The sequence below is a fragment of the Drosophila grimshawi genome, unplaced genomic scaffold (genome assembly GCF_018153295.1).
Source record: "Drosophila grimshawi isolate 15287-2541.00 unplaced genomic scaffold, ASM1815329v1 contig_1369, whole genome shotgun sequence".
NCBI lineage: Eukaryota > Metazoa > Arthropoda > Insecta > Diptera > Drosophilidae > Drosophila > Drosophila grimshawi.
The window spans coordinates 18,787-90,875 of NW_025062891.1; the positions used below are offsets into that span (position 1 = coordinate 18,787).

A 72,089-nucleotide genomic window follows, 5' to 3' on the forward strand; every position below is an offset into this window, starting at 1 on the left:
AAAATTTGGCGCATTGATGCGTATTATGCGATGTGTGAATGTGTGCGCTTATGTGTTTGAGTGGGTCCTTCTTCTAATTGTTTACGATTTGTGTTTTTTGAGGCATGAAATTAATTTCACTGCCTTTGTGGAATTCGGTTAACGCCACTTCCAACGATCTAAAGTGACCAAAAAACTTTTATTAAGTGCCAAATGCCTTTTGACCTTTGTCTTCGTCCCATAACATTTCCAAGAGCTGCAAAGTTAACGCCTATTCAGAAAAGTTGAAAAGTATGTGTACAAATACGAGGAGAAGAGAATCACACAATTTTTGGCGTTATTAAAGTCAAAAACGATACACAAATTTAGTTGCAATAAGCTCTGCTTAACTAACTTTGTATTTACAAATGTCGATCAATTTATTGATCCCAGTGGGATTAAGTATAAAGTATAGAAATGTAATAAAAGTAATGCGAATGCAAAAATTCTTACCAAAAAGGTATTTAAAATGAAAATAGCTGGAATTTTTAAGAAGCAATTGTGGTTAAAACTCAGGATCGGGAATTTGCTATATAACTGGTAACATTTGCACTTATCAAACACATTCATTTAACAGCCAAAAAAGAAGGTTCTAATAATATAGAATTCAGTTAAACTGTAAATATTACATTGTAAATTTGCAAACGGATTCAACGTTGCGTGATTTATTGCCACATTCCTGACACCCCTTCCCCACTCTCCCATACCGGCACGCACATTTGGCGTACCCATGCCAACCGGGGTCCAACCAGTGCCTGCGTCGGACGCCAAACCACTCATAGAAATGCGTCGAGCCATGGATTGTCTGCATGCATGAATGCATCTTGACTCTCAGCTATCAGCTCTCGTCTCTGCCCTGCTCTGCTCTTGATATGCCAATTGCAAATTGCTAAAGTGTTTCCGCCTTCCATTCGACATACCTACTCTATCTCTCTCTCTCACTGGCTGGCTGACAGTTAGTGTTGCCTGGACAACATTAACCAACGACCAGCTCGAATGCCAATCGCAAACTCAATTCCAATCGCAATCAGGAGCAGGCAGAGCTTGTTAACGGCCTCAAAATGTTTTTGGGCTATCGTGAAACGTGAACTCGAGTTGCCTGCACCGGAGAGCTGTATGACGTATTATTGAAGTGACTTCTCAGGATCCGAGTAATTTACTAAGAGTCAACATCTAGCATTGGATTAAAAATGCTCTCTGTATGTACGCAAAATTTGTAGCATTTTGGAAATGGAAATGGATGAGCCACTGCCGGCAGAGATGGACCCCGCCAAATTAGCTTAAAAGGCAGTGCCAGAAAATAAAGAACAAGAAGCCAGCAAATTAATTTCAATTTTGGATGGATTTTTTCAGAGCTTGGGCAAAGTTTTTCAACTCGTGGTACTGCGAGAAGCAAATTCGGTTTGACAGTGAATAAAATTGTGCGCTTTGCGTCTGTGAAATGAAATTCATTTGGCGCCCAGTGTGCGCCATTTTGGCGCCCCTTTGCAAGAGCGCAGAGCAGAACAGAACAAGAAAAACAAAAAACAAGTAAGAATGCTAAAGTAGAGAAAGCTCGAATAGGAGATATCCTGAAAATATTAAAGATTAACAAGTGTTATTAAGAAACTTATTAGAAATTAATTTTTATCGATATCGAATCGGATATACTTACTTTTGCCTGTTACATAGTTTTGCACAACTTCATTAAACCCCTTTTACCCATTTTTAATGGATACAGGGTATAAAAATAGAATATATCAGATAAAGGAGACAACAGAGTCGTAGCGACAAGCAATGAAAAAGCGTTGACTCGTTTTTGGGCCTTTCCAAAGTTTCAAGTATATTAGCGTGCCAAAGCGTTGGCTGGTGTCAGTGTTGGTTAAGAACTTCCACATTTGATAGAATAAGAAACCAAAAAAATCATGAAAGAAGAGCTACTTCCGCTACGTCGAATATCACATACCGTCGCAGATTGAATACCACCATTCACCATATCTAAATCTAATTATTATAAAAATAATGCTAGTGACTTTCATCCGATAAACAAAAAGTTTTCATACTGGAGCACATCTTTTGACTGACAATTCCAATGGTAGTTATATGATATGGTTGCCCGTTCCGAGCGACTATAAAATTTGTACCAACATTTGATCGGAGACGTCTCCCATATTGCGTTGCACGCTTCACGATAATATTATGATATCCTTGGCAAGGGTATGCAAATAGCAACTCACGTGACTTTTAGCTAAAACAGGCCACAAAGTGAAAGTAAAAGAAAGCTACGCAAACTGCATTTGAAGCCTGCAGGCATTTCAGGTGCTGCTGCTGCTGTGCGTTCTTGGGCAGTGAGTAAAAAATGCCTTTCTATCTTTTATATGCGCCCCAATGTGGTTTGGAATACACACAAAATGAATGAAACCGATTTAATTTTTGGGGATGCCTTTGGCTCTCTCTTCGGCTTTGTGCACTCCGCAGTTAGATTAGATTAGAGTCGCGGGCTGGCAAATGCAGCGGAAATTGCCTCTAATCATATCATTTTCGCCCCTCTCTTTATGAAAAGCACATCAAAGCCAGCCTCAATTGGCTGGGCATAAAAAAATTTATTTTAAATGGGATACCCATTTAAAAAATAAAAAAAAAAAACTTTATAAATTGAAAGACAATCAATCTATATCTTAGTTACTTTAGGGCAACACTAATTGCCAACAGATAGCAGAGAAGAATCTTGTGGCATAAGTTTCAGCTTGGATTATGCTAATCTATCAGCTGCTCAAAGCCAGTGCCTCAGTGCGTCTGATCTGAGGTAGCCTTGACACGATGAGAAATGGCTTTCAGAAAGAGTTTCCATTGCGCTTATGCATCTCTCTCTGTCAGGAGATGGGTAGCATCAGCAGAGGAGCTTCTCTAAGTGGTCTTGCGTTGCACGGAAGCGGATGAGCTCACGGCTATTGCAAATGTTGCAGAATATATGGCGTCAGTCAAAAGTCAGCCCGACGACAGCAAATAAATTGCATTCAAGGTGGAAGCCGTAACAGCTTCAACAAATGTAAAGCCACTTTAGTTCTAAGACATGGCTTAAACGTCAAAGGTCACTCTGCAAATATTTGGTCAACTCATGACTGTTTTCTGGGCAGTGGAATCAACGAAATTAAATTTAGTATTCACATCCAAGTGCCCAACCTTTTACTACTTGCATATATCTACAGATATGATCCATCCATTATCCCTCCCGAACAGCTAACGCAATAGTCTCAGTCGCTGTCGCCATTGCTCGAATGTATCCTAAATTAAGTTGTTATCCAGTGGAAAAATATGCAAATTGTTTTTGGCTCATGTCAGACATAAACTTTTTTTATGACCAAGTGACATGGCAGCCCAGTCTCTCTTTCTCTCTCTCGCTCCCCCTCTCTCTCTCTCTCTCTCTCACCATCTCTTTCTCTGTTCCATTAGCAACCCCTTGACTCCCAAACCCTCCTTTTCACATGGCATTTGTCTAGCGAACACTTTCGTCTGGCGCCGCCAAAAAAAAAAATAAAAAAAATTAAACAAAAGAGCCAACTCGCATGTGTGTGTGTGTGTGAGTGTGTGTTGATGGTGGGGACGTGTTCAGGTTTATGCACACTTCGTGTATCCCCAAATCAGATAAGCGAGCCTAACTCCTACCTTCCCTCCGGCCACACCCCTTCTTCATTCAGTTCCATACAATACAAAGCCGAAGTGTAGCGAACCTCTCTAAAATAATTGCGAATCATAAATAGTAAGTTGAGGCACGTCTCGACATTATTTAGTGGCAACAACAGGCGACAGGCAGTTACTCTCTCCTCCTTTGCCCCTACCAGTTGCTCTCTCCGCCATTGCCACCACACCATCCTGCTGTTTTTGCTGAGCGCAACTAACAGTTAATTAAGACATTCAAGCATTCCCTGCACCCTTACCGCCCACTGGCTCTTCGCCTGTTTTATGCCGTGTTCCAGACTAATCCCTTCCTTCTCTTCTGTACCTCCCTCCCACAACATCACCCTCACCATGTCCAGCTGCAGTTCGTCGCGTGTTTCCCTTCAACACTGCGGCCATGTTGCCTTATCCTGTTGGTGTTGCAGCAACTGAGGCAGAGAGCGTTTATATGAACGTATTTGCTCCAATCCCACCCCCTACACACATTTTCCCTTTCACTTCTGTTTACAAGCTTCTAATTGAGCGTGCAGAGGTCTCTTATAATTATGGTACGAGCGAACCAAAGCGAACCGAACCAAACCAAACGGTTTTGGATTTCGTGCCTTTGACGCTTTATTGTTGCTCCTAAATTTGCACTTATGTACTTAGCTCTCCTTGTTGTTGTTGTCCGCACTATTGTTTCCTGCAAATGCGATGGCGACATTCTGGCAAAGGGTTTCAGCCTCTGCCAAAAACATAAATTAAGTTGTTTCGGAGTTTAAAGTTGAGGGAGTTGCGAGAGTGCGACGAAGGGAAAAGTGGAGGATTGGGTCACACCCATGTGCGATTGCCTGCTAAGCAGTTAGCCAGCCATTCAACCATCCATCCATCTGAACAGCGAATCAACTTCATTACCGCCTGAATTTGTGAGTGTGTGTGTATGTTTCAGTGTATGCGCAAATTTCCTGTTCTGCTTTTTACGGCGGCACGTAATCAAATTAAGCAATTACAGCCCTGGGTACTGTGTACTGTGTACTCCTTTCCCCTGAGCATTGGAACCACATCCACATCACCTTGATTATGGGGCAGCTATGAAAACCCCTGCAACATTGGGGAAAGAGTGAAAAAGTGGCACCCCACAATCATAACGGCAAACGTTTCACAGGCAGATGAAACTCCAATGGTCCTTTAGCTAACACTTTATATCATCCCTTGGTTCCCTTCCAGACACGGCATTTCCTCTTCGATATATGGCTAATCCACCCTTGCCAAGTGGGTTCATCTGAGAACTTTCTTGAGTCTTATTTTCCTGTTCTCAAAATGAGTATGCTAATCGTTTGGTTTATGACCAATTAATCAACTCTACAACACATCCAGACCCACATCCAGACCTAGTCCCAGGCTGAGAAACATATTTTCATTGACTTATTCATGTCCTCGACCGCTCCCATTTGTATGTTCTCCCTTTCCCCGTTAGACAAATATTGCAAACATTACTTTGAGCTCCTTCGAATTAGACTACAGCTGTAACCGAGAGGTTTATGGTTGCTTCAGAACTTGCTGGAACCATGTCGCCAATTAACAATATTGAATTTGAATTGGAGGCAGTGAGTAATAAGAAAAAGACCGGAAAAACCCTAACGCTACAATGGAATCCTTTCGAGTGGGTCAACGCGAAAGTGTTTACGAGTCGGCTTCACTTTCCTCGGTTCGTGGTTTGGCTCTTGGCGCTAATCGCTTAGCCCATAAAACCCTAAAGTCGTCCCCTAATTATAACTGACCACGCAGCAGTGCAACTCGGTTGCGTTTTGTTTCCATTTCTATTGCGAGCTAATGAATGGAAATACAAATGCCACAACGACCGACGGGTTGAATGGGGAAAACTGCTCTGAATGACAGTCGACTGACTTTGGCTGCTTACCTCATGGATGAGCTAGCGACAGACCTTTAGACAGATATACAGACAGACAGACATAGAGACAGGCACTTCAGAGAACTCCCCCACTGACCTAATGAGCCATTTAGCCAATTGGGGTTAATGTCTTGTGGGCAAGAGAAGACGAAGCAATGCCTTTCAGCTGCGACTCACAACTTATTGATAAATTTTTCAAAGGTTTCGTGCTAAGTTTGTTCTCAAGGAAACATATGAAGTCGCTAACTGACTGGGAAAAGTTGAGGATAAACGAGGTGCTCCATTTTATTTGCTTCATCTCTTCATTTTCATATTTTCCTTATTTATGGGATAACATTTTGGTCACGTGCTCAGGACGTGAGCATTTTCGTCAACAGGAAAAGAAGTTGAAACAAAACTTGGAACTCGTTTTGCGTTCTACTAAACTGCATTGTTCCCCACTCGACGACTGCAGCAATCTGCCTACTGGCAGCTTAGTCCTAAACTTGTTGTGTGTGTTCCCTTTTTCCCTGCTCCAATTCGTGTTGATTGGAATTACGATATCGGGCGAGCCTTGTAAGCCTCCGTGTGAGTGCGTGAGCTGCCTGCTGACCAGTTGTCATTTGCACAGCTTAGTCCTTGTCCAACAGGACGCAAACAAAACAAGGACACACAAATGCCATAGCTCTCAATTGGAACTCCCCAACCGATTACACAGCGATGCATCGTAACTCCAATTGCAGTTGAAGAGAAGGTTGCGATGCAGGAGGAGACGGAATAAGTGAAGGAGTGGATCAGTGGGATGTCTTTGATTTCAATTGGTTTCATGGTTTCGATTTTAAACTCGCACCGAGTGGAAGTGGAAATGCTCTGACGGGATATGAAACTGTAATTGGAAGCCACTGAAGCGAGCTGTCCGAATCTGTATCTGAACCTGTCCTCCTGTCACACGTCACTTGAGTTCTCTATGAGTTTGTTAAACGGGGTAGGTTGAGGGTGACTTCCTCATATGAAATGACAGATTGCTCTATGACAACTCGCATATTAATTATGGGCAGATCCCAGACACTGATGCATAATATTGAAGTAAAACCCGATTCCATTCAGCAAAGTATGTCTATTCGAATTGATGTTCCCCTGGGAGCCTCGACCTGAAAGCAAACGCGTGTTGCTTGCCCCTGAAATGGTTTCAGTTTCAGTTTCGTTTCATGCCGGGATCGGAGTTAACATCGAATTTCAGCTGGGCATCCTTTCAACTCAATTAGACTGTATGTATCCCTTTGTTCTCTGTCTTTGTTTCTGACTCTGAGCAGTTCAAATCGCCACTTCATTGGCAGTTGCTGAATCCATCGATGCATTGACTCCATCGAATGTTGAGTTATGTTTCTATCACTCATCACTCACCCAGTCCAATGCCTACAGTGGAAACTCTGACAACGGTTGCTTATCAGTTAATGTGGCGCTTTATTGAGTTATGGAAATGTTCCAGCGTTCAGTGAGTTGGCAGGATGTCGCTCTGCCTTCTGCCATTTTTCGACTGGCGGGCAACCGCAGACATATTTTCCAACTCATTTCATCGCGTGTTGCGCACGAATGAGGCATCGAAAATTCAGATATCACCGCTAAAAAGCGTAACCATGTTCCTATTCCTGTCCGCATCCATATCCCATCGAAACCTGCCCCTGGCAGCCATTTTGTGCAACAGTCGCATGCTGTCCATCATCATTCGCATCGTCATTATGGATGTCATCATCCCCTATCTACAGACGAACGATAGACGAGTCACTTTTACGATCCAATGCTAATAAAGTCGTCTCCTTTCTGCTGTCTGCTGTCTGTTGTTGGGCGTCAGCGCCAAGTTGCATAATTCAATTACATCCGATGTAGACCCATAAAACTAAATCAAAGGAAAACAAAGCGTCACACTTCATTTACCCAGCGTGCTCCCCATAGTTATGTCCCCATACTTCTATTCGCATATCCTCTCATTCCATATAATGTCTGGCTCTGTATTTTTACCAATCATACAAATTTGTCGCTACATGCAGCAGTCTCTTTCCAGACAGCAAAGAGTAATAAAAGCATTGCAAAAAGAAGCTGTCCTTAGTATACATAGTCGACTCTCCCTTTTCCATTATCCTTTGGATAGGCAGATATTATATGTTGCGATGCTGCTTATCCTTTTGGGCCATTGCAGATTGCCGACATCCAAGTGGAGCCAGTTCGTTGAAGACTATTTCTGTTGCTGTTGTTGTTGGCAAGCAAAGTTTTTCCTCACTTCCGACTTACTTTCTCAGCCTCCTTCCTTATTCGTCCCTCTATCCCTGTGGCAATTCGGATGCCACTGAGTTTGTGCCTCAAATCATCAAACAATTCACTCGCTTGACTTTTGGTTGGAGTTTCGCATTTAGTTTTCCCTCTGTATAATAATATTAGCAATATCATAAGAACTGTTTCGACTGCATTTCTCTCAGTGCAAAAATGTTCATGTCTGCTTCGGCTGCCAACAAGCCAAATACAAGCGAACTTGGCATTGGCCAAAGGCGTTTCTCAAACTTGTTGGCGGATTTTGAATTAGTGCCAAGCATAAAGTGTTGGCCCATTATTATCCTTCGGACTTCATAACTTCACTCGTAAAATCTTGATAGTTGCGAGTCCTGTCGGAGATTCTTAACATATCTGTGGAAAGGGAATCACTAAAAGCAAATTGTGACGCATAAAATTAAGTGGAGTTGAGTTTGAAACATAGTTGGGGCCAAGTAAGATGGGGTTATTGCCCCCATATGCTCTTTTGAGTGCTGTAATTCCCCATTTATCGAGGTAATTAACTATTTGGATGGAAACAAGTGAGGAATACGTGAGCCAATAGAAACCTGGCAGCTGGCAACAGGCCAAGTGGAATCTCTCAGACCCACAACCGGAAGCATGAGATATCAAATTTAAAGGCATTTCAACTGCAAGTGGCAGCAGCTTCCCTCAGCTTTCCTCAGCTCTTCTTCTACTCTCAGCTGCTGACAATAAGATTGGAAGGCGTTAAAGGAAATGCCCCAAAATGTGGCAGCAAGTGTCCGAGTTTGTGTTGCTTTTGTTGCGGACTGCGGCAAAGGATTGCAACGGACTCTCATCGGACACATCAGAGATACATCTTTTATATTGTTGCACTCTCCTTACTCCTGATCTGCCTTTTAACATATTTGCTCTGAGAATCTGAAACGATTTGTAAAGCGACCACAACTCGACAGTCGTTCAAGGACTCTGAATACTGTTGAAAAGAATAAAAGTGGCAGGAGGAAATGAAAAGTGCATTCGCAGAGTTTGGTCAAGTGTGAATTATTCATTCCTCATCCCATTTTATCAAGAGGCAGTTGAAAATCTTCCAAGACGCCTCAAGACTCTCCTCATTTTATGATGGCGCCACGATGACTCTCTGAAGCTGCATCTACAGTTGCTGCCTGGCTGGACTATGTTCACGAGGCAATTTGTTTGGCGCCAGCAGGACACAAGCTTCGTGGTAGTCTAAGAATGTTGAGGGGAGAAGTCGCCCTTTTGCCGGTCACGTGCTTATTTTGTTTACATGGTGCATTAAGGGGATTCCATTTCGTTTTATTGCGATTAGATTCTATTTTCTGTTTGTTGTTGTCCTCTGCTTCGCGTGTGCCTGCCTGCCACTTACCACTTACACCCAACACACACACACACACAATGCACATCCACATAACTCACTCAAACACACATTTAAACCCAGTCGCAGCCACAGATCGAGTTTCACGTATTTGTTTTTGTTCTCGCAGTCGCATTATTATCCTTTTCCCTTAGCCTTATAACGCTTTGCTGTGTGCTTCTGGGTTTTTCTCGGATTTTTCCCTCCCCCTTCCCATACTCGGCATCCTTACTGCGGGTTGGTGTGAACTTTGCCACTTTGCTGCAGCTTTTTCCAGTTCCTGCAACTGTTTAAGCGTCTGTCAATTGTTGTTTTTGTTCTTGTTGCTTATTGTTATCCTGCTTTGCAGCTTTTTCTACACATTTGTTGCACGGAGTGGTGGCTCGCTTAACCTTTCATTTCAACGCCCTTCCCTTACCGATTCCTTGTCTCACTTTTTGTGTGTGTTTTGGCAACGAGTTGGACTCATTACTGAAAAGTGGGCGTGTCCCTTGACTGTTAGTTCTTGCCTCCTTGCTGATAAGTGCACGTCTGGCGGCTTAGTGGTTCTCATGTGGTTTTGTTCACTATTTCGCTTATCAGTTATATGTTCTCAGTTGCTGTAAAGCACTCCCTCCGAGAAACGCTTGTCTTTAATCGGCTTTTTCTTGCAAGCTACTCGGTCGCTACTTAATGGCCATAGAAGACACGTGGCAACTGCAGGAACTCCACTCTCCAATCTCCCATCTGCAATTAATTCGACTGTTGCACGTGTAAACATCATAAATGACGCCACAAATTAGGAAAAGGGTTTTCCACTGCACAGCACGAATATTTTCCTTTATTTTTAAGATGCCTCTGATTTGATTTTCAATTTGATATTTTTCATGCTGTAGCTCAAGAGTTTTTTTTTGCCTTTAATTAAAAGTCCAAAGTCTAAAGTGTCCTGCCTGTGGAGACTGTCAGAAAATGGCTACGAAATTATTTTTCTTGGTTGCTTTTTAGGCTGCTTTTCGTTGCTGGTAATGAGACATATTTAAGGCGTTTGGCAATGTAATTGCGAACTAATCAACCTTTTTTAATTGAATTTCTGTAGCAGGCAAAGGCAAATAACCAAACAGCCTGGCTGCCTGGCTGCCCCACCGCACCCGCCAGCACCTCTAACAATGGCTCTGAAAATCAAAGAAAGTTATTTCATTAAAAAATTTTAATTGACATTCGTTCTTGCAGCAAATTGAGCTTTGTGTCGGCAGTTGACAGCTTCGGCCATCTGTCAGACTGGGACAGGTCCTGCCAAATAACTTTCCTTCCCCAAATGAATCAAGCTGACAGTTTATATATATATATATATTCTTTTTTGTGCAACGTTTACTTTTTCTTGTTTTTTTTTATAGATATTTTGATGTAATTACAACGACAAGTTGCCCAATTTGCTTAGTTTGGTTCTAACTTCGTTGAGTTCGTTTCATTTAATTAGTTTGGGAAATGTTGCTCCTAACAGTTCGTCATCGTGTTCTGGTTCTCTTCGTCCTCTTCCAAGTCCTCGTTCCCATGCTCGTCCTCCTCCTTATATGCTTTCTCTTCTTCTTGTTGCTGTTGTTGGCAGCTAACAGGAAATTGCTTCATTTCGACGGCTTTTGAGTGACAAATTGAATTTGTAGCGCAACAAATAGGGCTACTTGTCACAGCCACACATTGACTTACACACACACACACGCACACATACACACACACATATACATACACACATGCATACGACTGAAATACAATTAAATATATGCAAGTGTGTGTACGAAACAAGAGCCCAATTCCGTTGCATGCCTCGTTCTCTATTGCAGTTTGGCCCACAAAACAGCTCTAAATCTTGTCAAAGCAATTGAAACTATGGCAATGACAAATATTTAGCAACGACAATGATTGCATTAGCTCTGCATGAAAATGCACTACACAAAAATTCTTCGATTACATTCGAATATTGCTTTTATTACTACATAAAGAAATATTAATCAGAACACCCTTAACAGTTGTATACCAATTAACTAGTCGGTAATACTCTTAATGAATTGACAAAGGCAAAAGTCAACAATTATTATTATTCATATGCATATTCATATGAGGCCCACACTTGCGTGTTATACAATTAATCGTGCCTTGTAATAATATTCCAATAATTATTATTAAATTATGTGATATGCTTATTAGCTTATCGCTTCTCCAAAAGAAATCAATCGGCCACCGAAACTGACCAGCAACTCGCTCTCCCTCTCTCTCCCACTCTCTCCCTCTCTCTCTCTCTCTTTCTCTTAACAAAAAAAACGAGAGAAGCCAAAAAAATAAATAAAAATAAAAGCACAACAATAACAAATGCTCCACTTTGCCCATTTTGAAAAAAATGCGCAACAGTTGCATGTGGCAACAGCAGCAAGCCAGCAAACAATTGTCCTTTCTGCTGTTGCAGAACCCCCCAACCACACCACCCCCAAACCCACCCAGAGCAACCGGCATATTTCAAGCCAAACTGCGCATGTGCCCACACAGGCTAGAAACGAAGTTAAATTTCGGGTCACTTCGTGTTTCCTGGGGGGGTTTCGATATTCTAGCCATCCGGCTGGTTAGTGCAACGTTTAGTCGCACACAGCTTTCCGGTAGAGTCAGTCGGTCGTGGAGCGAAAAGCACACGCGCAAAAACTTGCAAAATCGCCGGCAGTTCAGCAGCAGTGAAACAACGTGAGTCTCCGTCCAGCTTATAAGCAACCGCAAAATATTGCACTAGTTTCGAAATCCAGCCGAATCAACCAAATCATTAATAAACGTAAACGCAGAACGTGCTTCTCGCTATCGTCGACGTCATCATTATCATTATCAATATCAGCAGCAGCAGCAGCAGCAGCAGCATTATACTTGTTCGCGGTTAGTGGGTTGCCCCGTGGCTTGCTCGCGCGTGCTGTGACAACCAGAAGCGCGTCAGGACACTGAGCCCCAAGTGGCCCAAGAGCCATGTTGACAGGCTTAAATGGGCTCTTAAGCGCTTAAATTTCAAGGCGCTTTTCTCATTACCTCTCACGCTGGTGCGCGTTCGTTTGCTCGCTTCTGTCAACGATTGGCATTGTCCTGTGAAAAATGATATATTGCCATCCAGGCAAATAAAAGTGTGAATTGTGTCTCAGCCAAAAGGATTAAGTTGTGCGAGTGTGTCTGTGTTGTGTGTGTTGGTGTTGTGCGTGTTAACTGGCCATCAGGCCCGCACGCGTCTGTGTCGAATTGGCAATGAAAGGATTAAAAGCATAACATTTCATATCATTTGACAGTCCGCACAGGTCACAGGATATGGGACACGACAGAGGACTCTGCGCCTAAGCTGATTGTGTTTTGATAAGTAAGCATTTAATGTGTTTTGCTAAACACTTTTTTCAACACTCAAACACTCCAAAAACAACTTAAACACCCGCACGGACACACACACACACACACACACACAAATCGAGGATATATCTCGAACGCGTCTCAAATCCAAATGCAGCAGCCGTGACTAACCAGCCAGCACGGATCGAGATGGGACGGCAGCAGACGACCCACTTCAAAGTGAAACTAAATAAATATTTTCACATTTTCTCCATTCGTCCCTTACTCACATATATAAATGTGTACGAGTGTGTGTATGTGTGTGTGAGTTAAGTACACTAAGCGATAAACTAGAACCTAAGATAATAAGTTGGTTTTGAAATTTGAAGTTTACACTTACATTTTAATAAGTACAAGTTTCAAAAAACTTACAACGCTTACCACTTTTTGAAAATCTCTTCAAGTAATTATATCATTAAAATTAAAGGTCGGACCTTTATATAGAAAATTGTAATTGGTATTATACAAGTTTAGCATTTTCTCTGTAGCCATGAATTCTCATGATGACTCATAACTTTCTCGCAGTGTATTTTTGTTTGAGGAGTGTCTGGTGCTAAGCGTTGACACTAATTGCAATGTGCGACAGATTAAAAGCTTTTGGCCAGCGTTTCAAAGAGGCCAATCCAAACAAGTTGAGTAATGGCAAATGCCCTGTAAAACTATATGTGTACAGAATTTAGAGCTGTATAGAGTTGAGTAGACAATTCAAACAATAGAAAAAAAGAGCTGAGGCACATAACTTACAGCTTTAGTTCGTCATGCACATCCTCTGATAGTACTACAGGGTATACAAGTAATGCTTGCGTCCTATTATAAGTAAGCGAAAGTAAATGGCCGCAAAATCCGTTCAAATCTAAAGCAGCAACAACAACAACTTGAGAAAGCGTAAAGTTATGCAAATCCTGCGCTGCGCTTGGACAGTTTTGAATAGTCTGCCACCCCGCATCCCGCACCCCTTCTTGCCGTACTCCTCTCGAACATTTTGGCACGCTAACGCCCCAGACACGCCATGCGGCACGCTGATGGAATGCCTAAGTGCTCGGCCAGGAGTCACGCGCGCGAGCTTGCCTCAAACATAAATGGGCAAACATTAGGTACAACAATGGGCCCTGCCAAAGTGCAACTAAATGTTGCCCCGCAATATATGCTACAGTTTTCTCCGCTTCTTTTCTTTTCCCTTCGCTTTTCCTGTTATTTTTTTTTCGTTTTCTCATTTTGTTTGCCTTAGTTTGGGTCGCCTGCTAAGTGGACGGCTTCTGATTATGGGACCAACTTGAGAAATATGCATAGATTAGGCACGCTCTTAGCGCCCTACTTTGTGGCACGGCTTTACGACTCGATGTTTCAATTAGAGAGGACTTTGCCCCAATCTCCATTGCACTTATAACTTAAAAAGGTCAAAAGAATACTTGAGTTCTATGCGTTTAATCCCCGGTATAATTTTCCTCAAGATTGTACTCAGCTATGGCAAAGAGTTTAAGGTCATAAATCCAAAATCTGTATATGATTCTTTGTCTTGAGATATCATTTTAATAAGCCCAAACGACAGCCATAATAAATCAATGATTATTGCCAGCCATTGTCGTGGGAATTGCCCGGCTCACATTTCGAGGCTTTAAAATGGGTCGTTGATTCGAGTTATTTCTTTTTATGGCACTTGCCAGATAAAAGCTACAGCCAGACACCAACAATCCTAGGTTCGAGTGGGAGGATGGGTGGATGTTTGGGTGGTTGAGTGGTTTAGGGCTCCTAAAAGTGTCATCGCTTGGCTGCGATTGTGTCACATTCCCTCGGCCATAATAATAAATTTGCCGCACATAATGCTGAGAGAAATGGCCACAGACGACCACTGGCTGTAAGAGTTATCGAAAAGCGCTCATAAAACATAATTGGGATTGTTTTCATGTCAAATGTAAGGTTTTCTTTCCAGCAATATTAAAGTAAAATGTGTACTTAAATTAAGCAAGTTATTTGTTTGTTCTAAGTAGTATTCTTCAACTTTCTCAACTGAATTTTTATATAAGTGATGTTTAAATAAATTATTATTAAAATGACTCACAGACAACTGAAGTTCGTGACAACCACACATGTATTCAGTAAACTATTGTGGGTTTCATTAAATTAACTTGAAACTTTTGCGCGTGGAAAAAGTTTATTTAAGCTGGAACTGTTATATTATGCGAAATGAAGATATTTTATGGCAAGAACTTAAAATAATAATTACTGCATGGGATGAAAATGAACTTCAAATATTTTATTTTTTATTCATTTTTTTTAGTCACGGCATTTGTTTAAAATTAAAATAAATATGTGAATGAGGGACTTAACGTTAAAGTCTCTATGTTGTAATGTATTTCTGACTAAGGGATAGTTTCCTTCTATAAGTCTGATTATTGAATCTCTGTTGCAATGGATTTGAAAGTATGTGTTTGGATCTGTGTTTAATTTTCCTAATTGCGAAGTTTGTGCTTATCTATTTAAGCTTTAAGCTTTTAGTTATTGACTTAACACGCTTCTAGCCTTAAATAAATTATTCGAGTTCATTGCAAATTGTCCATTAAATAGCAACAAATTATATGACACAGAGCCGATACCACAGGCAGCAACAATACCACCGCAGCGATATCAGCACCAGGCTCAACCACCATTTGAGCCACAGGCTTTATTAGTGTCCATGGAGTTGCGATATTTACTACACATGTTCCGCTATGCACAAACGACAAATCGTCTGTCTCTATCTTTATATATCTCTCTCTCTCTCTCTCTCTTTCTCTGTCTCTCTCTCCACACCCCACTTTGCCTTGTTAGCCCCTCAATATTACATATGTATTCCTTACTTGCAGAGCGGAGAGCACCAAAATGTAACAAAATCGCACAAATGGCTGGCACAACCACCTCTCCATCCGTTGCTGCACCACACAATAATGGCCATCGCCCTAGGCCCAAATGTAAATTAATTGCCTGTACAAATTAGCCAACCCGACGAACATTTCGAACGCTTTGTACACTTTGTACATTTTGGACATTAGGCCTATCCAGCACAAAATGCTGGCAGAAATGGTCTAAATACGTACATAGAGCTTCGACTCTCCTTAATTCCCCACACGCAGTAATTGCCCAATAACCAGCAAATGACATTTAATCGAAGTGCCCAACTATAATATACCCAGGCCAGCTGTGGCAAATTTAATTATGAATATGCATGCATTAAATGTGTGGCTGTATTCATAATATTACAATTGGAATCAGTAATTATGGAGTGAAGAATAGGCCTTTTGACTCAATATGATTAATTACGCATTCTTAACTGTGCTGTGATTTCTTCAAATGATGCAAGAATTGCTGTGCTAAAGTATGGCTGAGATAGTCTGGCTCAGCTTTAACAAATAGAAAACATTCAGGTGCTTCCAATGCTTGAATTTTCTACTTAAAATCAGTCAATATCTGGTAACATAACATGACAATCCAATGACAAGACAGAGTATACCCTTCTATTTATATTCAGTTCCATAGGTATAATGACAACATTTTGTCATTGCCAGGTAAACAGATGCAAATGTCGCTCGTTATTTTTAATCAGCCATCAAAATGGAAAGCTGCAAATTTATTTGGAACATTGTCGAGAAGCAGGTGGAAACAGTTTTCATTCTAGTTGAATTTTATTACTGTGAGTTCCATTTTTATTTATTTTTTTTTTGTGTATAATATTTACGTTTAGTTTAATGAAGTCGCTTACACAAGCGCCTCCTCTGAATTCCCCTCTTGACTCAACGAGTTTTGTTGTCTGACTTTTGACTGTTTGTATTAATTTATTTGTGTTTGCTGCATATTAAAACTGGCGCAATGTTGCGGGTTGTGGCAGTTTTCCATTAAAGTTAATGAGCGAAATGACGCAACATTTGACTGGGGCAAATGGCGACCAGCTATGTGCGAAATGAGTGCCAAACAAAGTGCCACAGGGCAATGGATTGAAATCGAGTTTATTTGCAAATACAAATATGTCAAATTACTCAAGAGCTAAAATTTAGTTTTTTTTTTTTGGTTTTTATGTACGGTTTCTGGGGCAGCTTAATAGCCAAGGCGACTTCAGCTACTGCTTTTGCTTGCAATAAAATCTGTTGCCAGTTTATCATCAACAGCAATAAGAAGAACAACAACAACACAAAAACAGCAATTGCGAAGGCAGACAGCAGCCCCTGCGCCTACCCCTGCCACGGCATCCTTTGTGTCTGCAATTGAAGCAAAAGCAAATGCCTCGCGGCTCTTGGCAACACAGCAATTGGAACGAGTCTAGAAATGGCAAATGGAAATAGGAAATGGGAAACGGGAGCAAGTCGAATCTGGCATTTAAAGTCGCCAAATGGGGGAGCTTGGCAAACAGCAGAGGGCAGAGTGCGCCCCAAAAGGGAGCAACTGGAGTGAGAGGACCTGCAATTGAAACAACAACGAGGCGGAAATAAAATATTAACTTTGCTTAACTCAAACTCACGATTCAATTAGAAACGAAAGCCATTTTATAATTGAAACAAGCCTCAGCTGCCAGCCATGCCACGCCCCAAGGCAGTTTCGTCTCCCTATACCCACCCAAAAACCGCCCCTGATTTGCTGTACCGAAATGAACGATAAACGGGAAATGTTTGTAAATATACTCAAGCCAAACAATGAAGAACATCAATAAATATTGTGTGCAGCAAAAATTAGCAAAAGGGGCGGAGAAGGAAAGTCTATAGCGATAATGATAATGGCTTGTAGGGAAACGAAAGATGATTATTCATTATACAGCGAATCATGTAATTGAAAAGTTTTTTGAGACAACTGCCAAGACTCACATCATCATCGTCAGCGCCCCGAACATCATCTTCAACCCAAAGACAAAACCCGTCGCTCAATTTGTCACTCGCAAGACTAGGGAGGCGAGGGGCGTGACAGCTGAGACTAGGAGTCGATGGCTTGAGGTTTGGGACTGACTGATGGTGCGTGTGACTAAGCAGAAAATTGCCAGCATTGGGTCTCCCCAATAACTTGCTTCCTGCTGCCTAGAGCGAACTCCCTATCAAAGTCTCTGCCTTCCCCATTTTTCCATCTCCTCCTTCGTCCTGATTATGATTGAGTTGACGTCGTTAATATGTTATCGATGACGACGAGAATCAACGCATCCTTGAGCGAATGTTTTCCACGCGCTCGCGACTTGGCAGCTTTTACTGCTGAGAGAGGATGGGTGGGGTGCAAACGAAGGAGATTGGATGGAAACTGCTCGGCTGCCGGTTGTTTGTCGGCTGCTCCATTTAAATCAGTTACATTCCTCGCAATGTCAACACAAACAAGACACCCATACAAACCATACATACACATATAACCACACACACATGCACGCATATTCACACACATGAGCACTTACAAGTGCTTATTTGTCTTTTGAATTATTAATGAATTTGTTGAAGGGTTTATACCCGGAGTTGGCTTGAAGCTGTCGCTGTGGTTGCCTGGCCAGCTTCTGTACTGAATTGAGTTGCCGTTGAAGTCTGTTGATGACCTGGCTCTTAATCAAGTGAGTCGTCGCCTGGTGCATCCTTGCGGCGTCCGTTTTCATCGCAGATAAGTTTAATTAAATCCCAAGCACATTTATTGGATGCTGCCCTCACGGCTGCCACGCCTCGATCTGCCTTGACCGCAAATTGCGCATTGCTTTAAGCAGTTTTCCATAGCTACATAAAATATGGGCATGAAATGCCAAAAGGATAAGCGAATCAGAAACATAATGAAGTAGTGGTGGAAGCAGCAAAGTTTTCTGATTTCGATTTTTATTGTGGCCAAAAAACTCTGAAACAATTTCCAATCTGCTGTCATGGAGATTAGAGAACGCGAAGAGGGAAAGAAGAATCAGGTGGAATTCGAGGTCGGTTTCTTGGCAACAATTTCATTTCGGAGGCACTTGACAGCCGTTCCTCCACTTCTATTTCAGTTCACCTTTCTATTTCCATGCCAACTCTTGACTTTTCAACAGAACCAACTGTTTTTGTTTTGGTTCTGGCTCTAACTGCACCTGGAAATCCATTCGTGTAGCTGCACGCAACCAGCTGAAAAAGGGGGAAAACAAAGGGGAAAAACCACTTGAACCACAAAATCCGAAAGCCAAAGTTTTTCCTATTTACCTCGTTTGCTCTTCAAATGTTTCTTCAATAATTTAATGCACAGAACCAAAATGTTAACACGTATTTATTAAAGCGTCAGTCGAAGTAACTCGTACGAGAATCAGGAGAGCAATCTCATAATTCCTTTCCTAAAACTGTGGGAAAATGCATATGCGATTCCCCAAGCTGTTAATCTTTTTTCAACTTTGTAATTACTTTTGCAGCCAGAGAACTTTCTTTGAGAACCTCATTCACAAATTATATTCGAAACAAACAACAAAGCCACTCAACCACACTTGACTGCCCACTCTCGAACCACACAGTGTCACCAACATCAACTTCAACTTCTCAGCTTCAGCTACTGTCCGAAACTCAACTAAATCACTTTCTATTCAACAGGACTCTCTACAGAACAAACTAACCAACCAGGCAACCCACGACTAGACGAGCAGACGACACAAAAAGGGCACCAGAACAACGAGGACAACCAGGACACGTGCTCGACACCAATAACGGGCTACTGGTCACTGTTGTCCACTCTCTGCTGACCAGCTGGGAATACGTCACCAACGAGAAGAACCAAGCCACCAGCAGCAGCACCAGTTGGTCAAAGGAGTAATAGTGGGAGGAATAGGTAGCCAAGGGCGAGGAGTGGCTAATAAAAAAGCTAACGAAAGTCCAGCAGAGTCAGATGCGAAAATGCTGATGCCGCTTGCAGTCGACAGGCGAATCCAGCAGCAACAACAACAACAAGAGAAACAACCGCAACAAAAACAAAACTGGAAAAGTTGAACCCTGTGTGCAAAAGGGGAGAGTCGACAGCTGAGGAGAAGGGGGAGTCAGAGGCAGCTGCAGCGGCTGAAAAGTTCCAAATTTTGGCAGACTGAATCCTCATCGCTTTGTGGCCGCATCCGGAACTGTTAGCAGCAGTTGCTGTTGCTGGAATTTGATTTTAACGCTTCTTCTTTTAGACAAAATTGTGCCCCCAGCGGAAGTCTCCTTCCCATTGCTCAGTCCTTATTTCCTGCGCCTGTGCATCCTGAACGCTTCAATTGCCACACACTGAAATTGGCTGTCATACAGCCAAAGGGGAAGACAGTTCCACCAGAAGAAAGGGGGTTCCATTGAAATGAGCCCCAATTGTGGCGACACATGCTCTGACAAGTTATTAATTCAACGTCTGGCGCGCAGATAAGCATACCCAGACACCATATCAGGAGAAGAAGTTGCAGATCCCCACTTACCCACTATGGCCACCAATCGCTACTTCCTGCTGCAGTGGGTCTGGATCTCGCTGCTCACTTGTCATCTGAATTCGGTCAGCGCATATCTCAACATTTTCATCAGCCACCATGAAGTGATGAAACTGATGGGTAAGTCTACATCACAGACCTATGTCTCCTGGGTGGGAAAACACATATCGATTAAGAAATAATCGTTGGGACAGTTGATAGAACTTCCAGACAGGCCACAAACCCCGCCCCATAGATATGATTAATAGTTGAATGGCAAAGTGCGACAGAACAAATTCATTGCTCCTCAACAGGAAAAACAAACAGACTATGTCTGCGTGGGGAAGTGGCCTGGTAGAGGGGTCTTGAATAGGCGGAGACCACGTCGCAGTCATTAATAGTTCCAAAATAATTGTTGACCATGACGACGACGACGACGACGACCACAAAAGTTGCGCGAAAACACGACAAAACAAATCCACACAAATCGATTTCCGGCTGGAGCCCGGAACCAAAGACTGAGTCACCCTCGCACCTTTGCCACCCTGTTGACAGCTGCAAGTGGCTTTCCTCCTTACCCTCCTCCACCCTCTTCCAATTGCTAACGACTTCACAGTCCAGTGCTGAGCATTTTGTTGTTTGTTTTGTTGTTTTGCAGCTTGTTGTTCAAAGCGAGGCCTCGTTATTGATGGCGCCAACCGTTCAAGTGCCTCCAGATCGACCTTGTGTCAGGCCCAGCCCTCCCTTTCCCCGCTCCAGCCCCTACTCCTATTTGTATCCTGAAAACTAGTTACAGTAATAGGCATTCATTCGGCGTGCCAGGGCGGAATGACGTCGTGCCTCTCGTTGATTAATGGTTCATGGCTCCAAAATGTGAGTCGAAGCTGTTCCAATTCCAATTCCAACTCTACCCCACTACTCCATCATTCGTCCGTTAGCTGTGCACAGCATTTTCCGGCACTTAACTGTAATTGGAGCAAAATACTTCCATCTCATTATGCAGGCTCACTCACAGTCGTCGCTCCTAATCGCCAAATCACGGCACTTCAATTAGTTGAGCAGCATAAAAATAATCCACACAAGTGCCACACGAGTCCCAGATTGACGAATAACCCACAACTCTGAACTGTAACAGTGGCCAACGTCACTGTCTCACTTGACCCCATCTTAATCCTCCCGCTCCTTTATGAGCTTGTTCTGATATTAGCCCCTTCGTAGCACTTCTCTGGTGGTTTGCAATCGAGTTTGCTGAGGCATGATACACTCTCCCGGCCGGCTTTGTCCCTCTCTCTGCCTCTGCACATCCTCAACCCTTTCCCGTTTGAATGCAAATCGGATTTCATTAACGACAACTCAAAGAATCTTCCACTTTGTTTGTTGCTCTTTGTAATTTCCTCTGCTTTGCATGATTCCCATAGATTTCTTCTGTCACTTCCTCCGGTCACCCTTCCTCTTCTTCTGATTTTCCCCATCCACAGAACTCGTTATGTTTTTAACGACCAGTTAACACCCCCGCCCCGCAATACTTGCCACCCCCACGGTCTGTTTCCATTTCAAAATTAACAAGCAGCATGAAATCAAACAAACTGACCCGCCCACCTTCCCTTTCCCTCCTTTCATCAACAGCTTCCCTTCCTCCCGCGTGCGACATTCTGTTGCATGATTTGTTTTCAGGTCGCCCACCCTCCTCCGCATATGTCTCTATGGCTATTTGTTCATGTGGAAGTCGCGTCAGGGATGCATGACCCATCTCCAAGCCCCAACTCCAGTCTCCTTCCCCTTTTAAGTGTGCACATTTCTGAAATACTTTTATTCTCCGGTTGTGCCTCTATTGCTGGCCTGACTGTGATTGACGTGATGCATTCTCGTAATAAAAGTCGTGTACATACATCAGTTCAGTATTCCGCCCTCACATGTCTGTCTACTCACAATTTGAAGGAAAGTTCCACACAGCATAAGTTAAACGATTTTTATTCTGCTCCCTCTAACTATACTACATATTATATGTATGTCGATTCCTTCTCCTTCGAAGGAGTGACGACAACATTAAAATTAAATATTGTTTACGCTTTTGTTGAAGATTTTCCGCTCTGCCTTCCATTCCATCGCGTTGCCCCAGCAACAAGCAATTTTCGTCCCAATGTTGCCAGCGACACCAGCCAGCGTCAGTCACCAGTCAGGAGGGTTGCCCCATCTTCATCCCCATCCCCATCCCCATCCGCATCCCCACCCCCTTCTCCCCTCCTAGAACTTGGTGTGCAAGGGCGCGTAAAAATGCAATTTCAACAAGTTTCACTTTGATGTGCACATTTCTTGGCCCCAAACCCCACGAGAAACAAGACCTTCCAACATCTTGAGCTTCTCCCACCTTGGGCTGGGAATTTCCCTTTAAATTAAAAGTTAATGCAAAAGAAAATTATTTTTAATGAATAGAAAACAGCCCGAAAATCGCCACATTAATAAACCAACCCTCGACCCTTCACCCCCAACTCCTCCTCTGGTTTATCAGTGTGTTTTGGTGTCGATTCGCTTTATTGCTGAGTAAACTGCAAAGAAAAATGAAAAACATGAAAGAAATAGAAGGTGTGTGAGATTTGTAAACTGTGTCAATTAAGTACCGAGCTCTACTCTGATTCCAGGAGCACAGGCAATTAAAAGCACTGCATTCACTGCAAAGGGATAAGCCGTGTCTAGGTGTCACCCAGAGAGAATGAAACAGGTTAGAGGGACGGGGTAAGAGAGATGATAATTTCAGGGAATGCACGTTGCACTTCTTCAAAGCGGCTGCCATCTAATGACACTAATTATCCTCTTAATCTTTTATGCAAATTGTGTGACGGCATTGTCAAAGTCGGAATCAGACGCTGCTTTCCTCCTGCCGCCTCAGTCCACAAATCCACCCTCCACCCTCCTCACCCAGCTCTGGCAGCGAGCGTCTGCGGTTGCAGTGTCACGTGTGTGCGGCGAAGCCATTCAGACAATCGCAGGTATTATAATTATGGTGGATGGGCAGGCGGGCAGCAGGGGGAATTTACTGGGGCAAGCCAGAAGGAGAAGAAGACTTGTGAACGAGCCAAAAGTTTCTCAGGCGACGGCAAAGTTGGAGCTGTGCAAGGCGTGTGATATGAAAGACGGCCAAAGTTCGACGGAGCAGGACTTGGACCCGTAACCAAGTTGGATGTCCTCTTTATCTGAGCTAGCACAAGGGACTAGTGAAACTAAAGATGCTTTCAGGATGTGTTTTAAATTTCGCTAGAAATGCCAATCGAAAAGTTGAACTCCCTCTAAACGTGAATCACATCCGTTTTCAATCAGAATTGAATTAATTAAGCTTGTCACAAGTGCATTTCTCATTCCATTTGCGGTTACAAGAACCCACTTGCAATTCCTCTGTCACCGTTTGTATCCTTTCATCATTGTTCCGGGCTGAATGACATTGTTCTTTTCCTGTGCTTGTGCATTTTTAATGTGAGTCGTTTTGAGGTTATGTTTGTGTGTTTTGTTTAGTCTGTGACGAATACTCTAAATGAATGAAAAACAAGACCAAGGGGCAGAGTTGAGCAGCAGTTGCAGCACCTTGCCTCTCGTTTTACTCTCTTCTGCTTCATTGAGAGCTGTGCAGTTTGTCAGCGGAAAGCGGAAAACGGAATAAAAGGAAAGTAGCTCACTTTGGTTAACTTGAAGAGTCTAGGAAGTCAGCGGGATGCTCAACAATTTCAAATTCAAAAACAAAATGAAACTGTTCAGAAAAATGGCTTAAGAATTGGGGAAGTTCTTTGCCAAGCCAAGAATGGAAGGGAGCTAACGAAAAATGCTTTTTCTTATTCTGTAATTGGATTTGAAATTGTTTTAAAAATTGAGCCCCTCTTCTTCTATCCAAAGTGCGCGCACTTTCACATACGCGGCTCTGCCGTTGTCCTTCACTCAGTCTTGCCTCCGCCGGAAACGCAACATTCAACATCCGCAACAGACGCCGTATCTTTCTGAAAGGAGGTAGAGTAGAGTAAATAGTATTTGCGACTCTCAAAGCAAAGCGAAACCAAGATAAATGCGAACGCCACTAAGCCTGATCCCAGGGAGTAAATGATGCACCATAAAGCAGCCGACTAGGAAAGAGCAGAGTTAGGGAAATTTGGTAGTGAGGCAGTGGCAACAATGAAAGCGGATGAAGAAATTTAATTTCACGTCTTTTTAACTCGAACAGCTCGTCTTTCACTGCCAGCAGGGATGAGTTACTGCCAGGGTCGGGGTCAGGGATTAGGGCGCTTCCAAGCTAGTTACGAGTTACACAAAGCAAAGCGAATGACGATGATGATGATGATGATGTTTCTGATGTCTCGCCTCCAATCGAGTTAGACAACACTTGACACCTTTTAATATTTGGTCTCACCCCATTTGAAATCCGTCCGCTACCCGCTGTCGCCTGTCGCGCGTCATTTGAGACCACCCGAGAGCGAGAACCAATTGACGCCCCTTGCATTGTTGCCTGTTTGTGACGGATTCGATTTCGATTATTATTGTGTCTTGGGTTTTGTTTACCGAACTTCACTCACCCTCTGCCAATCCGCTGCTACCCTCAGTTGTTGCGTTGTCGAGAAAATCAATTTCCGTTGAAGTTGAAAGGTGGATGCAGGTGGCAGGGGAGGGAAACAGAGCCATCAACTTGCGGAAAAAGTAAACACAAATGCACAAAGTTTGCACAGCAGTAGAAAATGATAGAAACTGCGCATACTGAGACTCCAAGGGGAACTTCTAACAAAGCAAATTGTGAAATAAACTTTCTCCTTATACCTGGAATGCATCCGCATCCCAATCTCATCCTGATTCTTCTCACATTCTCATTCGCCTCCCATTCGCAGGGCTGGAGGCGGATTTGTTCTACGTTCACGAGGGAGCCATTAACACATACGCGATGCACTTCACCGTCCCCGTCCCGGCAGATGTGCACGAGCTGGAGTTCTCCTGGCAAAGTCTCATCGCTTATCCAGTAAGTAGCCCTTCCCCTCCTCACTCTCATCTAACTCGCAATTTGATTTGCACTCCATTAACTGGCTATCTCCCCCTTTATTCCATTCTCAGTTGCGCTACACAATCAGCATCGAGTACGCCAACGACCAGGACGCACTGGGCACACCCACGCTGAGCATTCCACACAAGGGCCTGGTGCCGCAGGAGATCGAGTCCTTCTTGGTTTACCTGCCCTGCACGGGCAATGCCAGCCTCCAATTGCCTGTGAATGTCAACATGGTAGTGCAAGGACCTCCCCGCTTCAACGATACCCGGCTCCACTTCAAGCGCAACAAGATCTGTGCCAAAGGTAAGCTCAAATCCCAACACTCTCACTCACTTTGTCATCCTTACATATCGTTGTTTCTACTTATTGCCATTGCAGGCATCTCACCAGAGCCGAACCAGTCGCCAGCCCCAGCACACGCCCCTTCCCAGGGACCCGCTCTGATGAGCGCCGCTGCTTGTGCTTTGGGTCTGGTCCTCGCCGTAGGCCTCGTAGCTAGCATGATGTATGTGCGAGCTCGCAAACAGCTGCGCCAGGACTCGCTGCAGTAAGTCCGATTGATTGGCCCATCAATTCAATTATCTATCCGCTTATTACACTAACCCACTCTTCTCTTCACCTTTCCATTAGTACCAGCTTCACTACAGCAGGTTATGGCAGTCATCAGAACGTATTTATTCGCCTTGATCCTCTCGGACGACCGCCGAGTGCCACCGGCTCCTACGCGACCATCGCCAGCCTCAACAAATATCCGGTGGAAACCAAAAAGTCGTGCAGCATATTTGACCGTAAGTCATCCATTCCCTCTCTCCTTACAATCCAATATTATGTTAGTCATCGAACACAAACTACTTATTTCCCTATAGGTTTCCGCAGCTCGCCCACGCCCACACCCTATGCCACCGCCCTGCTACCAATGGGCGACCAGACCGGCGAGACCATTTACTCGAAGCCAGAATCGGTCTGTCCCTCGAGGATATCCTACTACACCTCCTCGCAGCTAACACAGGTGAGTCCCAATCTATCCAACTTCCTCTCTCTCTCTCTCAATCTGATGCCACACGATTTCCCTCCTGGGGGTTGACTGGCCTCAGGTAAATCAATGCCTTTGATATGTTGCGACACGTGCCATGTGCCAGGCACAAATGGAAATGAATCCTGTTGATGCTCAGCCTGCAGTGGGTCGGTCGGTGCCTTGGCCACCAGTGCCAATTCTCTCCACTCTTCTCTACTCCAGTGGCAATTTGTGGCACTCACCAGACGATTGCTCCCAAGGCTGCAGCCATATCCAATACCACACTCGAGCCACCTTTCCTCGGCGATAAAAATTAAATTCTAATTTATATTTACGAGCTGATAAAGCTCCCGAAGTGCGTTAAACTCGAAACAACAGCCATTCATAAATATGCGACTCTCCCTTTTACTCGACAGGGTGCCAGGATGCCAGGCTGACAGGGTTGCCAGCTGCCTGGCTTCCAATGGGGTTGGGGCAAGTTTTGCGTGATGCTCACGTACCTTGTGCTGCGATTCACAAACCCATTGCCGGCAGAGGTAAATTACATAGATACGAGCTCTCATACGAGAGTGGGGATTTGACAGAGTTGGGGGAAGCGTGTGAGTCTGTTTAGATAAGCGAAAGGTGCTTCACAGACCCAGACAAATAAAGATAGGCAACTCTTGCTCTTCATTTTCCTTTCTTTGTTGTTCTTCCAAATGTTCGCTGAGTGCAATTAAGGAAACTAAAGTTAAACTAACTGAAAGCCACAACTAAAACCCCAAGACCAGCTATCAAACATCAAGCAAGCATTGCATATACGAATCCCTCAAATTAATTTAATGATAGTCCACAAATCTTTTTATACATTCTCTCACTCATTTGCGACTCTCCTCTTACCCTCTTCTTCACTCGCTGAAATTGTAACTTCTTGGCTTTGGCAAATCTGTCCCAAATTAGAATAAATTATTTAGCAGCTTCTTTGCTGTTGCTTTGACGAAAACTTTGCACAGACCCAAGAGGAACCAACGCTTACATTTTTCCTAGACAACAAAGTCAGCCACCCCACCTCTTGTTTTCTTCCACTTTGCCGCCATCATCATGATTGTTTGGGCCATTTTCGTCACCATCTTCAAACGCCATTTCCATCGACGCATAATTAAATATTCAATTTCCATGGAGACTCTTCCGAATTTTTATTTGCCGCTTATTCCTCAGCATTTCTCCATCTGATTCTTGGTGCTTTCCTGGCTTTCGTTTGGCCTCAGCTATTTGCTCAAACGATTTCTGTTTGTTTAGACTTCAATTTCATAGTCATTATGGCAACCGTTTCGAGCCATTTGACTGAGGAGCAGAAGGACGAGGAGGAGCAGGAGTGGAGCACATGAACAACCACAAACATGCCCAGTGAAAGGCACTCACAAACATAGATTCACTTACGCACTCACATGAATAACTGGGATATCGGGATGTCTGGGATAATACACAACGTTAAGAGTCATCCTCGTATCGCACTGAAGGATGCGACGGAGAATTAAATGAATTTCAACAATTGTGGAGCCCCAAAATTGCATATGGCTCTCTCTGACGAGAAGGAGGAGTTTGCCATAATTATTGCTGTTCTCTTGTTATAACCCCCCCATTATCCATCCTTTGTTACATACTCATGTGACTGTGTATGTGAGCGTTAAGCAAACTGAAGCACCAGCCAAAGAGACAAAGGAGATGCAGAGCCAGAGGCAGGCGCAGAGTGGAAACTCACTCATTTAGTCAAACAATTATATCCAAGTGCACACACACAGAAATTTTGTCGGCCCTGATCTGCTCACTTGTGTGGAAATATCCATATCCTTACCCACACTTGCTCTCGCTACTCCTCACTCGCTGTGTCTATTCTAGCGGCAAGCACTCGCTTCGCTTACTATTAAATCAGTCTATAAATGTTGCCCAAATTGCTTTAATGTGCAGCGAAAGTTTAGCTAACGGCAGCTACAACAATTACAGCTTATGGAAAAGCATGGGTAAGCGAGGGGAGGGTTGGTTGGTGGTAGGGAGACAGTAGGGTAAATAACAATAACAACAGCAGCGAACGGAAGCCAGACTACAGCTGTTGAAACATGACTTTGTGCTTGTTTAGAAACACTTGCAAAATATTATTGCAACAACAACAACAAAAGTCTCGAATGAATCAATTGCAGGGTCAGGAGAACAACTAACTGCGGGGAGCGGGTAAGCGAAGCAAACATAAAAAGGCATTAGGATATTGGATTAGGACTAAGCTCAGAAGGAGATGAGGATTGAAGGGGATTAAGTGGCGGCTGCGGTTGAAGATGTCGAGCAACTACATTAAGTGAATGGGTTGGAAGTTGGCACAGGATCCACCTCACCGCCACGCGAAGCATCTGAATGGCATCATTTGGGGGCAAAGTTGAAGAAGTGCGTGAGCAACCCAAGCGGAACATACGAGCAAAGAATAGGAGAAAACATAGAGCAAAGTTGGAAATTAATTTCCATGGAGCACGCCCCGGCACAGAGTATTTTATGGAGATTACGAGAGAGAGATTCGTGAAACCTAAACAGGTGCTAATTAAAAATGTTGTCGTCGCCTCATTAAAGAAATTTGTAAATCAACCTGCAAATGACGCACGCAGCATGCGAAAAGTTAAGCCTGGGCCTTAACAAAGGCATAGAAAATGGGAGGGGCAAGAGGAGTGTGTACAGAAAACTGTCCTCCTTGGGGGCAACTGGGGCAAATAGGGTGCGGCACGTACGCCGTTAATGGATTTCCCAGTGTTGTTCTTTTGATTAAAACGCATTATTTACATTTGCGACAAGGACCAAGACAAAGGACAGGGTCGAAAGGGGGGATAATTTAATGTGCGACGGGACACAAGTCTGGCCAGGTGAGGGGGTATGGAACCACGGGGGGAGTCACCGTTGGCAAAGGTTGACAAATTGCGTAGCCATCCGTTGATTTTTTCCACAAATTTTGCACAACTTTTTGTTTTGGTTTTTTCTCTCTAGTTTCCCTTTGCGCTTGTGGACAAGTTCAGCTGCAGGTTCTGGACCAGGCCAGTGCCAAACTGCGGCGGATGCTTTTGTCTGCCATTACACTATTGATTACTTCCTGTCAGAGGGACAAGCGCAGAGAGACAAACGGAAGTCGCCAGCGGATGTTGCCTTTTTTGCCTGTTACCCAGGCATAGAGAAATCGTTAGAGAGAAAGAGAGAGAGAGAGAGAATAGGAGAGAGTTTCTACTGTCCAACATGGGCTCTGTGTGGGATTTGACCAGCTGCAGTTTACGGCATAGGCCTCTGCGGTTTTCACACCACCCACTGCTCTAGAGTAGACGCTGAATGCTGGCAATGCGATAAGATGGATGATTTGCTTGTTGCTCTCGGCTGATTTCATTGTGGTCAGTGTGTGTTAACTACCTGGGGCTATGCGGATAGAGAGAGAGAGACCATGCGTAAATCATGGTTTTGCTCGTTCAATGAAACACTGAACTGTGCAGACAACAATAACTTATGTTGTCCACTTCTGATATACAAATAACATTAGCTTAAAGTGTCACTTGATCTGTAGTAGACGAGCAAAGAAGAGAAGTAAGCTTTATCGAGCATGCAGTTGCTCTGAACGGAAACAAAGCACTCGGTTGAGATTTAAGCCTTACGACTTATATTTACTTTTCTTTTACGAGAGTTTCTTATAGTTTAACTAGAGATTAAATGGAGAACAAATTCAGCTTTCAAGCGAGTTTTATGTTATGGTTGATAGCTGTATTTACAAAAAAATAAGTGTGACTACCTAAACTAAATTTAAAAATGTTTTGTTCTCATTTGATCAGTTCCACTTTTAATTAACGGCTTCGTTAGTTTGTAAGCCGCTTAACCTGCTAGTTTGCCAGCTCCTATTTAATCTCTAATGCTGTCAATGAAGTTAGAAATAATTCAATTATCTTCGATGCTTACGATTTACAATTTTAGGTTAGGCTAGGCTTACTCAAGCAATCAATAGATTAAAGTAGAATCGAAAACATTTTAAATAACAATTTAATTAATAGATACTTTTTCGAAGCAACAATTGAATACCTAATGAGAGACACTTAACTGTGGACGTGTCAACAGGCACGCGATGTTTAATTGAAAGGTAATTGCCTGTAATTAGGTACGGGTGAGTGTGTGTATGTGTGTGTGTAAATGTGTGCGTGTGATAGATAACGAAATGGGTTAAGAATTTTAATTGGGGCTCGTGGCTTTCGGGCCTTTTAATTATGCATTAGACGCTTAAGACCACAACAAAAGACGCCCAAAAAGTTGCCAAACTGTTATTAAATGTTCGAATGTTTCACCGAAAATGTGGGAGGGTGGCAACGCCAACAGCATGGCGGCAACTCATCAAATTGCCATGCATCAAATCGATGAGGCATAAATCAAACGAAAATTCAAATTAGTTTCCCCACCACCACCCAATTAGAACACTCACTCTCCTCACAGCCAATAGCTAAAAGCCAAATGCGAAATTAATGAGAGTTTTCCTCAGTTGGTTGAAAATAAGTAAAATAAAAAATCTTAAAAATTCCACCAGCCTTGATTAAAGGCTCGACTCAACTCGACTGCAAACGACTCAACACAGCTGGCAAATGGGTAATGTGAAATGGCATGAATGAAAAGGGGCAGCAAGCACACAAACTTGGCAGGCAGTCAGGTAAATTGAAATATAATTGAGCTACGAGCTCAGGTTTTCTTGCTGGAGCACAAACTTTACGTTTGTCAACTGACTAATTTCTGTTCATTAAGATGCCGCTTGCATCGTAATGCCAAGGTGACAGCTCGTATTCCCCCGTAGTAACCAGCCGTTGTCGTTGCCTGTGGCTGCAACAGCAACAGCAAGAGAAAAAGCGACAGCTTCATACATTTGCATATTTTCTTTCGTTTTCTAGCTTAAAACAATTAAGAGAATGCACAGTGGGTACATCAAGTTAGTTAATCAAATTTTAATATGGATTTTTCAAAGAAAAAATGTTTCTTCAAGAGAAGTCGATATGACGACAAATAATAAAAGGGTTATCTAACAGCATTCTAAAAATTTCCAGTGTTGTATATTTTACCACCAAAGGGAAAGTTTCGTAATCCCTTTTCAACTCTTTCCATATGTGCTGAGCTATAATCACCAGTCATCAATCAACCTGTCAGTCAGTCAGTTAGTCACTGAGTTAGTTAGAACAAACTTTTTTTATATTTAATCTACAACCAGCAATGGGTACCTCTTAACTACTTCCCAACATTCTCTTGTTGTAAGCGCAAATAAATTAAAAATTTTCAAATATATATTTTTTCGTTGTTTTTTTTGCACTTATTTGTGTCACTGTGGCTTGCTGAAATTACACTTAAATTGTCTCGGACCCTTGCTTCTTGTTATAGTTCGTGCTGCTGCAGCTACTTGCTGCTTGTAGTTTCTGTCTGCTGCTGGTTGCTGTTGTTGTTTGTGAGCTGAAAGTTCGTGTTGCAGGCAAAAACGCTGTGAGGCACACGAAATGTTGGTAAAATTGTCATCAAGCATTTTTAATTACGAGCCAGTCAGCAGCTCAGCGCTGTGGTTGTAGAGCGAGTACAATGTGTGTGTGTGTGTGTGTTGTATGTATTATGTGTGGGTAGCCGTAGAGCTGCAAGTGACATAAACAAATCAGACGCCTGTCAAGTGTACAAGCCGAAATTTGTGTGTCTGCGAGTATGAGTGTTGGTGTGTGCATGTGTGTGAATGTGTGTGTGCGTGTCATTTGCACACCAGCAGTTACGCAGCCAACACCCCTGCCCTTCAACAATCATCCTACCCTACCCTGCTTGCCTGCCTGCCATGTTCTGTTGTCATTAGAAATGTCACAACAAAGCCAAACAGCTGCAAACCAAACGTCAACATTGCCAACGCTTTGAGCCATGTTGTTGTTGTTGTTGTTGGTATAGCTGGCTGTTGTTGGTTATGTGTTGCCAAGTGTCGCCTGTGTTGGCAAGCTAGCAACACATAGAAGCTCGCACTTCCCAGCCTCGCTCTCTCTCCCATATTGGTCTCTATTTTCGCTATTCTTTGACACTCTCCATTGCCACCCTGTTTGTCGCATAGAGTTTAAATTTGTGCAAATTTATACTAACAAGCAAACCTCATCTCTACCCCTTGATGACTGCCATATTCCTCTCTCCTCTCGGGCATTCCCATCTCATCTGGATGTCAATGCAAAGCGAGATGAGAGAGCTGCGACTAGAAAGTCGGTTGACAGCACCAACGAATGGTATCCAATTTTCGGTTCAAGCAATAAGCAATAACCCACAAAAGCAACAACAACTTGAACATGAGCTGCAGAATCCAATGCAATATTGTCTATTTGACATGCACTTTTAATATGCCTCACAAAAATAGCTCAGCTTTCGGCATGCAGGATACATCACTCTGATGGTGGTTCATTTACCCAAAATGCACTGCTGCCTTTCCAATCGAAATTGGTCATCAGCATCAAAGTTGCTGTTCATCAGTTGATTGAGCTTCAATAATTGATGGTAACTATGACATCGTTGAATTTGAGAAGCTTATAAATCCATTTGAATCTCATTTAATCAGCAAATGTTTACTTTTGCGGCAATTTCAATCTGCCTTCTAAAGTTTTTCTACGAGACGAGTATTTTTTTTTTCAATGTGGTTTAGTTTTAACAAGGTTATTGCAGGTATTTGGTCTTTCCTTTTTCATTTACCACCTTTGGTCATTCAATTAAATGCTAATGACCAATTTAATTATTTTCGTGCTTGTTCACCCTTGCATAAATTCTACTCCCAAAATTTGATACAACCCGTTGTTGTAGATGCAGTATCTTTTTATGTTTATGTTTACCTGCTTTGTTATATATCTGTGCTATATAGCCGGATAAGCTTAACTGCAGATACAGTTTCCAAATAGACTTAATGCAGCGTTAGTCAACAGTGCCTTTAATACTAAGCCGATTACATGAAATCTAATTACACTTGAGCTATGCTCATTAGGGGACAACGCTCTGCTCAAATAATGCTCAACAAAAAAGCAATAAACATACAAATTTATATATTTCATATATATATATAACAAGCTGGAGAGGACCTTACACAGTTGGTGCAATAAAAGCGACGCCGGTACAGTCCGCAGACACTTTTGTTGCGCACTGTCGGTGACATTGCTGTTCTCGCTCTTTTTCCGACCCCCGCTCCTTCCCCTTTCCTGGCTAAAGCTGTGGCATTGTATGCTGAGCGCTTTGCATGTCGTTGGACCAGTTGGACGACAAGGATTTATTGCCAGCGCCGCATTTACAAACTTCCGCTGACGTGGAGGAGCGAGAGCGTTGATGAGCCGGGCCAGAGCCAACTAAAGCAGGAGCTGGTATTGGTGTTGGAGCTAGAGCTTTGATGATGGAGTGCGATACTGTTGCCTTTTAATTGAATTTTCTTTGTGCGACAGTCGCAGCAGCAGAAACAAGTACAATAAAGGACAGCCGACCATTGCCTGGCTCACAACAGTGAGAGAGTGTGATGGGGGAAAGAAGATGTGACAGAGGGTACGGGGGCAGGCAAACTGTCGGAGTAAAGTGGCAGTGAAGGCAATAATGAATAAAATGACCCAACAAAAGGCAAACAACTATTGTTTTTATTGCTGCTACTGGTTGCTATTGCTATTGCTGCTCCTGCTGGCTTACAATTGGCAGGACAATTGCCAACAGTCATGTAGGTAGAGATAGCGTAATAGTCCACAATATATTGTGGCAAGCACACGCATATTGTGTCGTCTCGAATGAAGCTGTTTGTTTTAATATACGAAATTATTGGCGAGTCTCTCAGGTGGCAACCAAATCCCATTCCAACTACCACTGCCCTGCTGCATCCAGCTTCCCAGCAAAAATGGGGCAGACACGCTGTGCCATATTTATGTAAATTTCCACACCAAATTAAGAAAGAAATGAAGAGATTTTTCTTGAGTTTATTAGACCAGCGTATTGAGATTCCTTCTCCAGCGTTCTCTCTCTCTCTTCTCGCCATCCCTTAGACCCATCCCGGTCGGGTAAATGATTTTCGCTGTGTGAATTTTATGAAAATAAATGAGCTACTGGCAAGGCTAAAGAGAGTAGCTGCTACGGCTTCTGCTGTTGCCCTATCTCCCATCTGCTCTGCTTATCTTGAGTGCCTTTCAGGCCCCTATCCACCCATTTCCGCCCATCCCTCCTAAGCCCTTGTTTATACAACTCAGCTAGCAATTTCCTACAGCTGTGCTCCACATTGTTGTTGTTGTTGTTGTTGTTGTTGTTGTTGTTAGTCGAGGGCTTGGCTTCTGCTTACTCCTGCACCTTCCACTCCTGCTCCCCCTCCTCAGTTCCCTGTATCTCGGCCTGTCTTCTGGCTCCTGGCACAAGGCTATGCAAACATAATGCTCGACGAATTAAAGCTTTTTGCCAACCAATAAATTATTCATGCCGTAAGACAACTACGGCTATCCCGGCGGATACGGGCACTACCCCACTAGCAGTGGCCCCCACTCCCTTGTAACTCCACCATGGGCCACACTCCCTACTTTATGCACAAATTATGGCGCAGGCAGAGCAAGCAGCGTTTGACGGAGTTGGCAACGCCAGCCAGTTGGCAACATCAGCAGTTCCTTCAAGCGGAAACGGAACTCAATTCATTAAAATGAATGAACGGAGCGCAGCCAAGTGCATGACTAACGGTAAACGGATGCAAACTGAAAGATGCAAATCCGGCAGATGAAATTGCGTTTTCATTGCCCTTTTTGTTACATTATGCCTGCCGGTAGCGCCACCAGTCCACCCAGTTACCACCACTCCCCACTCACTACAATCTGCTACATCCCAAAATTCATCAATTGTCTAAAAAGAGTTTGTTTTTAGTGTAGAAATAGAGTTGAAGACTTTTTGATAGGACATGAGTTCTAGCCTAACACAGTTTCTATAAATGAAATGTGCTTGATTGATTGCTACAAGGTTACAATCGCAATATATATATGTATATATATATACATAATGAATTTAAGCTCTCACGAAAGATTAGCAGGAAGTATATGAAAAGCAACAAGCTTAAATATTTCTTTAATGGGTCAAGTTATCTTTAATAATCTTTTAATGTGAACCTTTTGCCTTATCTGACCAATCAAAGGATAGTTTACCCTAACCTATCAATAGAAATAGTTTGCAAGCAACTTTAAAATTAAGTCAAGTCACAACTATTATGGCCCTTTATGTCTAAAAAGTTTACTAACCAGTTTGTTCCCTTTTTTCTCTGTCGTTTGCCAGGTCTGCAGTATGACGACCCCAAAGAGCAGTCGTGGCAATGTGAGTGGCAGCCTCTTTGGTGGCATTGCCACCGGCAGCACCATCACTATGGCCAGTCACGGTCATGGGGACAAGACCAAGGAGCGTCTGCGTCGTATTCCCAGCGTACAGCCGGGCGCCTTGAGCTACGAGCAGCTGATTAAGGAGGGCACCTTCGGTCGCATCTATGCGGGCAAGCTGGGGGAGACATGCGATGCGCTGGTCAAGACGGTAATCGATGGTGCCTCGTTGACGCAGGTGGCCTGCCTGCTGCAGGATGCCTCGCTGCTGATTGGCGTCAGTCATCAGCACATACTGGCGCCCTTGTTGGCCAATACGGAGCTGCCCGGTCCGCCAGAGATTGCATATCCCTATCCGTCCAAGGGTAATCTGAAGATGTGAGTTGACTGCAGCTGCTCTCGAGATGACGACAAATATTTCTTTAACTGTGATTTATGTCATTGACAGCTACTTGCAAAAGTCGAGGGAGTCGAGCACAGCGCTGAGCACTCGCCAACTGGTCGAGTTCGGACTGCATATAACCAAGGCGTTGGCCTATCTCCATTCGCTGGGCATTGTGCACAAGGATCTGGCCACACGTAACTGCTAGTAAGTACACAGGCAAGATGAGGGGGTGTGGGGGGCACAATGTATAATTCCCATGTCAATTCACAGCGTGGATGAGGAGGCGTATGTGAAGATTTGCGATAGCGCACTTTCGCGAGATCTCTTTCCGGATGACTACGACTGCCTGGGCGACAACGAGAATCGTCCGTTGAAGTGGCTGTCGCTGGAGTCATTGCAGAAGAAGGTCTACACCACACAGGGTGACGTTTGGGCACTGGGCGTACTCTACTGGGAGCTGGTGACACTCGCCCAGATGCCGCACGAGGAGGTGGACATATTTGAGCTTACCAATTACTTGGCTGCCGGCTACCGCCTGGAGCAGCCCGTCAACTGTCCGGATGAATTGTGAGTAGACTTAACTGTAGTCCAATAACCGACCAACCCTTTACACCAACCCAAAAAACAATCCCTACCCCATGCCTTTGACCCACAGTTTTACGGTTATGAACTGCTGCTGGCACTGCGAGCCAAAACAGCGTCCGACACCTTCCCAGCTGTTGTCCTATCTGCAGGACTTTCACGTTGATCTGGGCATGTATATCTAAGGATGATGAACTGACTCAAAGAGCACTGCAGGTCAATCATTCATGTGGATAGTGGTTGCAGCTGGGCAATTTACTGAATGCAATAAATGCATAAGCGAGATACTTAAGTAAGATAAATTTAATTGAAAACTTTTGCATTTTAAATGTGAGAATTTAATGTGAATTACCTGTTAACAATTTCTCTGGCGTGTGTAACCTTTGAATGTATGTATGTTTGTGTACATATATATAAATATTATATAGTGACGTATTGTCTAAGTAAATATTAAGGCGTTTAAGTGGCACGAATCCAATTAAATCAAAACCAATTGCAGACAATTGCACTTCAAAATACGCAAATATACCAATACAGCAGTGTTCCCAAAAACGTTATCTCCTCGTCTAAAATCGAATAACTTTCCCATAGTCCTTGTTGTATGGAAAGTGTCTATGAGGCAGCTCAATAATTCGCCTTGTAATCGAAGCGAAAGCGTTCTTTGGAACACATTGGTACCCAGTAAGTCCAGTTGGGTATTTAAGTAGCTAGAAATTGAGTACACATAAGAACACATGCTTATATAATAGTATATGTATACACTTCAGATTGCGATATGCAAAGTTAAATTAAAGATAAACGATTGTGAATTAATGGAGAGTGCATATTTTATTGAATGTGTATAAGAAAAGAGAAAAGTAGACACACAAACAGAGAGAGAGAGAGAGCGAGCGTGAATGAAAGAGAGAAAGTAGAAGGCGAAGAATTAGAATTGAATGTGCGACAACAAAATACGGAATCTTTTGTTCTCAAATGTTGTCCTCAATTGTTATGAAACGATATATTTATATTTATTTATTTACCAACGAGCATTTTTTTATTACATATTATGATTATTATCACATATAATATTTATAAGAAGAACTCTCGACTGATTACAAAGTCAAATGGAGTCCAAATGAGTCAAAAAGAGGCACAGCGACAGCTGAAGTTCAAATTAGAATCAGAATCAGGTGAAAACGGCAGACACTGTGAGGCAAATGCAATTGTTAAACGTAGACTTGTCAATGACCCGAGCTAAAGTTAATAGTTATGAACAAATTACTTAAGAGACTCAAAGCACTAAAGCTACACACAACACACACCGCACACACACACACAACACACACCACCACCACCAAAGAAAATACACACCCAATAAACAATACACTTATTTAGTTTTAACAACTGACAACTACTTCAGCTAACTCTAGAGTCTAGTCTGTCTTGAGTTTTAGAAAGAGCAAGTATTTAGCAGAGTGCAAGTTTGATTATATTATTGAGTTCACTTAAAGCTAAGCAAGCATTTTGTTGGATCTTAAATTCAATTGCATTTACTCAATACAAAAGAAGCTCTTTAGAAACTTATTAATTCAATATTTGCATATTTGTCTGATGGCTTGGCTCAGTGTACTCGTGTTTTAGGAGGGCATTTTTCCCAAGTTTAAAGTTTTCATTGCTGTCCCTTGTTTTTTTCGACTGCTCGTACTGTTTCCAGCTTAGATTAAGATATTATTGTTGATGTTTATGTTTAAGCTTTAGTTTGCATTGCGCTACACTGATTCTGTTTCTGTTTCTATTTCTATTTATGCTATTATTTGCATTTCTGTTGACAAAGGCAACTAAAAGTTGCTCATAAAACCATGCAAGCAAAAAATTGAAATTTCTAACCAACCAGCAACTTAAATAGCAAACAGCACCACATCAAAATATAGATTAAATGTTTTTTGTAATTGTTGAAAGTGCAATAAAATGAAAGCACAATCAGTGCTTGATAGTCCAAATACCAACAAATCAAAAACCGACAACAACAAAATAAATACAGAAAATACAGATACTAAGTAATTATTTCAAACACTAACCGCTGCTTATTCGTCTAGCTATGTAAGCTATATCACTAAATGTATGTTTTATTTTTAAGCATAGGCAAACTAAACAAAACCAAAACCCAAAAAAAAAAACAAAACCAAAATACTGTCAACTCAAGCTCAACATATATTTACTTTGCACTCAAAGGTAATGGCAACACTGATGAATGAATATGAATGTTACTACTACCAAATACGAGTACTCACTAAATACTAAATGACTAGAAAATAGAATTCTCTGCTAAATGTGTCGCAACAGATTCTGATCTCTCAACTGTATGTATCTAGTATATGCTAAGTATGTGAAGCTGCTAGGCAGATGCATCTAAGTGTAAAACAATTTTAAATAGTTAATGATAATTGACACTGACACACACAAGCACACACACTCACACACACACACACACACACACACTTACTATAACTAACTGAATGTGTTTCATTTATATATTTACATATAATACTATAACTCGTACTTGTATGTATCCTGAATGTATGTATGTATTTGTATATGTATGTATCTATGTATATTTGTCATCACATTGAACAACTCTAAAGCGAAACGAATGCAAAAACAAATAGCTAACAATATCCCCAGGGGACATTTTGCTACTATCCAAATACCAAATAGCAAAATGAAAATACAAAGCTGCAAAAGGATACGACGACTAGAACATGCATCAACTAGGTTTTCTCTATGTATTTTTAAGACAACACACACATAATCACACATACATATATATATATACAAAATACACTCACACACACACACACACACACACACATACACATATATGCTCTGCCACACAGCAATCAAAGCAAAACAAAACCTTAAAAATTATCATCATTCAGATTCTAAACGTCTCTCACTCTTTAACACTACCCAATTTTTATATAGATGTATTCACTGTCTCTGTCTAACTTAAGATATATGTGTACCCTAGTATACTATGTATGTGTATTGGATAAATATTTGCTAAAGTAACCCACACACACACACACACATACACACATCACTAAACACAGCCCACCCCACAATACGAACATGCAAACACACACACACATACACACACACACACACACGCACAGACACACACATCCTAAATGTAATATCATCTGTGCGACAGTTTTTGGGTTTCTCTGAGAACTCTGTCTCTGTGGGTGGTGGCAATTTAAGATAGCAAAACAAAAACAAAAAAAACGGCAAAAGCAGAAATTCAATTTTTGCTCAAACGACAACAGCTACAAACAACAACAAGCAACAAACAACTAAATGAAATGAAAAACAAAAGCAAATTAAATAAATGTTCCTTTTGAATCATCAAAAACGCACACAAAGCTCTATTTACTATTATTATCTCTTATTGGGTTTTACAGCATTCCAGGAGTCCCAAGAAAGAGTTGACACAGTTGCAACAGACAATTCAAATTGCAACGTCGACTGCACTCAACTCGTTCGTTTGCTTTGTCACTTGTTGTTGGCTTGCTTGATTGCTTTGTCTTGGCTAACGCGGCGTATGCGTGATGTCCATGCCGTCGCACGTACGCGGCAGCCCAGTAGAAACTATTGCCACAAACCACACGCCACATGAAAATCCGAGTCATTTTTTCATTTCAACTAGTATACACTTGCCCGAATGCTTGGTAGGTAAGTCCAAGCTGAGAAACTGATGGTGATTTCCCTTCTGTGAGCTGTGATTTTGGCAGATAGTCTGTTAAAAGTAGTTTCTGGCATGCTTCTGACCAGAAAAATTAGTTATAACTGTGCTGAAATATGTCCTTCTGTGAGCAGTGCCTTTAGCATGCATAGGACCGGAAACTGCTTACGTTCAGTCAATTTCAGCTTGGCTCTTACCCAATACAAACTTGCTGTGCGTGTCAAATGTTGAACTCGGCGCATTTGGAGAACGCCCTCTGACCTCCACTCCTGGCACTTGCTCCTCCCCCGCCCTGACAACGGTCTAATTACAAAATCACTGTCAGTTTTTCTCTTGTTTTTTTTTTGTTTCCTTTTTGATTTTTTTTTTTTGTTTTTGCTAGTCGCAAAACATTCGCTGCTGGTTTTCATAACGGCAGCACTTCGTTGAGTGGCAAGTGGCAAGTGGCACGAGGCAAGCGGCATGTGGCAAATGGCAAGTGGCAGAATAAAAAGTGCCACGTTGTATGTTTGCTCGCTGAGCTGGCAAAAACTGGAGCAACTCACAGTTGACCAAAAGGCTTTGGGTGATGCCAAAGTTGTTTGCTGTGCGTGCCCGAAATCGAGTGCCACATACGAACATCAGTTGCGCCACCAGTCGGACTGCACCACACCGCCTGCCGGCACGCCCAACCAATCTGAGCCGTGCTGTGCTGTGTTTTGTGTGCTGTGTACTGTGTGCTGGCTGCTTAATAAGTTTTTATGCGCTCTCATAATTGTCAACACTAATGACGTGTGTGCATTTGCAACCATTTACAACACTTAGCAAGGGACACAGATTGCGTCGTCGTCTGCGGATCCCTCAGCAACAATAAATGGATAAATAATGTCAAACAACTCGCATGTTTTATATAGGTACATTTTATATTTAGAGTGATGAAAATTTAAGCTTGTTTAACACACAGATCGAGTTCAAAAATCCACTTTAAGACATTTTCTATTTAAGTTACTTTGTTAAGTAACTTTGAAATTCAAATCTAGAGATCGAGTTCTAAGCCATTAGTCAGTCTCATACCTTTCTACATTACGCATACGACCTGTGTTGTAATGATATTAAAATTTAACTGATTAATCTATTTAATTGACAGCTTACACAATTGCAGAAAATTGCTGTCATTATATAAGTGATTTTATAGTTTCAAGGCATTTGTTGATATATGTGCTGATTAAATGGATTTCAATTCAATTATGGATTGTGCATATTTGATAAAAAAAATATGAATAGCACATTAAAGAAAATATATGGGAAAAGATAAAGAATTTAATTTTCATCATTGTAATTTTTGTCACATAATACAATTTGGAAACTTTTGTATAGTTATTTGTTTGTTCAATTTATTTGATGTTTGTAAACAAATTGTGGAACCCAGCGAATATAATCAATTTCGTGGCTGTATAGGGTGGTTTAGGGGTGAGGCAAATGTATTTTTTATGCACTCTATTGCGACTTTAATTAAAATGATATATGCAAATTGCTGTGTGTGTGTGTAAAAAACAATTTATGGTGAAACGTTGATTGCACTCCGTAAAGCTCACAACCACAAAATAAATACATTTCAATGCTACGCAATAAGGAGAAATCAAATCAAAACACGAAAGAATTGTTATTTTTAAGCTGACGTGGTTTGAACACTCCTACAGATATTTGACAACTCTGCGATATATATAATTGGATCATTAATAACATTCTGCCAGGTTATATTTGGTTTTTGTCTGCTTTTCGTCCAACAAACATTCTGATTAACTGTTTTTTTCTATGATGTCCAAAAAAAATCACTCTAAATTTCCTGCTTGTAGAAATAATTTCTAAATATATATGAAAATAAAGTTCCCAATGTAAGAAATTTAATTTTTTATATTTTTTGAAAATATATTTCCTAATATTAGAAAATATTTCAAAAAATTAGAAATGTGTAAACCTGATTCTTAGAAAAAAATTCTTTGTCTTCTCTTGAAATTATAGTAATGAAATTTGCTCTTTTGACTGATAGTTGCAGATTAGATGCTGCCTTCTTTAAAGACCTCGTAGCTCAGTGGGCAATCTTCCAATAATATAATAACAATATGATTAAGAATACAAAACAATAAAATGGTAAGTTTTTCTAAAATTCAGGGCATTCGTCAGCTTTCATCATATGCATTTCAACTTTTTGTTGTAGTTGAAATATTATCTATTTCAATTTATTACGCATATCAGCTATAAAAACTAAAGTGCTATGCGCAAGTGTATAGAAATCGGATAGAGATTATACTGCGATATTTACTGCAATTTGAGACGAATACGAGATGTACAAGCGCAGATATGTAGCCATATATCTATGTGCAGCAATGTGTCCACACATGTACAGTTCACAAGGGTGCAGCTCTCTGGCACTGTGATATTATTATTACAGTTTCAGTTATTGCAACGGATTTTCCATTTGATTAAACGTAAATATTATATGAAAAAAAAAGAAACAACATTAAACCAAGAATGTGCCTAGCTCAAATGTATATATATATATATATATATATGTATTGAGTGTATGAGTTGCAAATATAAAAATATAGCTTTCAACATTATTCCCTACGTAAGTAGTTTAGTATGCATGAAAATTCAACAAAATTGGAATTGGGTGGGCAACTTGAAACGATTTCTTTTGCATAAAAAGCAATTTCAGTCCGTCTTTTTATTGCTGGAGCAATTGTTGCTGCTCGGCAATTTATTTATGTTGTCAGTTCCAGCTGGGTGCAGCAACAAGAGTTGCCATTGTTCTTGCGTTAAATGGCAACTGTTTCGGGGTTAATTGCAATTTTCCACCAAATTTGTAGTTCGCATCTCGCAAAGAACAACAACGACGATAATTCAAGTTGAAACGAATCGAATCGATGCGAATGATAAAAGCAGCAATTAAACCACAATAGACAATGGCCAGCCAATGAATGGCAAAGGGCGGGTGGCCCAGGCGGATGCCCAGGCGGGTGCCCAGGCGGGTGTCCAGGCGGGTGCCCAGGCGGGTGCCCAGCCAGCTGAGCATACAAATCGAAACAGGCTGCAGACAGCTGTGAAGAAGAAGTGCTGCATAGTTTTGGGGTTGCAGCCAAATGAATCACTTGCAAGTTGCAACAACAAGAGCTACCACAACAGTAGCTTATCTCTTGTCTGCGGTCAGCACAAACAGATTTGTTTACAGTTATTGATAAAAATTGCGCAACTTTTTGGCGCAAACAGTTAAGAACTTTGTGAGTTGGCAACAAAAGTGTACAAAAGTGTACAGATGTAGTTATTAAATATGTATATATATACATATATATAGCCGACGGCGTATTTAATTTACGGTAAATTGTGTGGCACGTTAAGTCGAGTTGCCGCCTGCAGTGTTGCGATTTAATTAAAGCGCCATTAAGTCAGCAATTAACAACAACAAAAAGACAAAAAGGCGGCAGCTGCAACAACAATGGCAACTGTTGGTGGCAACTTTAAGCGACAACCGCTTTGAGCTTTGAGGCAAAGCAACTAAGCGCTTTTATGTGCTTTCAACTTTATACTTTACTTTTTGCCATTCTTCTTTTTACTTTTTTATTATTTTTTTTGTTTTTTTTTTTTGCTTTTAGCATTTCCAACTCTTTGGCTGCTTTCCGTTTCTTTTTGTTCTTGTTGTTCTTGGCTTTGTTGTCGACTGCTGTCGCATTAAGTTCCTTTTTACTGCTATTTTGTTAGCAGCAGCAACTAATTCCAATTGCTGGCAATAGCAACAGCAACAGCAACAGCAGCGGGCAACCAAATGCGGCACTAACAGCGAAACACATTAAAAACATAAAAAACACACGCTGTGAATGGATTCGAGGGTGAGAATGGTTCTTCCTGCCCGACGGTTTTCTAATATTTGATTTTGTTTGCAATACCCTGTAAGCAAAGTGTAAAGAGGATAGATCGAAATGTAGCAAACGTGTCCAACGTCAAGAAATCCGTCTCTTTTCTTTATTGTCTACGATTGAGCTCTTCCTCTTCAAGCTGGTGATCACACCGATCATATCGATCAATATCGATATCAATGTTATGCATCTGCTTCAATTTGCACAGTTTTTAATAACATTTGCTTAAGCTTATCCGCAATTTATTTGATTACTGTAATTATCGATCTCCTTCGCCTTATCAAGTCAATTGATTGATGGGCTGGGCTTTTACGCTTTATCTTTTCGCAGAACTCTCAAGCTTTGTATGCTCTTTCTACGCCCATGGGCCCGCAGTGATAAGCTGCCAAAAAAAGAATACTTCTGGCTAAATGAAAGTTAATTAAAGATTAAGGCAACAAAAAAAAAGACAATTTTATTCACAGCTGACCAGCTGCTATATAAAGTGCGATCGCAGCAGAACTGAATCAGAGTCAAACAAAGAGTCTTCAAGCAATCACAATGAACTTCAAGTACAGCTGCGTTCTCCTTCTGGCCTTTTTCGCCGCCAGCCAGGCCTACAGCGCCTCCTGGGGCAAGAAGAACAGCAACGATTATCTGCTGTCCCGCCAAACGGAGGTGCGTAACCCAATCAAGAACAACTACTGGAACGTCAACGTGGACTTCCCCCGTTCCGTAAGTCAATAGCGAATTCCATTCAGTTTGCAGTTCATTTAACATAGATTTGTTTGGTTTCTTAGGGCACCACCAACATGTATAACATAACCTTTGTCAATGTGATCGATAACTTCCGCAACAGCTCCGGTGCCACGCCCAGTCTGTGGTCCGGTGGTCCCGGCTATCGCTTTGTCCAAATCAATCTGCGCAGCCTGGTTAGCCAGGGCATGGACTCCACCGTTGAGATCTGGGGACGCTAAGCTATTACTGGCCCCGACACGAAACTCGTTTGACTATTCGCATCCAAACCATATCTAGAAAAATACAATAAATATAAAAAAAAAAAAACAATAAACTCAAAATATAAAGAAAGCTATCGAAAAATGCAAAACTAGAGTCTCAACTAATATTTGGCAGTTGCAGCATCTTGTAGCTTACTCTTGCGCTGGCAATTTATAAATGCACTTGTATTTATTGATTACTGGGTATTTGGCAAGTCACCCAACTTGGCTAATCGCATCGCTTTGTTTTTGAGTCGGCTGCAAGTTTTATTATGGGTACGTGTCTGGATGGCAGTCAGTGTGTGAGGGATGTTTTAGGGTTAAGGACTGGCTTGTCAGGGTTCGCCAGACGTCGGACGAGGGGCGGGTGTGTGTGTGCCTGAGTGTGAGTGACTGGCGAATGAACTGAAACTGTCAAAAGTGCACATTCCGCACTTGACATTTTTCCAAAGCGCATTTTGAACTCTGCCCTGCAATGGGTTGTGCAAGGGGGCGAGGTGCTGTGCTGAGGGCTGTGAATTTCTTTTGGGGTGCGCTTCAATTGGCATTGAAAGCGCAAATGAAAGGGAAGCCTTTGCATGTTTAACTCAGAAATGGCACTGCCAGCACCGGAATGCCAGTCAGACTCACAGCTCACGACACTTGCTGAGGAGACTGAAGAGGGTGGCTGGTGGTGGCTGCAACGTGCTGGGTGCCGAGTGCCACGCGCTGCCGCCCCTTGTCAAACAGTTAAAAAAAAAGAAGACGGAAAAACGAGGGAAAGTAAAGAACGTGGCATAAACCCAGAAATTTGCTCGTACGTTTATTGCTTTTAAATTTGGCAATTGTCGACTCGAGTTGAACAGGCGTATGTGTGTGTGTGTGTGTGAGTGTGTGTGTGTGACAATGAGGGTACTTGCCAGCTGCAAATTGCTTATCGGGCAATGCTTGCAACAGCAACAGCAGCAACAGCAGTCAGCCGCCCTTAATTGCCCAATTTAAAAATGGAAATCGATTCCCCCGAGAAACAGCACAGCCATTTTCCCCTTCCCCTTGTCAAATGTGTCAATAAAATGTGATTAAAAAGTTTTGCATAAAAATGCCGACAGTCGATTGCAATTGCGTTGCCTTACACCCCCAAACCCCTACCCTTGCTGAACTGGCCACAGGCATTTTTCTTTTGTACAAATCCCGAAGCGCACCCTTCCCACTTCTCCGCCCCGTTGACTTTTTTGTTGTTGCTGGCAAGCGTGGCAAATTATCCCTTTCATAAGTGACAAATATGTCTGCTCAACTGCAATTGGGAGCAGGCAGAAACACCCCCCTTCCCCCAAACAGTCGCACATCCCCCTCCCCCCACACACACCACCCACTCTGGCCTTATCAGGCGCGTGCTTTAGGCTGCTGCAAGTAATGAGATTTTATTTCGAGCCAAGCGACTTTCGGGTTTTGTAATTTGCAATAAATATGCAGCCAACCAGGCCAAGAGTCACTTCGTCAGCAGACGCCAGTCCAGATAAGAGCTAGAATCGTCTTTTTTGTGGGGGCAGGCGTGTGGCAGCCACAACGCCCCAGGAGGTCCTCAACCCAACTGCAGCTGAAATATAGTGAACTGTGTATAAACTTGTATTCGACTCAATTGGCTGAGCAAATATTAAACACAATGCTGAGGGATTTCCTGGCCAGACATTTGAAATATTAGTAATCAGCACTTTAATGAACCCACAAACTTCCAGCATAATTAAACAAATTCCGTGCATAACAATGATAACCCCAGGCTAACATGGCTTGGTGTTCGTTTCTGGCCAAAAATGCCTGTCGGCACAAATTTCTATTCATATTCCATACATATATATAAATATATATAAACATATATATATGTACTGCTTGCTTCCACATTTTACTCAAATACTGCAATTGTTTGAGTGCCATTGGCGAAGATATCATTTGAAATGTACAGAGTAATGAGTGTAAATAAACTTTAAGCAGAGATTTCGTATTTGAATATAAATTGCGGCTTATTGATAAATGTTGCCAACGGATTTTGTGACTTTAAAGTAATTATAAAGTAATTATGGCCTCAAGAGACACATTTTCCATTTAAATGCATACATCAAATACAATCTTCACTCTTCATCCACTTAAGGTCATTTTCTGGCGAATTCTATATTTAACTGCTAAGCTGCAAATAGTAAACAAACAACCCTGTTATCACTCAGTATTTGCAGAAATGTTTCAATTAATTACACAACAGCACTGATAAAGGCATGAATAGTTCAAAATATATACATGGTTTTATCATACCCGTTAATAATTAGATAAACTCGTCAAATTGAGTGAATTTCGCTGGCCGCAGCAGCTGTTATTCAAGAGTCTGCGCTCTGTTAAATTACAGTGCTCTGTTAAATTGCAGTGCTCTGTTAAATTGCAAACAAAAATATGTTAATATGCAGTCAGAGAGAACGCAACAAATTATCTTATCGTCCAATCAGCAAAGTTTAAGCTGACCCAATAAAAAAATGAGATACAAACAAAATGACGCAAGTTGCAAATACAAATACCCCTATTATAATAGATGCCAAAATGTTGAATGAAGAGAAAGATCAATTGCAGGAAGATCAACAATGGATGGCACGTGCCTGTCCGATCAAAAGAATTCTGCGCAATAAAAGAGAACGAGACCAAAATGAAGATGTTCATTGCAATAGAATCGATTACATCTGCAGACGAATCTATTACATTTACACGCACAATTGATAAGCATTGGCATATTGGAAAATATTCCATATGCAAATGTTATCAATCTCCAAAAATAGCATTCACTTTGTTATTGCGAATAGTTCCGAACTCATTTTCTGCACAATCATCATCAAATCATCTAAGAAAAAGTACCCAAACCATAAAATAGATAACCAAATGGTGTGGTTATCACAATTTTTATTGAGCGAACAGCTTCCACGAATCCGATAGCACTTCAAAAGTCGGATTTTCTCTATAATTTTGATAAGAGTATCGAGTGGTCATTTAAAACATCCACATGTGTCCAGCCACTTCGACGAGGTGAGTCAACATCAACTGTAATAATAGAATAACAATCCCCTCACCTTATCAATTCAACTGATTACACTGCCTACTTGTCACCTGTTCTCGTTGCGGGGGTAGACGCTCTGTCATTCCGCAAGACCTCTTAAGCTGTCTCTGTCTACGCCCCTGGGCCCGGTAGTGATAAGCTTGCAAAAGTGAACACTTCTCACTAACAGAAAGTTAATTAAAAATGAGACAACAACAAAACACTCGTATGTAAACAAAATTACTCATAGCAGAGCTGTTGCTATATAAAGAGCGATCGCAGCAGAACTGAATCACAGTCAAACAAGGAGTCTCCAAGCAATCACAATGAAATTCCAATACAGCTGCGTTCTGCTTCTGGCCCTGTTCGCCGCCAGCCAGGCCTACAGCGCCTCCTGGGGCAAGAGGAACAGCAACGATTATCTGCTGTCCCGCCAAACGGAGGTGCGTTACCCAATCAAGAACAACTACTGGAACGTCAACGTGGACTTCCCCCGTTCCGTAAGTCAATGGAGAATTCCATTCAGTTTGCAGTTCATTTAACATAGATTTGTTTGGTTTCTTAGGGCACCACCAACATGTACAGCATAACCTTTGTCAATGTGATCGATAACTTCCGCAACAGCTCCGGTGCCACGCCCAGTCTGTGGTCCGGCGGTCCCGGCTATCGCTTTGTCCAAATCAATCTGCGCAGCCTGGTTGGCAAAGGCCTCAATTCCACCGTCGAGATCTGGGGTCGTTGAGCTATCGCTTACCCCAATACTTACCAATATCCAACGATATGGAACTCGCATACAAACAATAGGTAGAAAAATAAAATAAAAAATTAAAAACAACAAGAATACAAAAAAAAATAAATTACAAAAAATCTCAAAATAAATCTTTCCGCATGTACAATTAATTGTCTACTGCTCAAATATCTTTATTAAATAAAGAGATAAGGTGCAAACGCTTGTGTAATGCAAATATGCAACATATTTGGGAGATTTCTTGAACCCAGCTGTTAAATTCATAATTTGTTCATTATGAAAAGGTTTTCAGTTTCGGTTAATAAAATCTGTATTTCTTATCCGATCATTAAAAATACGTCAGAGTATATAAGATGGAAGGCGAAATCATTACAATTGTTTTGCTATCGGAAAGAGATTTGTATCAATGTTCGCCAAACAAGACACTTATCGATAAATTTAAGCAAGCCTGATCTGTGTTTGGTATATGAATATTTATTAAATTGGGGTTCTTGCTCTTAGAGTTTCTGAGATCAGCTTGTTCGCGTGGACTTGATGGAGTCTGGCTTTATGACTTTATGGGGTCTGAAATGCTTATTATATATATATATATATATATATTTTACGAATCTTACTCTGTGTTGCAGAATAGCTGCATGAATTTTTTTTATATCATCTAAACTTATTGCTAATGCTTTAAGAAACCAAGATAAGTAGCTGAGCTGTTAAACAGTTTATAGGGCACTTTGGTGCATTAAAAATATCCATAAATTGTCATCACAGATATCAAACGTCTAACTGTCAGATAAATGACTTTCTAATGCGCAATGATGGTTGCCATTTTGGCAACAAATTGATCATCATCATCATTTGCATATAGGAATATTGGCGTATTAGCCCCGGTCCCTCGTCTGGGAGTTGCTTGAAGGGTGCTCCTTGCCGCTGGCACAAAGGACTGAAAGGAAACAAAAAAAACGCTAAATAAAAAAGGAAAAATATTTGGCCTGCAGGCAGCTAAGGCAAAAGAAAACATTCAATATTTAATAAATATGTATGGGAGGAACACACACACCCACACACACACACACAAAGAAACACACATATTTTTTCAGTTAGCTATTTTGCACAAATCCTGAAGCAGACATCACAAACAGCACAGACAGCGTGGGGTTGCCAGGAAAGGACTTTCATGGACTTATTGGACTCATTTGACTGCTGGGGCTGTGTCTGTGAATTTGTATCCGAAATGTTGCAGCTAGAGCCGGTGATAAATAACACGAAGAAGAAGAAGATGAAGAAGAAGCGAGTGTTGGCTAAAAGAAAACGTTAAGCGATACGGTCAAAAGGATGCGCCCGAATTTCTTTTCCTTTCTCCACAATTTTTTTTTCCTTTCCCTTGAATCGAATTTAAATTTCAATTTCAAATGTCTTGAGGCGACAAAAAAGGGCCTCAAAATCGAATCGAAGCTCCCGGAGCGGAGAGTTGGCTTTGTCTATGTGTCTGTGTGTGTCCTTGCATGTACACACATAGGTAAATATTTGTGCAGGACGCACCAATGTTTGAAAAGTCGTCAACGAAATGTTTCACTTAGTTAATATGCAAAACGCGCGACTCGCAATGCAAAGCCGGAGCCGGATATGTTTACGGATGCCGCTACGGATACACACGCCATCTGTTGGCCCAACGCTCCAACTCTGCGCCACTCCACTCCCCTCCCCTCCCCTCACTCAACCAACAAACTACCCCCTCCCCGACCAACTCCATGCTTGCCAGTTCCACGCGGCCCACAAAAAAAATGGAAGGCAATCTGAAAAGAAAACTCTCAATTGGATGTGAGAACTGCAACCAACGAAGGCTGCCCGAAAATAAAGATGGAAAACTGCAGAGCAAAGTCACGTAGAACTTTTTATTCGAAAAATATCCTATCAAAGGGGAAAGCAAGCAAAAGTACCAGAAAATCAAGTGAATCAAATATAGATGAACAATCAATGTAAACTACATAAAAAAAAAACAAAACCAAAATAAAACCTATTCCTTTTTGAATTCGATTAAGTTTTTTGAAATTTGTAGGATTTTTATATTAAAATTTGTGTTCATTTTCAAGTATAAAAGTCACAATTAATATCAATTTTTAAATAATATTATTAGCAATGCTCAACAATCAAAGTATTTGAGAGATTGATGATAGATACGAAAAAGACGTTTGTAAAAGCTGAATAAAGATTAAAAAAAACTACCAAAATAATTAATTTGTTTTTTATTTTAATCAATACAAAAGAAACAATTTAATTACGTACAAATCACCAACTAGTTATCGATAATATAGTCTAAAAGCCTCAATGAATGCCAAATGTCAACTTTTCAAGCAGCCCTCGTTTAGTGTGTTGCAAGCAGCTGCTGCACGAATTGCCAAATTTGCTTCGGGGCGCATTTATTTTGTCAAATTTCGCATACGCCGCGTGGGTCGCTTGCTGTTGCTGCTGCTGTTGCTGCTGCTGTTGCTGCTGCTGTTGCTGCTGCTGTGGCTGATGTTGCTGTTGCTGCTGCTGTTGCTGCTGTCGTTTTGGTCAACTGCCTAACTTAAGCCGCTTGCCGGCTAAGTTAAGCTGACCACTACACTGCTCGCCCCTGCCACGCGACCCCTTCTGGACCCGTGCAACAGACTGCGGCATCCTTGTGCCGAGGACGACGATGTTGGCAACAGCTTGCACAGCAATTACTTCAAACTACCCGGAAATGTCGCCTGGCTGACCAGATGCCGGTGACCAGACTCGGCTTTTGGCATATGTGCCGTGCTGTCTGTAATGTGAGTGTTTCTGATGTGTGTGGGTGTGTGTGGGTGTGGGTGTTGCTGCAACAGTTACTGGAGCATGACAGCAACACCGACCGCACTGCGGCCCCGAGGCTCAATCGTAGCGACTGTCGACTGCCAACTGTCGCCTGTACACTGACAAAAAAATCAATGTTCAACCAAGAATACATTCTAGACTCAAAAGTAAAACGCATCAAAAGTGAAAAACAAATAAAATAAAGATATTATAAATAAATTTGATAAACAAGTTTGTCTATATATATAAAATGATATTGCTTCGTTTTTTTTTAATGCTTTTCTATCTTTTGCGAAATTGGTTTTAGAATGCATTTATTTTGCGCTGTGTACTCGGCCAGCTGAAGCAGACACAAGCAGAGAGACACAGTCAGCACTATGCCACCAGTGTGCTTGCCACACGAGGCTGGTTAAATTGCTGATTTTGTAGCCTGCCACATTGATTTTTAATAAATAGCAATTTGGCAAACCAAACGGACTTGTTATTATTTTTGCAGCACGTTCGCACAATCTGCTTTCAGGTGTTTACATTTACGTGCAAGGCAACTACAGTTAACCACCTACCACCTCCCCTCCCCTCCCCTGCCACACCCGCAACACACAATCTCCCCAACGACGAGGGCAAGAAGCGACATTCAGTAAGCGCCTCAAATATGCAACCAAGCCAGAAATGTTTGAAACGTTCGATTTTCGACGTGCAATCTGCCAAAATGGATAAATTAATGCCAATGCATGGCTTTGAAAATGGTTCACTAATGTGCTAGATGTAACCCTTGCCTGCCACCCCCTTACCTGCCACCACCATCCCCCATCCCTTAGCTGCAGTACACCTTTGAAAACAGTAATCGTCAAAGTAGCCGTAGCACAGTGCAGCTAAATGTGGCAATTGGAAATTGGAAATTTGAATTATGTGGGAAAATGCGAAAACTTCTTAGTTTAAATTGGTATATAAAATTAAGATTAATTGTTTTATTTTGATATCAACAAATTTGCTTGAATTTTGGTCTAAAATTTGCTGCAAGAATTGCAGACAAACCAGAGAAATCCAATCAGACCAAACAAATTTATGGCAAAGATAAAATGAATTAAGGGCGTTTGGAGATGAGTTAAGACGACTGAGACTGAGCATAGCTGGAGAGCAAGGCGAAGAAATAGATTTTCTTATTAATTAGTGTTTTTACCCTCTGTTATCGATGATTATTATCAATTACTTATATCAATGACCCTTTTTTATTATTATTTTTGATGGAAACTAAGTAAATTAAAAACAGTTCAGATTTTGTAGAAAACGTTTTAATAAATAAAAATGTTGAATAAAATTATGAAAAATTCAAGGAATAACTTGATTTTAAAATTTAAAAATGAAAGTAAAAAGGAAAAAAATACTGTAAAATATATAATAATTCTGATGGTTGATTAATTATTAATTGAATTAAATTTAATAATCTAATCATAATCATAAAAATATTAATATTTTCGCAAATTAGGCAATCTACATTCTTAATTTTAACATGCTTATAATTTCTGCATTTTGACTTATAATTTATGACATGACTTATGATAGACAATCACAGTACATGAATCTCCCCTAAATAGTTAAGAATATGTTTGTTGGCGGGCTAAAACACATACATAATTACACACTCGATAAATGTGTTTTGATGCACTGTGCAGCGTGCTGTGGCCCCTTTGCGGGGAGTGCAAACGTAATGAAGTATTTATGATTGGCTGATTGGCTGATTGCAACGGGGTGTTGGCCAATTCGTTACGCCTGGGTTTTTGGCCAACCTGAACGTGGCAAACAGCAACAGTTTTTGACAAGCGCTGCTGGGGATTTGTGGCATAACAAATTCGTGCCGAAAATTGTAAAGTAACATGGCACCTGCACAACAACAACAACAAGAACAACAACAGGCCTCAATCAATATTGATGAGTGGCAGCCACTTTGGGCAGTCGGCAGTTGGATGGGGCAATGTGGGAAAATAGTTTAAAAAACCATTGTAAACTCTGGTCTTTGACATTAGAAATTCGTTGTTTCGATTTTTTGTGTTTAAGTCAACTTAACTCAATAATATTTCCATTTTGTTATTGCCATAAAACATGCATTGAATGTTGGGCTTTTGTAAAATGAATTTCATGAAAATCGAAAAGCAATGCAATTGCCAACAGCTCTAAATACGTATATATATATATATAAATAAATTGTTATTCAATTGGCATAAATGTGTAAAATGTGAAATGCAATCGATTTAGTGCAGCTGGCCATGAACTGAATGCCATTTAAGTAACTTCTGCGGATTGTTGAGCTTAGTGCACATTTAATTGAATTATTTGTAACACAACGCCTCCGACAAAGCGCTTAACAAGCAGACAGATTGACAGACAGACAAATAGCTTATGAAATGCTCATAATAATGGAAATAAAATTTTATGATGCTGCATATTCCAAGCGAATTGGCAGCCAAGTTGGAAATTAAGTGTGATTTGTATGACAAATAAAACAGCTTGCAACAGATTGAATGTTTAAAATTAAATGTTTTCTCCTAGTAAAGGACATTTATAAATTGTCTCTTAAGGGTTGTAGATATTTTAAAACACATATCTTAACAAAGTAAAATATAATGAAACTTATTAAAAATATTTAACATTTTAATTGAAATCAAAATATATATATGTGTGCCTCTTACTTTGTTTAATAGTTGTAGCTTACATACACTATAAATATTCACAATAGTTCATTTATTCAATTTTCATCTTTCTATTTTATTTATTAAATTTATTATAAAAACCAACTTTCGTTCGCTTAACGCATCAATTTGAATTTTTAACAATTGACGGCTTTCGTTGAGTTTACTCCACCAACTTGACGAAAGTAACAGCCTTAATCGCAGCCAACTTTGCGTGGCAAAAACTTTGCGCTTAGCACAGAAACAGTCCAGCTCATGTTATCCAAGACACCAACCAAATAAATTACAGTAACTTAACAGCCAAGTTCATAGGTGGCGCCACTGACTTAGCAAAGTCACACTCCCGCGGCATGCACAAAATATGGCAGAGTTGCTAACATTTAATGATCGAAAATGGCGCAATTGATTTTAATTATATGCAATGCGTAATGAAAAATGCTAGAAATTTGTGAAAAACGCAAAGTACAGTTAACCACAGATAACTGTTCTGCTAGCTGACTGAAAAAGTGGCGTTTACGCAGCGCAAACAAATTGAGAAAAACGTTGGATGCAAAAACCCCCTTGCAAATCGCAAGTTAAACAAAAGTCTCCTTTTTCATTTACATAAAACAAACCCGTAATTTGTTCAAGTACATAGCATACAACTTCCAACCTCACCCCCCTCCCCGTTCACATCATCCACCCACTGAGTTTGCACAGCAACCCTCGAAAACTGCTTCGAATTTCCTCGCGTTCAACACAAATACACAAATACAAATACACGCAACCACTAACACCAACACACACACACACGCACATGCACAGAATAGATAGGCGCAGTGGCATTTTCCTTTGTTGTGTGTTTTCCCTTCAACTTCTCACTCACTTCTCTTCCTTCCGCTTCGCTCCCCTCGTTCGTTGCTTCAAAGATATCTTTCCATATGGCTGATTTTGAATGGTTAGCCACATTTTTCTTTTCGTATTTCTGTCATTTTCATAATGAGTAATGCGAGGGAAGCGATGTGTTTTTTCTTTTTCTTCTTTTTCTGCTGCTTGCTTTGGCTGACAATATTTTTTTGGCTTGGACTTTAATAACAATATTCAGCGTTGTCTTCAATCTTAACAGTTGCAGCAACTGTACCTCGTTTCCATTTGTACATAACTGTAATTAAATAGCTTCAATCTTTCTTTCTTTCGCTCGTTCTTTCGTTCGTTTTTTCACACGTCAAGTTGCACCTTTGCGGCCATTAATTTTAAATCAAACAAACTTTTTTGTTTGCCTTATTCTATTTTTTCGTCTCACTCCACTCTACCCTGCCCATCAATCAATACATGTACACACACACACACACATGCATACATGTTTACTCCTCGAAACTCGCCCCTTTTTCGGTTTAGCGAAACGTGTTGCAGCCACGCCCGAACAACCCGAGTGGCTGACCGAATCGTAGAACATGCTTGGCGCAGTCCAATCACGCGACACGCACACACTTCGGCTCAATCTGTCGGCTGGCATTTGATTGGTCGCCCATTTCGTAGAATAGCCGACAAATCGGTGTGCTACATTTCATTCGTTCGTTCGTTTGCCTCGTCGTTGACGTCGCGACGTCGTTGTCGTCGTCGTTTCTTGTCGCTCGGCAACCGGTTTGTCGTTCTCTTCTCTGCCGCTCTTCTCTTTTCAGCTCGCTCTCTTTTGCAGGCGCTGTTAAGCAAGAAGAGAGCCGCTCAACTCAAACGATTCAAATTACGCGCTGTGACCAAATTTGTACAGTTTGTATTTATTTGCGCTCTCTCTCTCTCTCTCTCTCTCTCTCTTTTGTTAATGTTTTAGTATGAGATGTATTTGTTTGTTTTATATTTAAATATTTATCAAAATGAACTTTAATCTAGATTTTGTTTAAATGTTTATAAGCATTCTTTTTATAATTCTAAAACGTTGAAAACTGAATAAATCCATTGAAAAATCAATCCATAATATGCATAAATCTTCCGCTGCTCTCCACCCACTTTTCCCATGATTTGGGCTGAGAAATATTCTCAGAGATTCAATTCCGAATTAGATTAATCTCTAAAAAACCCAATTCAATCTAATCAAATTTCATTAACGAAAGAAATATGATTTTCCTCAAATATGTTTATTTAATTTAATTATTATTTTTTAAGTCAATTAGTCTATTATTTTGATATCAGCAAGGGGGATCAAAGTCGGCGCCAATCTGCCATTGCCACATTGCCACACAGTGTCTGCCCCACGCCCTGATCTCTGACTATACATTGCTGCCACAATTCGCTTTGTTCCCCATTTTTAGACGTGGCAATAAAATGATTTTATCAGCAGAACCCTGCCGCCACACCCCTCCCATTCTTCGCTCCTGCCCCACTTACAACTCCTACTCGCTAGTTGCAAGTGTGAGCGATTTGCCTTAAGTTGGTAGTCCGTTTGGGACTTTACTTTATTGCAGTTGACTTGCCACTTGCCACACAAATCACCATTTTTGAATTATTTAAGCTGTCAAAAGCGCCATTACTCTTGTCGCGACTCGCGGTAGCAAGCACTTTTTTATCGTTATGTTCTTCAGTTGCATATTTCACAGCATTTTATTGGCAACTGACTTTTGAGCTGATTCATATTACCAAAAAAGCCAACTGAGTTTTTGTCAACTTCCAGAGAAATAAGCTGAAGATTTGCGCAGAAATGTAAAAGCTTCAAATAGTTTTCGAATTCGATAGAAGAAATAGAAGGATAAAAGTATTGCAAATGTTGTTGTCTGCCTAAAAGTTTCATTATATGAAACTTAATACTTTATTAAAATATAGTCTTTTGTGTCTCTAGGTAACATTATTGATCTAATTAGGCAACCTTCTAAGTTGCTTCAATCTTAAAAAAAACTAAATATATAAAACTATATATAAATATATAATCATTTTGGAGACAAAAAAGATAGAAAGTTGTACGCTTAATGTCTCTCCTCATGCTAAGATCAAAATTAGAGGCAGACAGAGAGTTTTTTGCTCTTAAATTATAATATTATAATGTATAATATTAATCAAAAAAAAGAATTACTCTAGAAGAACTTGTAGAATCACTCGGAGCGAAACGTGCTCCTCTCGAGAAAGTCAGCTGTGAATAACACGAGATTCCTCGGAAAAAAACAATCCAGGAATAAGACAAGCCAAATATCTTTTTGGCAGCTATGAGGTAAAATCAGAAACGATTTAAGCCAGTAATATTCATGAGGAGAAGAACAGACTCAGAATACTCATCGATCTCTTGAGAGCACATCTAGTTTAACTGACTATAATCAGTAACTAAATCTGACGAACTAAATCTGTAAGAACGAGAAGGAATCCTCAAAGTATATCATAGCAGATTGTGTCGCAATATCCTAGGGAAACAAGTCCTCAACCCAACAAAAATTCTTGAATTTGTGCAAGAAACTGTCTTGATGAAGGAGCTAAAGACTCAGAAGGGGGTTGCGTCTAGAAACCTCCCAAAAATAATGAGTCTTCAAGCTAAAATTCTCAACGTCAACTAACGTCAACTAAAGTCGGTTGTCACAAAAATATATAACATTAAATTACAAATAAAATTTCAATTTAAATTTATATTAAAAGATAAGATATATTTAAAAGATACACAACTCAATTGCAAATTCATTGGAAATACAAAAATTGCCATAGATAAATTTCTCACGCTTTTCAAGGTGCTTAGGAAAATATGTATCTAAAATATGATCTGCAGTTTTAAGCTTAATTAGAGCTGTGATAATGCGAACAAGTTGACTTTCTCTTAAATTTCTTCTTCACACGTTACAAATTCATCAGCTTTTGTCATTTGCTTAAATTCATATTTGCTATAAATATGCCTGTATGTGTGTGTGCGTATTGTGTGTCTGTATTGTGAGTGTTTGATTGCAATTTACAGTTACGCAGCTCTCGGCGCCTTCTGCATCCTCTTTCGCCTTGACCGCAGACGAAAAACAAAGGCAAAGGCAATGAAAAAAGAAAAAACTGTGCACAGCCTTTGCTCATAACATAAAATGGCGTCGCATCAAAATGCAGCGAAGACTTGCGTCACCAAATTGACGTCATGCCGGGCTGCACTGCGTGTGCTACACACACACCATACACACACACATGACAGACAGTCAGACAGACATCGACATAAGCTTGAAAGCTTTGTAATTCAATCAACACATTTTCATTTTGATGTTTATTTCAAGTTTTAATTGGGAAAAAAACAACGAGACGGAAAGAGCGAAATCGAAACAGAAAATGCCACGAAAAGTAATACGCAAAAATGCTATAATTAAGTTTTTATCACATGGCGAAACAACGCAGACGAAGCAAAAGCGACGCCTTTTAAAGAGCAATCGTTGAAAATAATTTATAAATAAATGAGATGGTGCATTAGGCAGAGGGGAGGTGTGGAGCGAGGGTAGTCATTAGCCGAGGCAAGAAGACATTAAGCGATAGGTGATAAAAGCAGCGCCATCTAGCGATAATGGTCGAAAAGCAAAGCAAAATCGTAATTACAATTTTTGATAGGCGACAGTTTTCCTAATGAAATTTGTTATTGTCGCCTGAATGCGAGGGGCGTGTGCCACACACACAGAGCATGGAGTGAGGAGCAGGAGAGGAGTGCATAAAAAAGCTCATCAAATGCGCCAGCAGCAGCAGCAACGGCGTCAACTTAATAATCGCCATAAATGGCGCCATTCGTAGCAAAACGCAACCCTCCCCTCTCCACTCCACTCCGCTCCCCTTCCCTGCCCTGCCCGCCCAACCCTCCTCTACACTCTACACAACAAACTGGCAAACAACCCACAATGACGACTGAATTTTCGCCATGCTACGTAATGATGAAGTTTGGCAACAGCGCCAACAAACGCAAAAGTAAATTATAGTAAAATGCGTACGCATGTGTGAGTGTATACGTGTGTGTGTGTGTTTGTGTCTGTTGTGACCTTTTTCGTGATGTTGCGAGCAACTGACAAGATATTCATTCGAACTCAATATTTTATTCGAATTTCGAATGGGAGAGCAGCGCCAACGAATTCGCCGCAAGAGAGTGTGAGAGTGAGCACGAGAGCGAACAAGAGCGTGCTGCATGTTGTGTGTTGTGTGTGTGTGTGTGTGTGTGTGTGTGTGCGCGTCTTCGTGCGTGTGAGTGCGGATTTTGATTCAAAACAGAAAAGCGCGGAAAATTTTATAAGCGCGCCACTTTTTGTTATGTTTTGGGCTTGTTGTGTGTGTGTGCGTGTATTTGTGTATTGCTTCATTTTGGCTCTGGCGCGGCTGAAAAGCGGCAACAGCGCATTTGCTGCCGTTTCTCAGTTGCTCAGTCGCGACGCTGCTTCGTTCGCCGATGCCGATAAAATAATTGAACGCACGAACGAACGAACGAACGAACGAACGAACGAGCGAACGACGAGCGTTCGCTTGCCAAAAGCAATAAGCAATAACAATCACACCAACACCAACACACACCAAAATAACACACACACACAACACATACACACACACATTTCGTTGGTGTTTTTTTCCGCTTTTTGCTGTTGTTGTTGCTTGTCGCTTTTATCACGGCTCAACTAATTACATACAGTATTTTCAGGTGCTGCTTTTTTTCTGCTTTTTCAGTTGTTTCTGTTGTTTTTGTTGTTGCCGTTTCTGCTGACGTGTCCAGTCACAAATACAAATTTGTTGTTCGTGATGCTCATTTATCGCATCACTTGGCTTTCCATTGTTTTTCAGTCTGAAAAGTTGGCAAACTCTTTTGTTTTTGGCCCACAACTCGTCCAAAATTGGGTAGACGAATGCAATTTCGCACACAAAAGAAGGTCTACCCAAATGAAGCAGAGACGGGCAGAAAATACGCCCGAAGGCTCAACTAATTTGAAGTTCACTTTCTTTCAGTTTGGCTTTCTTTTTTTGTGATTTTACACAAATAAATATTGCAAATGCCAGTTGGAAATATTCAAAAGGCTTTCAGTCAAGCAGCCGCCATATTATTTTGCAACTTACAGTTTTATTTTCCGATTTCTGCAATAGTCAATATAACAAACTAAGGTACAAATATATTTTCAGTTATTTTTATATGTATTTTTAAAGGAATATCAAGACTCTATAAAACCAATTTAAATATTCAGCAGAGCATTGCAAATGAGTCGAAATTCCTTAACAAATTTTCGTGTAGATTTAATAAAAATTGAATTTGAAGCTTATCGATTGAAAGACGACAAATAATTACAATTTGTAATACTGCACTCAACGCTTTGATAAGCTTTTTATAAAGTATATATATACGTATATAAAGTATTAGTTTATAAGCATAAATGTCTTAAATTTCAGGCCGAGCTCTCAATGAGCTCTAAAATTGTAACTTAATGCCAAGTAAACAAAAGCTCACTTTTTCCATTGATAATTACGTCGTCTGTTTTCCGGTTTTTCCACAAACAACATTTTCGATTTCTAACTTGATTATCAAATGACAATTTAGTCGCCATTTTGATGGCGATTTTCTTCTTTTTTGTCAACAAACCGAACAATTTCGGTTTTTGCATGACAAACATGAAAATGTGCTCAAATTGCTAGTTGCTGGAGGGAAAGTTGACGAGAATCCCAAATCATAACATGTTTAACAGTATGTATATATAAGTATACATATATAAATAAATATATATATGAGTGTGTATGCTATAATACAAACTTAACAATAGACTACAATTTATACAATTCTCTGGTAATAGAAATGGTGACAAACGAATATGTTTATTTGCCCATCATACATAAATATATCTACAGTTATGAATAATTATATATATATATATACACATTTAAAAATCAACTGTTTAGCATATTTATACCCATTAAAAAATGCATGAAAAGTAGATCATCAAGTGGTGAAATAGTAGGTTACATTCATAAATGTAGAACTTAAAACTATGCAATAAAAGTAAAAGATTTTATTTTGTGTCAAATAGAATTGTAACGAAAGTAAGTGGGTTTATCAGCTAGGGAAGATCCCCTCCACCCTAGGGGGGTTAGTTACAGTTAGTTATATATAATGGAAAATCCAGTATTTAATATTTTTATCTCCTATCCAGTTGTAAAATCGTTGCAAATTATATCACAAAGTTGAGGAAAAGTATGCGAAAGGAGGATAAAGCCTGGCCGACCCTTTTATGTTCTTAAAGGGTTGTTCCTCTATATGTCCTTGTGTGGAATCACTAGCCAAATTGATATAGCCATTTCCATCAACTTATCTTGTTGAAACTTGGCACATCGCTGGCTTTTTGATAAATGCAGTAAACAGTTCTGAATATATCCATATATCCTATATAGCTGCCGTACCCACAATCGATCGAAAGATGAGATGAGATGAATATAACTATGCAAATGTAAACTATTCAACTCAAAGCCAATCGTGAAACAGAAAACATATAAATACATTTATTTCAAAATAAACAAAAAGGAACTTTGAACTATAATTTAAATTCAGTCAGCAGCTTGACTCCGATTAAGCATCCTGGGGAGCCTCTATATGTATCTATATATCTGGCCAATCTAGGACCAAGCAAGAATTGCAAATTTTATTAACTCATTCACTTGGATCTCATTCAGCACGGCTTAGTATCCAAGTAAGGTAGCACAGCGGGCCAATTGTGGCCCAAATGAGTTGGTCTTATTGGCCAACAACCGAAGCTAACTGAAGCTTAGCCCCAAATGTCAATAAAATCTGTTTTGAGAAAGGAAAAATTCATATTTTTCCATTTCTTTTGCAAAAAATTAACTTTATTATTACAGTCTTTCTGAGTCTTTCTTCTCATTTCTTATAAAATTATGCGGAGCTCTAACAACTACTTAAAAAGATTAATTTACTTTAACAATTGTCAATTTTTGCAAACAATAATTATGCAATCTTTCAAGTGTCAAGAAACTGTTTCGACGAAGAAGATGAAGATTTCTTTTAGTAGTTTTCCATAATCAGTTTTCCATAGTGTGGAATGTGTACAAAATAACAACAAAATTTATATTGCAATCTGGATTGTGTTAAATTCTTTATTGAAAATTGCTGTACAGTGAATAAATAGCTTTTGCCAAATGTGTATTCAAGTAAATATTTTGTTTGTATGATTTTTTTTTAGTATAGCTATTTATTACTAGCTCGCAACAGTGTTGCGTGGAATGGGCACGAGGCGGAGTCGCTGATAAGCTTGAGCAGCACAGCTGAAAATATCAAAGGTCGGCAAACAAAACATGCCGAAAAAAGGCAATAAATAAATGCATGAATTTATGTAAGTACATAAATAATAAATAAATGTAGTGTCAGTTTATGAATTTATTGCTATTGTGTTGCTGGCTGTTGTTGCTGGTTGTTTTTGTAGCTGGCTCAGCCAGCTGAATGCTTTTGGATGGCAATGGCGCAAAGCAAACATGAGAATAAACAGAAGCAAAACGCTGATGTTCCAATTTAGCACAACTTTCGCTAGTTGTCGCCGCTGGGGCCAAACGATAAGGCCAGAGGGACGCTCCCCAAGGAGAGGGGTGTGTGTGTGTGTGGCGAGGGAGGGGGGGGGGGGAGTTGGAGAATGCTGAGGTGACGACGTGCAAAGCGCACACAGACAGACTGAGAGACAGACAAAGCGACTGAGAGACAGCAGCAGCAGCAGCAGCGCCCCAACTCGGAGCTGTGCAAACGTCATCAACATAATTTTCATCACTCAGCGATAAACACGAAATATGCTGATGAAAGACGCCGAACAGAGCGCGCCGAGCTGAGCTAAGCAGCCGAACAAGCCCGAACGAGAGCCGAGCACGCGAGAGAGCTAGCCGACGTTGAAGAGTGTGGGACTCCCAAGGGGCGAGAGGTGGAGTCACAGTCAGCCACGAACAAAACAACGAACGCGCCAGAGAGCATGCGATAGATAGACAGACAGACAGAGAGAGAGCGAGAGAGAGAGAGAGAGCGCGCGAGAGTGTGAGTGCAGTCAGCAGTCAGCTTGGAGCTCAGCGCCTCAGTTTGCAGTGCTGTGTTTGTTAGTCGGCGAGTGGGTGTCGCTGTACAAAGGCAAACGGCGGAAGCAGCTCGTTGCGAATTGCCAGCGACAAACTCGCAACTCGACAACAATGAGCGCCGCAACACGCCACACAGTCCCCACTCCACTCGAGACCACTCCACACACACACCCTCTCCTTCCTTTTATTTTTATTTTATTTTATTCTTCTTTTTGTTGTTTTTTTTTTTTGTTGAACTGCAGCCAGTTGTGTGCGGCAGCCGTGACACTCCATTTTTATTTTCATTCGCTTCATCGCAGTCCGTCCATCTCCCGTCTCCCGTCGCCCCAGTCAGCGTACACTCAACAATATGCTCTTGGCACGAAACCTATGAATTGCAAGCAGTAACCAGTACCTAGTACCCAGTACCCAGCACTGTGGCAGCTCAGCTCGCAGCACTAATTGAAGCCCATGATTAAGTAACTTTTGCAAACTGTAGTCGCTCACCGCAGGCACACAAAGCCAGCGCCAACAATTCCAGCAACGACGACGACGACGAGGCAACTTTCCGGCATTTGTCACGAAAAGGTCTCTGGAGCTGCAAGTTTTATGGTTCACCTTCTCTTTTTTTTACTTCTTTTTATTTTTTTGCTTGCAGCGCTGCGGAAAATGCCAAAATATAAATCAATTAACTTTTGCGAGCAACAAAAAACTTTGCACAAAAGTTTTCACAAGCGAATTGCGAAAACCAAATGCGGCACGGGTTTTTCTCTTGCTTAGTTTTGGATATTGAGTATCGTCTATTGAATCTGTGTGGATGAGTTTTCAAGTCATTTTCCAGCCGTACAACAACTACTAAGCCATGGAAAACTGTATTTACCGTTAGAAGAGCGGATTATGTATTTGTTATTTGCTTATTTTCAATAGAAACTTGAAACAACTAAACATATTTTACAAACATTTCAACTTACTACTGGACACAGTTGATGACTGTACTCTAGGACATTTTACACACTTTAAAAAAGTATGAATTGAAAAATAATATAGTCGATGTAACAGATGTCGATGTACATCAAATAGAAATACAAAGAATGTAAGTGGTTCGTGGAAGTAGTCAGCACTGAACCACTTCAACATGTGCTAACAATAAGCAAGCATTATTCCATTAGTCTAACAGAGTATAATTTTTCGATAAATTATAGGTAAAATCGGATGAAAGAGTCTGTGTATTAGACGTTCTATATTCATGCTACAAATTGTCGCAAATTTGGAGCAAGACTGATTATCTGTTTTGTAGAATTACTTAGATAATAATAGATACTTGATATATTGATGATAAACAAGCTGAACAACAAGCTGGAAAAGCAAAGTATTTGATATGAGTATCATTAAGTTCCATTCAATAACTTTCATTTTACAAGTGAATATATTCGGAAGCTAAATTAATAAAAGGCAGGAAAGCGAAACACAATAAATGAATGCTCAAAATGGTGGCAAAACGCATAAAGATTCAATCGTTGCACAGACAACATTCAACATTCAAAGTGATAAATGAAGATGCATTGAAAACGAAACCTTTTGCCCCAAAAATGATGAAGATCGAATCTTGATTGTTTTACCTCCATTCACAGCTCAAATGTGCGAAGCGCCGCGGATCACTTTCGATTAGAGCTGATAGATAAACATTCGAACGGAATGGAACGGAACGGAACGGAACGAAAGCTCATTAAATTTAATGTTCAGCATAGAAAGTTAAAAGTTTGTATGTGTGTGTGTGTGTGTGAGTGTGTGTGTGTCTGTGTGTGTGTATATATAAATATCAACTAAAAAGGCCTTCATTTGCGTTATTTACAAACAAACAGATGAATGACTCTATGAGTATCACTATGAATGTGAGTGTGAATGTGAGTGTGAGTCTGTAACTGTATAAATATGTATGCATATAATAAGTATACCAAAAAGTATATGTATATATGTGTGTGTAAATCTGCCCAGAAGATAGCTGCTGGGTTAAAGTAAACAAAGAAATCATTTGAATCCAATTAAAGGCAACGGGCAAAAGCCAAAAAGCGGATGTTTACTTGCACAGCCACACAGATAGAGAGCGACAGATAATAGAGAGAGAGAGAGAGACAGACAGAGAGAGAGAGAGAGAGAGAGAGAGAGAGAGAGAGAGAGAGAGAGAGAGAGAGAGAGAGAGAAAGAGCGCGCACAGTTGAATCCATTAAAGTCGACTTTATTAACTGCTTGAATTGAGCAATTTTACAACTGGCAGCAAATAAACAAATTAAAATTGGAATTGAAAGGGCAATTAAAATGTTAATATGATAATAATGTAAATATGATAAATATGATAATGATACTGATACTGACCGAGCAGCAGCAGCAGCAGTTAAATGTGTTGTCGACTTAAAATCAAAAACGATTAGTTGCACTTTTGAATCGCTTTTAAGCCCCCAAAATATGTTGATTGTTTTTTGGTTTGTTTGTTTTTCTGTTTTTCTTTTTCTTTTTCTGCTTTTTGTTTATTTTTGTATCTCAACTGAAATTTGATACTTTTTTTTTGCTAGTATTTGCTCATCCTGAAGCCAAATTCGAGTCCCGAATAACCCAACAAACATAGTCGCACTCTGACTGAGTTACTGATTTAAAACTCGCATTTAAGGCTGAGACCAGCTGGGGCATTGGGTGGGGAAGCAGCGGGCATTGGGGGGAAGCTGCATGACAGTGTCTGAATTTAGATGCCGATAACTAAAATGTATCTGCGGCAAAAGCCGAGGTGCAAAATTCAATGCGAAAGCCAGCCAGCCAACTACAACAACAACAGCAACAGCAACAACAACAACAACAGCAACTAGCACAATACCAAAAGCGTCGCCAGCAACAACAATACAGAAACTTGCATAAATGGAACCAGTTTTTAGAGGCCCACTCGGCAACGGAGACGGAGACGCAGCCGGAGACGGAGACGAAGCTAAAACTGAATCTGAAGCTGAGTCTGAGTCTGAGGCTGAGTCTGAGGCTGAAAGCTGGAAAGCCGCCTCGGCTTTAGTTAGCGACAGCGACGAATAAATTTATGCAGCCTAAAGCGCGTTTTGTGCCCGAACCATTCGTTATAAGCAAGTGGGAGGCGGGCGGGCGGGAGGGAGGCAGGCCAAAGTTGGTTTAGGGTGTGCAGTGGGGAGTAGGGAGTGGGGGGGAGGAGGCACAGAGAGCAACCAAAACAGAGACAGCAAACTGAGCACGAGGGAACGGCCTGTTTAGACAGCGGAGAAGTCGCATTGAGGAATGGGGAATGGCAGTGGCTTTGGGGACTGCTACTGAGGAGTGGAGACTGCGGAATGGGGAATGGGTACTGGCAACTGGCGACTGGCGACTGGCAACTGGCAACTGGCAACTGGGTTGCCCCGATAACAGGGCCCCCGTAACTGGTCGCGCATACCGACGAACGACATGTGAATATTAATGTTTGCCGCCACAACAAAACGGATTGGAAGCGGATCGCAGACCTAAACTCAAACGAATACTCAAACGAATACTCAAACGAATGCTCAAACGAATACTCAAACGAGTGCTCAAGCGAATGCTCAATCGAATACCCAAACTCATAAAAGATCTTGTGACAATTTTAGAGTTTGCTCGCCAAATTATTCGCACTACGCAGACACAATTTGGCAGCGTCGAATCGACGAGGGTCATTTAAGTGACTCAATTTGCGCTTAGAGTTTAGAGTTGGCATCAATATAACGCTCAGAGTATGGCTAGCTATGGATAGCTGTACTTAACTTGGATTCCCGAGACTAGGCTAAACTTATTCTGGGGAGAAACGATTGAAGCACAAATTTCAGATGAAAAAGTCATACAAGTTGGAATATGAATATGATTTGACATGAAAGTGGAGTACAAATATCTGATAAACGTTCTAAAATAGGCCTTCATTTTGAGTATAATTTTGTATCTTTAATATATTAACGATCAAGTTAAGATATTACTCGATATAGGGGTAAATTATATTAACCTTAATTAAATATATCTCTCAATATCTATATATATATACATATCTATATCTACATTTACATCATCTATATTTATATCGATATCTATATCTATATCTATATCTACATACATATCTATATCTACATACATGTCTATATCCACTTTCACATTATGGCAAATTGGATCAATCTGTCAAGACGAAGAAGAAGAAGAACAAGGCTTATAGGTAATCCTTGATTCTTGTGCCAAGTTTAAATACACTCGAAGCTGAGAGTAGGCTCAACAATCAGTATAACTTTTCCAATAATAACAGATATATCAAGCATTTAACAGGATCGTCTTTAAAAACTTGTATATTCTGTACCCATTAAAAACTGTAAAAAACGCTTTATCCCAAATTGGATTGATTTTAGACGCTTTTGAATCCGTTAAATTGACGTGCGCTTTTTTATTTGAAGTAAATATATTTTTATTATTATTATTACATTCAAAACACGAATATTTTCAAACAGAAAAGGATCTTCTAAAAGTCAGGTATGTAAGAAACCTACAAAGGAAAGCTTTCCCGATCTCAAAAATATATGTATATATACTGTTCGATCTCAGAGAAAGGTCGATCTCAAAGAGCCAAAAACCTTCCAACGTGGAATGCCAGCTTTATGCGCTATAATCTACTTATGACGATCGGATAATACTCTGTTCTAGATATAAGTCATGGTCATTTTGAGCGTCCTACAAAAGAAAACTCCGCTGAGGAAACATTCCATGTTTTTAATACTATTGGAAGTTTTTATTTTAATATTATTGAGCCCCTTTCGGAGCTTAAGAGCTGCTCAGAAAAATTCTGATTCTTGTACAAATTTAAGAATTTATCTCACGTTGAGGGCTTCTAACTCTTCAGAGTCTAAGACATGTGTCCTTAGAATACCACCTTCTTCTTCTGGCTAATATGTACATAAATACATTGCTGTGAAATAAAAATATAAAAATAATTAGCTGTGCAATTGGTTCAAATGCTAATTTCTAATATATAATATAAATATAAATGTATAATTCTAAGATAAAACTGATAATCATTGCAGATCTGTAAAGTGAAATATGTTTGCTTATTAAATGAGCAACCCTCGTTCAATTGTTGTTTAATTTTTGTGGTTTATTTCTGCAATTTCGATTGCAAATTGCAAATGAGAATTGTGACCAAGAAAAGCAACAACAACATCACCAACAACAACATCAAAACAAGAACTGTAACAAGGAGAAGCGGAATATCCGTGCGTGTTAAGGATCCAAACGGGTTTCGTCCACATCTCGGGCCAGACTCATTGTCAGTTGGACGCCATGACAACTTGATAAAGATTTCATGCCTTTGATTAATATATTAAGTCCCCCGAACGTGCAACTGGCAACGGGATTAGGGAGTGGGTAGTGGAAACGAGACGCTAACCCGAACACCAAACAGCAAACAGCAAACTCCAAACACCAAACTGCCGGCAAACAGCAAACAGCAAACACGAAACCCACACACAACACACACACAACACACACACAACACACAACACACACACACACTTACACACACACATGGGCTGGCAAAAGGTGTGCAGAGTTTTGGACATGACCATAAATCAACTAGCAAGTTGATGCCTCCGTTGGGGAAACTTGCAGTTCCGCTTGTCCAATGCCAGAGACGACTCCGTGCCGTGTCAATTAAATGGCAGTGAATTGAAGTTCAGTTCGGTTGAGTATTGTTGCTGATGGATTTCAAGTGGATTTCTAACGCTCAAATGGAACTAACGCCCTTCGGGGAATTCGTGTGCACATCAAACGATCCATTTGTCGAAAGTATGACTTCATTTGGTTGAGTACAAACTTTCTGAAATGAGTATTCAATTTGGTAATGCTGGCAATCGACAAAGAGTTACTCACATGCTTTAATTGCTTTAATGACTATCTCCAATTTAGGTTTATACACAGATATAGCACTAGCAATTAACATATTTATCTCCCTGTTATATCTTTAACAAGGCATCCTAATGATCTTTCCTGCACTCCTTTAGCCGCATCTAATTTGATGATGCCTTGGCTAGAAAAAAGAGCTATTGAGTCTTCAATTGTGATTAGGAGACAGCTTTTGAACTGGTTAATTCAAACATCGTCCAAGTCTCCAAGTTCCTGATTCGAATATTTGAACCTTAGACATTTATAGACTGCATCGAAGACCAAACAAATAATACACAAATCTAGTGAGTAAACCATTTCTGGAGATTAAGATTGGGAACACAGAATCAAGCTTTCATCGCATTCCAATACTTGGGCAAGCAACCATCCAACAGGCCAAACTAGACTTAACTCAAAAGTGGCTTTCCCAAGCAGTTGCCTTATTGAGTGTTTGGAGTCAAATGAATCCCAACAAGTTAGATGACTGCAATCCAAGCGGGGTTACACATCACTTGCTGCTCCTGATGAGTCGCATCTCCGCCGTAGTCAGCTAGGTATATAAATCTGCCCAAGCTCCGCTTGCAAATTTACTAAACGTTTCCAATTGAAAAGAAATAACAAATAAAAACTTTTATCTTAGGCAAGTCGTAGATGGAATACTCTTGTAGACTGGTATCAAATTGCCAGCATTTTAATTTTACTATAAAAAACCAACCGAAAGCTATATGATATAGTAGTTCGATATTAATAGTTTTCTATCTACATTTTGGAAGCATAAAAACTGGCTTAAGTTGTGAATTTAATTAGAATTACTTGTTAAACTTAGAAGTTTTGCATAGAAGAACTCATCTTTCCATCTATGTGAGCTTTGTAATATAGTAATACGATCTGGACAATTCCGTCATATGGAATGCAGTAAAGTTTTATAGCCTTAGAAACAGGCAGACTTAGATTACTATATCTTTTCGACTAGTTATGCTTATCATGAAAATATATACTTTATAACGTAGGAGACGTCTTTTTAGAGGCGTTACAAGCTTTGCAAAAAAATGTTAATACCTTTAACAGACGTATAATAAAATGTGAGGATAGTTATGAGATCAGAAAATTCTTAATAAAATATCTGCATAGGCCAGCTTTAGATATATTTACTATATAACAAATATATAATGTAAGAGTCTAAAAAAAGCTCATTCTGATTTCATATTTTGATTGAGGGAACTGTATAGAATATAGAATATATAGCGAATGATAATGTTGCTATGTTATCTCTGAATTCCTGATAGATAAAGTGTTGTAACCGAAAAAGTATTATTATTGGATTCATTAGTTTTTTGTGTGGCACTCGAACAAAAGAAATATCATTAAGATAATAAAAGTTTGTGGAAAACTTTGTGGAAAACTTTCGGAAATTTTAACAAGTTGTAGATAGCACTAAGAATCCATATGCGATACATATGTACATATATCTGTGCGTATGTCATTTATGCATGTGTGGGTAATGTGCATTAAAAGGACACGGGGTAAATGATGAAGACAAAGTTTTGGGCATTGGCCGCCGAGCAACCCGAACCAATCATTAAATGGCATAATTGAAGCTCTGGGGAATTTGGGCAGGACGGCCACAGTCGAAATCTGGAAATATAATAAAATAAAAGTCGAATAAAATGGAAATGACAAAAAACAAGAGGGTGGCCGGAAATAAGGACACAACACAACCGAACGAAACAGAACAGAAGGCTGAAAAATATACAAAAATAAAAAGGAACCGTTAGCCAACCCCAAATGCACACAACAACAACAACAGCAGCAACAACAACAAAGTGTGTGCAATGTCTGTAATGTTCTTAGCATAAAAAGTCAAAAGCAAACACAAATTTACCGCGTGTGCAGCTGTGTGTGTGTGTGTATAAATATATATATATATATATATATATATATATATCCATATATATATGTGTGTGTGTGTATTTGTGCACCGCCTCAAGCGCTGGCAGGCACACAAACGAGTGTAAAGCACGCGCCAAAAAGTTTTGTGAGAGGCGCTGTGGACCACCCACCGCACACACAGAGCAACTGAGCAAACTGAGCAAAGCTGAGAGCAGCAGAAGCAGCAGCAGCAGCAGAAGCAGCAGCAGCAACGACAGCAGCGCATCAAAATAGAAGAAAACGGTTGTTTTTTTTCGCTCGCAAATTCTTTTTCGTTTTTCGTTATTCGCTTTTCGTTTTTCGTTTTTATTCTGCTCTTGTTCTTGCTCTTGTTTCGTGCTCTGCCCCTTTCATGTGTTCGGTATTCAGTTTGCCTAGTCCGCTCCACTGGCTCTCCTGGGCAAATATTTAATTTTTATAAAGCCTTCATGCTCTCTGCACTTGTGTGCTCGTCAACTTTGTGTAACTGTATGTGTGTGTGTGTTTGCTCGTCTCTATGTATGCGTGTCTCTGTCTGTGTGTGTGTGTGGGCTTTAGCATTTTGTGTGGGCTTTAAAAATATTAAAGGATAAATGCGCTCACATAAAGCCCACATTTTATGGCTGTGAATGCTGTTTGTGTGCCGGGATGAAACTCGGTTCCAGTAGCACTGGCCCCGGAGGAGCACTTTTCAATGTATGTGTGTGTGTGTTTGTTTTGTGTGTGGCGCCTCGATTTGCCTTCATCAATTATTGTTGCAACTTTGCCGCATCGCTGCTAATAGTTAATAAAATATGCATACGAAAATGGGCCTATCATTACACGTCGCACGTTTTGGGTTTCTATTTGACTATCGCTGTCCTTGCGTCCTGTCCGTGTCCTGTCCGCTGTGCGTGTCCTGCGTACTGTGCATTGAGTTCTCCTTCATTACAATGCATGAGATAGCAGCCCATTCATTATCCTTCTGTTGTTTACCACGCTAAGCTTAGCACTTTGTATTTTTTTCTGTTTTTGGGGTGACCAGGTCTTTGGCAAGGGATAACTGTGCCTTGATACAATTTACCATCACAAAAGAATGTTCTTTGTAGCCAAGCATACATGTAT

At 40.8% G+C, this 72,089-nt stretch overlaps 3 protein-coding genes across 3 annotated transcripts; all 3 read left to right on the forward strand.

Annotated features, from left to right (window-relative positions):
• The first annotated feature begins 12,447 nt into the window (after positions 1-12,447).
• On the forward strand, positions 12,448-37,325 carry LOC6561014 (tyrosine-protein kinase RYK). The gene is made up of 12 exons (XM_001986805.3): positions 12,448-12,561; positions 19,118-19,637; positions 19,690-20,091; positions 24,810-24,937; positions 25,030-25,267; positions 25,343-25,511; positions 25,595-25,752; positions 25,831-25,973; positions 35,277-35,692; positions 35,763-35,903; positions 35,970-36,266; positions 36,355-37,325. The coding sequence occupies exons 3-12, from the start codon at positions 19,968-19,970 to the stop codon at positions 36,464-36,466; spliced, it is 1,926 nt and encodes a 641-aa protein (XP_001986841.1). The 5' UTR covers positions 12,448-12,561; positions 19,118-19,637; positions 19,690-19,967; the 3' UTR covers positions 36,467-37,325.
• A 7,083-nt stretch (positions 37,326-44,408) lies between these two features.
• LOC6560029 lies at positions 44,409-44,985 on the forward strand. The gene is made up of 2 exons (XM_001986806.3): positions 44,409-44,612; positions 44,678-44,985. Exons 1-2 carry the CDS (start codon positions 44,439-44,441, stop codon positions 44,852-44,854), a joined length of 351 nt encoding a protein of 116 aa, XP_001986842.2. The 5' UTR covers positions 44,409-44,438; the 3' UTR covers positions 44,855-44,985.
• A 3,235-nt stretch (positions 44,986-48,220) lies between these two features.
• Positions 48,221-48,762, forward strand: LOC6560462. The gene is made up of 2 exons (XM_001986807.3): positions 48,221-48,424; positions 48,490-48,762. The coding sequence occupies exons 1-2, from the start codon at positions 48,251-48,253 to the stop codon at positions 48,664-48,666; spliced, it is 351 nt and encodes a 116-aa protein (XP_001986843.1). The 5' UTR covers positions 48,221-48,250; the 3' UTR covers positions 48,667-48,762.
• Positions 48,763-72,089: the final 23,327 nt, after the last annotated feature.

What these genes read in the sequence shown, in the direction of transcription:
- LOC6561014 (XM_001986805.3), top strand. Translation starts at nt 19,968, where the DNA reads ATGGCCACCAATCGCTACTTCCTGCTGCAGTGGGTCTGGATCTCGCTG. An exon ending in TGAAGTGATGAAACTGATGG is followed by an intron (nt 20,092 to 24,809) that starts GTAAGTCTACAT and finishes TCCCATTCGCAG; the next exon opens with GGCTGGAGGCGGATTTGTTC. An exon ending in CAACAAGATCTGTGCCAAAG is followed by an intron (nt 25,268 to 25,342) that starts GTAAGCTCAAAT and finishes TTGCCATTGCAG; the next exon opens with GCATCTCACCAGAGCCGAAC.
- LOC6560029 (XM_001986806.3), top strand. Translation starts at nt 44,439, where the DNA reads ATGAACTTCAAGTACAGCTGCGTTCTCCTTCTGGCCTTTTTCGCCGCC. An exon ending in ACGTGGACTTCCCCCGTTCC is followed by an intron (nt 44,613 to 44,677) that starts GTAAGTCAATAG and finishes TTGGTTTCTTAG; the next exon opens with GGCACCACCAACATGTATAA.
- LOC6560462 (XM_001986807.3), top strand. Translation starts at nt 48,251, where the DNA reads ATGAAATTCCAATACAGCTGCGTTCTGCTTCTGGCCCTGTTCGCCGCC. An exon ending in ACGTGGACTTCCCCCGTTCC is followed by an intron (nt 48,425 to 48,489) that starts GTAAGTCAATGG and finishes TTGGTTTCTTAG; the next exon opens with GGCACCACCAACATGTACAG.